The sequence below is a fragment of the Physeter macrocephalus genome, chromosome 2, assembly GCF_002837175.3.
Source record: "Physeter macrocephalus isolate SW-GA chromosome 2, ASM283717v5, whole genome shotgun sequence".
NCBI lineage: Eukaryota > Metazoa > Chordata > Mammalia > Artiodactyla > Physeteridae > Physeter > Physeter macrocephalus.
Window position 1 is genome coordinate 86917190 of NC_041215.1, and position 67523 is coordinate 86984712.

A 67523-nucleotide genomic window follows, 5' to 3' on the forward strand; every position below is an offset into this window, starting at 1 on the left:
TGAAGCTTGCTTGGAAGACCAGATTTTAGGTTGAGAAGGAAAAACTCCCTCTTTTTGATCAGGAACATTGTTCCCTTTGAGAAAGTCCTCTGAGTGCAAGAATGTGGCTGGGTCAGGGATGTTACAGTCTTGGGCTTTTGCATCTAATAGAGAACAGAATGTTATCCTAGAAGGACTCAAACGTAACCTGAATAACATATTTGTTTGCAGAGATTCTCACTGTCTCCAACCTTGAGTCCTCTCCAGAAATATGGATAGGTGGAGCTACAGATTTTGGGCCAGAAGTATCAACTTTACTTCTGTAATATTACATGCTAGTAAGAAACCTGAATACTCAAATCTTTGTTTTTACATTCTCTGAGTTTTTCAGAAGATTTGGTGAGATAAAAGCAATTTTTCTACCTTTGCCTTTGTGCTTGCAGGACTGTGGAGTTATGGATTCTCTTCCCTCAATAATTCTGTCACTAAGATGGCTGACCTTAGGCAGGCTTCTTAAAATTTCTGAGCTTAGTTTTCCTCCCTTGTGACATGAGGGAGTCTTAGTAGTTAATCGCCTCCCTTGAATTTCCTCTGCCTATGAGCTGTAAGTGAAGAATCCCCTCAGTTTGATGAAAGTGGTTGCTAATGTTTCTCTAACAGTGGACCTGGAGTAGCTAAGACAGTCACACATCTTGGCTAAGAGCATGGGCTTTGGAGGGGAAAAGTCCTGGTTCCACTCTGGCCCTTACTAGTATGTGGCCTGGGGCAAGTATTAACCTCTCTGAAGCTCAGTTTCCCTATCTGTAAAGTGAAAGTAATATAAGCTCTTATAGAGTTGTATTAAGTGAGAGAGTATAAATCCAGGTATGAATACTGTGTCTGGAACAAAGCAAGTGCTCAATCAAAACTATCCATTTTTAATATTGTTTCCCTGGGTCCACTGAAATAATTGCTCTTCTAACAGCATTTCTCCAAGCTGAATATCAGCACTAGTGTAATTACAGTGTTTAAAGGTTTTAAGGTGCCAACTTGAGTTGACTTGTTTTAAAAAAAAATTGGAAAGATGTAGGCTCAGGGAAATTTTTAAAAATTAAGCAAAACAACCTGTGTGCTGACCTTTACCCTGTAGTTCTTTTATTTAATAACAGTCTGTTAGCAAACACCACTTTAAGCTGTTTGATTAGTCCTAATGTAATCCAGGCCAAATATGCTACCTAACAGCAATAATTAACTTTTTTGCCTCAAAGAAATTTTAATGGCATTTGCTTTACTTTTCTGTTTGTTTTGAAACAAGATTGTGAAGAAGTTCTTAGTTTGGGGTTCCCATAAATAGATGTTTAGTCCCTTTAACTTTTGATCATATGTAGATTATATTTCAATACAACTAAGTACAATAAAATCATTCTTAGATTGCAGAGATAAGCTTTGAAGGCTAAGTACTTATTTTATAATTTTAAAGCAATTGTTTACCCGCAAAAGAAAAGGAAAAAAATTCCCCCAAATGTGGGAAACCGGAGTTCTTTGCTGTGCTCTTAACTACAGCAGGAAATACGTGTTTGTTTATTATGACCCTAGTGCTTCCATAGCCAGATTAACATTCAAACACAGAGTTTTCATTCCTCTTAACCAACAATTGTCACCCTGACTGTGGAAACTGATAATTTGCAGGGAGTTCGAGAAGAATACTTCTATAATTACATCCACTAGAGCCTGGCTTGTACCCACAACTTGGCAATAAATTCTTTGTGAACAGGGAACACTTCTAAGAGTAGGTCCCCCTACAGGGTGTATTAATTAACACGCGGTAATGTGCTGGGTCAACCTTTGTCAAACATGACTTTCAAGGACTATCAAATTTTATAGCAAAAGAGTTCAGAATTACCATTATATGTTAAGGAAGTCTCCTTGTTGATTCTAGGTTTTTCCTCATTCATGAGATGTGAGCCTCAACTGATTTGTAACCGGTTGTGAAAGAGTAATCACTTGTATTGCTGCTAGAAAGTTCTCTGCAGGATAAAAGGTGAGTAAGATGTTTTATAGATAGATAAATAAGACTCTGCACTGATGCATAAGTCCTGAATACCTGCATGTTAAAACTCCAAATTTATCAAGCCATTGTAGAGACATATTAATTCAATTTTAAAAGTTCTTAGGAACTAGCTTATTATTTTCTGTCTCTATAGCTGTTATTTCCTTCAATATTTTATTATTGGATTAACTCTCATAGAACTTCACTTATTTTAAAAGCAATTTTAAAGGATTGCTTACTGAATTTATACACAACTTTCTTTTTTTAATGCACAACTTTCTAAAAATTGCTTATAATCATTATTTATTTGCCAAAATGATTTAATCAGAGGAAAGAGATTATTAAGTGGATACATCTTATAGCTTCTGAATTAAGGGAGACACAAAGGGGGATTTAAAACTGTCACTAAGCTCTAAGGGATCTACTGGCCCTGCCCACCAATACAGTGCTGGTTGAAATTGAGTGTTCTTGTTTTGATGGCCTACCTGCTCAACCTTGTACTTTTTGGTTAGTGATGGTAAGGAAAGTTGGTGGAGCTGAATGTAAAGAGTAGTCAAAAATGGTTTAGCAGAATCCTGTCTGAATCTGGCAGAAGCCCCGCTTTCTCCCCATTTTGTCCACCCTCAAACTTGCCAAGCCTTGTTCACTTTGGCTTTATTTTAAAAATGCATTTCTGGTGAGTGAGGAAAAGTTTTGTACTGTGTTTTCAATGACTCACCCAAAATAACTCCATTCAACTTGTAAAAGGTCCTGTTCTGAATGCAGATTGTGTTTGTTCTGAGATGGGCATGAAGGGGCTGCAGAAGGGAGATTAGAGAGGGGAAATGTGGCGGGAGAGGCCAGTGCAGTTTATATTTATTCAGGTTCAGGAACACATCAGAATTACTTTTTAAAAAGACACTGTGTGTGTGTGTGTGTGTGTGTGTGTGTGTGTGTGTGTGGTGTGTGGTGTGTTTTAAAAAAACATTTATGAGGTCTGTACCCTTTAAAGCTTTTAAAGATACATCGTATTACATAGATACGTGGTTCATCTAGTTACCAACCTCTTTTTCTGATCCTCATAAAATGTGGAAGGGGAGATTTACATGTAAATATATAATTCCAAATATATGCATAGTGAAATCATTTTTTTAAAGTTCTAAATGACTTCAAATAGGAAGAATCATACAGGTAACATAAGAGCTAGAAATTAATCTTAAATTAGGAAAAAACATGTATCAATAAATTGATCACATAAAAGTAGTGTTAAAACTAGAAAATGGAATAATGACTCCCTCCTGTTTTGTTGTGTATCGCAGAAAAATGTTTTATATTGTGGCATAGATTAAGCATCTGATATCAATAAATATACCTTTTCTAAAGCTTTTATAATTCAAAATATCAGAGACCTTTAAAAACAATATTTTAGGGCAGGACTGAAAAGAAAATGAAGAAAAGGACTGATCTAAACATGAGCATTAAAACTTCACAGATGAATTAAAAAACATTTTGGCTTTCCCATGTGTTACTATGTCCAGTTATGAAGATTTCAAAACCTCCTTTGAGTTGTTTCATGAATTTATGAAACAGACCAAATAAAGCTTATTCTGTTATATAATCTTGCTTCACTCCATTGTTGATGAAGAATAGATGAGCCATTCTTACCTGTTGCTCAGAAACACCAGAGAATTGAGCCACTGAAAAGAAAACAAGCAATCTAACAAGGTTTTACCATGGAGAGGGTGAATTTAGCACTATGTGGCAAAATGAAGAAATTGTGATCTGGGAACGGTGAAATGAATGATAAACGACAAGTTTTAGCATGCACAAAATCAGAAAGTATATAAACTTACCCAGATTATGTAAATAATTTGCAAGGCAAAGTTCCAGTGGTATTAACACCTGCTTCTTCCGATGTGTACCTGGGAGAATGAAGGAAATCAAAATAGATTGTTTTGCTATGTTAATGCTTACTTATGAGGACAATGAACTAGTATAATAGAGTTTTTGCTAATGTGGAAAAACCCAAAGTATAGGTAATAGGTTTATAGACCTTAAATATTTAATTTTATTACTTTAAAATATATACAATAACCAGAAATACTTTAATGGTTAATAATGACAAACAAATATATAAAAAAATCAGTCTAAGTCAGACTAACCACCTTTCCTCATAGTTCAATTACATAATTTGTAAATAAACCTTTGAAAGTTTTTGAAGAATTCATTCATTCAGTAACATTTTCCTTTTATCCTCTTTTATCCTATTGTAAATCATCCCACTGGTATCCCTGGAAATGTTAACAGTTATGTTGAGGGGGCCCAAAACATTGCATGTTGAAATGAATTTTAGAAATGCTGGGTTAAGCAAAGTTAAACAGTTTTATTTAAAAAAAATAAATCTTGAAAACTTCATAAGTCTTTAACATTCACTGCGACTGGGATGGGGCTGGGGGAGGCGAAAATATGCAGTTTACCAAACTTACTTTACACAGAATTCTTTCCTCCAGGCAGTTCTATTATTAAGACAAAAGGGATCTGGGAGGTGTAAGGTAAATAGAATGGCAGATTAAATAAAAAGTGTAGCATTTTATATTTCAATTTGGTAAACTGCAGCACTATACCACTCTCTGATCAGATTCCTAATTTCTAAGATTTTGATGCACAAAATAAAATGTTAAATTACGTAAATACTAAAGAAACAATACCTTAACTAGAACCAAAATGCCTTAGCTTACCTAGTAGTAATTGTTTTGTAATTTGGAGGCATGTGTTAAGGCCTAGAAAAGCAAAAAATCAGTAATTAATTAAACTGAGCATAATGTTTCACTTTTGATATATGCTTTACCATTTAAAATTGCCTAATTTAACTAGAGTCTGTTTTCTGTCCTAGCCTGAATTTATGCCATTTAAAAAATTCAGCTGCATAAGCATGAATATAGATGTCATTTACTATAAGAATAATCCCCCCATATGAAATTAACTGATTTTTGTCTGCTGCGAAATAATAATGCCAAGAGCTATACTGAGCAACCACTTTATTTCATATAATCCTCACATCACCTTGGGAAGGTAGTTATCATGATTGCAATTTCACAGATGAGGAATGTGATAGCCAGAGATATCAGCTGTCTTACCCTAGGCTACACAACTAGAAAGAGACAGAAACAGATTTCAAACTTCAATCTGACACCAAAGACCCTACTGTTTCCACTACATCATGCTGGATGGGATTATCCACATCTAACATAAATGTATTTCTTCCTCCACCTTGTAGGCTTTAGTAACTCAGACATTATTCTTTATGTAGAACTTCTGCAACGTTGATTGGCAGTAGGTCTACAATACAGTACTTTTTTGGAAAAAAAAAATCCTTGAAGCAAGCAAACAAATAGACTCTCCTCAGGTGTAGTATGGCATTCATTTCTGAATAAATTAAACACCTTGGGCAGTGTTCCAAAATCTCAAAGTTGAGAAAACAATGAAAACCCCTTACTTTTCAAAATAGCTTGCTGTTTCAAGGATTTCCTTCTTTATTAATTCTGTATCCTCAACGTTTTACATTAAAAATTATCATAGAGAAGAAAACATGATTGTGCTATTGGTGATTCAAGAATTGCTGTACTCTATTCTGTTACCTGCTGGCAATTTTCCCCCCTTTCTTTATTATTTGACTTGGTGGTTTGGTTTTTAAATATAGAATGAGGTTCATTATTCTCAAAAATTCTTTATTGTCTGAAAGTATTTAAACAAAACTAAGTAAAAGGTAATAGGCCATAGAGAAACAACATAAAGCAAGTAAATATTTTATCCATTTGACTGTCCATTCTGAAGAATGTAAAGCATAGAAAATTTACCTCAAGAGAACTCAATGTTCCTTGTGGGATTAGCACTGTACTAAAAGTGTAAGGTGTGCAAGAAGAATATAGAGTAATGTTCTTTAGTCTCCATTTACAGTCTGCGTAGGAAGTCAAACATACCCTCAGAAGCCAGTCATATTATTTACTGCACAGTTCAGTCCCAAAATAAATGAGACATTCAGTTATATATCAGGGAATTGTGGAAAAAATGTGACCAGAGGTGGTGGAAAGATGTAGTCCAGGAAAAGTTCTGGATCAGCTGAATCTTGAGGATCATTAAGGTATTGGACAGAAAGAACAGGAATGAAATGAGAGGCTAGGAGAGTCAGCAACAGCATGTGGAAATGATGGAACTTGGTAGTGTGGGGTCCATCAGGGCCCTGAATGAAACTGAAGACAGCATACTTTGTTCTCTGTGGCTTCTGACCAGCCCTTTCAGTGCCTTCTCTCCAGGTACCTCCCTCACTTGCTTTCCTGCTCACCTTTCCTACAGGCAGCTAGACACTGGCCTATTTTGAAGGACCATTAAACTGTTAGCTGCATTTTGCTATAGGACTCTTGAAGTCTGGAAAGTTTTTCAGATTCAAAGAAAAAATTTTTAAGATTCAAAGAAAAAATAGTTAAACTTCAAGGCAATGAGATACCAGTATCCCTGTTCTAGCTCCCCCTCATATTTCACAGTATAAGGCCCAGAATGATATTATGATGGTTCTGGGAAGTTAGTCTGGATCTTGGATATGATGTTGAATAGGATTTTATAGTCTTTCTGCTAATAAGATTTTTAAAATAACAAAAGGGACTGCTCAAACTCATTTTAAAAATGTTCTAAACCTTGACATCATTTGTATCTTGTAGCACCAAAATCCAAGCAAGTATTTCTACTTTTTCCCAGCTGTTCCTTGCTCTATTTTCCTTCACCTCTCTATGTCCAATTTCAATGTGGAATTTCCAAATTAAATCTTTCATACATAACACGACCACAATAAATAACTTTCTTAAGCGTGAAAGGAGCACTCCACGAAGCTTAGTCTTTTCCAGTTTTGATATTTTGACAAGAAATACCAATTACGCGCCTCTTTCTCCCATCTTTCTCCACCATTTCTTGGACAGAATTCTATGGACTCCTCGAAGAATAACTTCCAGCGAGCCCAAGCAGACACTCGTTTGGACGCAGTGAAGAAGGGCGCTGAGTGAAACTTGGCCTTTCCACATTCCTTCTGTTTTGGGGTGAGAGGAGAAGTTAATAAGCAAAGATTACTAACCAACAAGCAACCAAATTTCGCCTGCTCCGCCGGCCGCGGCGGGGGACTGGGGACAGAGAACAGAAGGCGGGGGGCAGGGGGCGGGCCTTTCCACTCCGAGCTCGCCGCGCCGCGCCCCGCCCCGCGCGCCCCCGGCCGGAAGGGGGCGTGGAACGCCGCTGAGGGAGGGGCGCGCTGACGCGCGGCTGCCCGCCAGGCCCCTGGCGCATCAGGCTGAGGCGGGGGCCGAGGGGAGGGCGGGGCGGGGGCCGAGGGGAGGGCGGGGCGGTGAGCCGGGACAGGGGCTGGCCGGCGCTCGGTTCCCAGCCGCGCTCGCTCGAGCCGCTCGCGCTCCCGCGCCGCGCCCGGCCGGCTTCATGTGAAACGCTGGCCCTCCGCCCCCTCCCTCCCCTTCCTTCCCTCCCTTCCTCCCTCCCGTCCCCTCCTCCTCCTCCTCCTCTTCCTCCCCCCGCGCCTGCTCCAGCTCCCCGGGGCCCCCAGCCCGGCCGGGCGCTGACCGCAGGGGCTGGGGTCCCAGCCGCCGCCGTGTCTCTCACAGGCTCTGGTTGGGGTTGCGGAGCCCCCGGTGCAGCCATGGACCGGCCCCTGGTGGCGTCGGCGGAGGCGGAGGAGGAACTGGAGTGGCAAGTGGCGAGTCGCAGGAGGAAGGCCTGGGCCAAGTGCCGCGGCTCCTGGCAGGCGTCGGAGACGGAGGACCTGTCCACAGAAGCGACGACGCAGGACGAGGACGAGGACGACGAGGAGGACCTCTCTGGAGCTAAGCTGCCGGCGGCCGCGGGGAGAGGTCCGTGCGCCCCGTGGGGCAGCGGCGGGCGGGGAGCTCGGGGAAGTTCGGGCGGGCGGGGAAAAGTCTCGTGCGCTTTCGGCGACTGCTGTGAATTCTAGAAGATTGTCCTGGGCTCGAGAGGCCGAGGGGAGAGGGGACACTTCCGACCTTTAAACGTGCGTGCTTGGTAAGGCGTCTCCAGCGTCAACAGAGACACCCCGGTGCTATCATTTCCCTTCACATGGTCTCTAAGCTTAGGCTGCATTTTGCCCCCAGTAGATTTTCCTACCTGGGGGTATCCAGGGTGACCCCGCAGTCGGAGTCTTCCTGGGGTCGGTAACGAGCTGTCCCCTCGCTCTGCCCCGCAGGAAACGTGCCCAACGAGAAGATCGCGATATGGCTCAAGGACTGCCGGTGAGTCCTCGGTTGCGCCGCTCGCGTCCCGGGGGAAGATCAGCGCTGATGGGACGCCTGGGCGGAGTGACTCGGGCCGCCGTCCTTGCGGGTCCCTTGGACCTCGTAAGCCATAAACCGGAAAGTGAGCCGGCGGATAGCTTCCTCCTTTAAGCGATTAGAAATGGAAGTGCTGTGATCGCCGATTATTTGGTGACCATGTTGACTTTACAGTTATTAGGACTTAAGCTCCGGTGCGTGATGTTAGCATCAGAGATCAGAAACCTGAAACAGATAATCATGCCATGTTATTATGCTTGCCCTGTTTTTATTTGAAAGGATTGTCACATTTCACACAGTATTTTGTTTTGCTTTTGTTTTGACATATGTATATCTGGCAGAAGAGTCATTTCCCTTTCACATGTGTTTTAGATGAATGTAATTTACTTAACTACACTAACCGGGCTTTATGTTGGTGCCTTAATTCTGTTTGGAGAGCTGTTAAAACTAGCTAACTACTTTGTTCTAGCTTACTTCTTGGACATGCGTTTGTCAGATGGTCCTGGAATTCACAGAAGGGAAATAGAGCTTTGAAGACATTCAGGCTGCATAAATCTGTTTAATGACATGCTTTGGTAGCTGGTACAGAAATGTTTGATAAAGTACAGAGGAGATTAATCGTATCTTACTACAGTAAAATGTACTTGTTTCATATTTTAATTATTTTTTTCCAACTTATTTGCTACTTATAAAATCTCACATGAAGAATGTTGGCTTTTTAACTTTTGTTAAGGTGTTTGCTTCTGTACATATTTTTTGCCATCTCAGTTTGGGCTTTTCTTACTCTTTTGTCCAAGTACCAGAGTTTGAGAAGTCTTTTCTGGTGGGGAGAGAGAAATGATTCTTATATACGCCAGTTTATTTTTCTTTCCTAAAGACATAAAATATTGGCCATTACTCTGTTGCTATCCTGTTTTGGTGAATTGCCTGGAGGCTTACTGAACACTCTTTATTATAGAACTCTTTAACCTTTATTGAGGATATCATAGACCCTTCTGAGATATGATGAAATATATGGACCTTTTCTCTAAAGCACAAAAAAATGTTTAAGAGCAAGAGAAGAATCATGTTTATTTTATGGTGTATGGGAGTTAAGATTATATAAGAGATATATCAAGTAGACAGTAAATAAGTGCATCTTTTAAGATAAATGCAGTGGGCAAATGTTAACATTCACCAGGACACATGATCTCTGAAAAAAACTTCCAGGAGTTTTGTTGCTAATCTTGATTTATGTAGGCAGATTCTATAGTCTGTTGCAGATTTCCTACATAGGTTTCTTTCTTGTTCCCTACAGCTTCACCTATTCTGTACGAAAGGGACATTTATTTGTACTCTGGAGAGCTAGAACAAAGTCTTTTATTGCTAGCTTTATTATCACAGATTTGACTGCTAGGATATATGCAAGTTTTTTTTTTTTCTATAACAATTTAGGGTCCTTCCCATAGTCAGGCATGTGTTTACTTTGTATATTATGTACAAATGATCTGAAGACAGCATCCCCCCACAACCCCCGTGATAAGTTCTCAAATATTCTTTGTTTTCTTATTACTTTCCATATCCTGAATAAAGATACCATGTTGTTTTTCCTTAAAGGGAATCTTTGTTTTGGTAATCTTTTTTTTTTGGTGGGGGGGGGCTAAGCGGAAACAAGTTGCTTGAATAAGTAGCATCTAAGAAAGGGATAGAATTTTTGATAAGATTTGTAAGAGGGCAATTATAAGAGTGAGAGACTTGTTTTTGAAGGAGAATGCCAGTTATATTCTGCTCATTTGCCATTTTCTGTTGGTGCCCAGGCCAGATGAGACATTTACAGAAGGAGTAATGCATGTTTTATCCTACGAAAGTAACCACCAGGGAAAAGGAATGAATTTTTTGAGGGCATAAAGTATAGTTTTATTAAAATATATGCAAAAACTTAGAGGTTTTATTATCTTTATGGTCATGGTTTATTCTTTTTCATTTCAAAAGCACTAATTTTTAAAGAACTGCCATTGCTTGTATATTTGTTTGTAGAAACTTGTAACGTTTAAGTGGCATTTCAGTAATATTTCTTTGAAACTGATTTTTATGATTGATCCCATTTCTGATGTGAATTTATAACAGGTATAAATTGTTGCTGACGAAAGGCTTATAACACAAAGTAGAACTTTTATAATAAAACAACCTGTTTCTTTCTTAACTTAGTTTTGAGAAAGAAATGAAAAACATTTTGCATTAAAAAGATTTCTAAGTTATCTGTGTTTGAACAACAAGAATGTGAAAGAATTTTAGTAATGGCGAGTTCTTAGGGTTGATTCTCAAGCCAACTTTTTAGTAATTTTCTTTTCAGAGTTAAATGAAGAATATATGTATTTTTTTGGTTTAAAAGCCTAAAATTCCAAACTTCTCCATTGTATCAGAAAAGATAATAGTTGGGGTAAGGGAGGCATTGAGTGGTGCTCTAAAATGCTTGATGGGATTTGAGAAAACTGTTGAGCCTTATTTCTAACTATACTCTGACTTTTTTATTTTATTGAGATAAAGATTTGTTTTCTCTTAATTCTCTTTCCTGTTTCTATGGAAGGGATTGAGGGGAGCAGGCATTTTCTTAAGGCCTGTTGTCATTCTCTTTTGTTTTTCTGTTTTTGTAAAGAAAATACCAATTCATATCATTTGTAATTGCCATTCTTGCTCTTAATTGCTGGCAGATCAGACGTGTGATTAAATCATTCCTGGTGAGCTGACTTGATGATAGGTATTTGCCTAGTAGGATATTACTTATGTAATTCACTTGCATTCCATGTGCGTTTGGGAGGAAAGTTCAACTGTGATTAGAAGCTTGCTTAGCTATAACCCTTTAAAGTGTAAGGCTGTGCAGTGACAGCTTTCCAGACAGCTTTTCAAGACTAAGATTTATATGTTTATGTGGTTTCAGTACCCCTTTGGGAGCCTCACTGGATGAGCAAAGCAGTAGTACACTCAAGGGTAAGAGAAAGTGGCCTTTCTAAATCTGTTCTTTATGAGGGTCCTACTTTATATGTCCTCTGAGTGAAAGAGTGTGTGTGTGTATAAATTATAAAAGTGATGTTCATGTTTATAAAATATGGTGCTTTAAGATAAAAGCCTAAAGGGAGAAACCTTGTCATGAACCATAAAACAGTGATGAGTTTAAACAAATTACCAAACCTTTCCACAATGTGAAACTCGTTTCTTTTTATTGTCCAGTTAGATATTATAAAGACTAATTAAATACAGAAATATGATATGTAAACATAAGGAAAATATATATTGAGTGAATCAGGTCAGCTTTAGTGTAGCATTTCTTTGCTTACGTTAACGGAGATTGCCACACCTGCGCAAGGCAAAATTCTGAAGTTCAAAGTACAACAAGAATGTGCAGGTAGTGGCAAGGCATATGAAAAACATTTATAGTATCAGGAAAATCTAGCTTGAGCTCCTGACTTAATATAAGGGGGTAAAAGGAATGATTGCGCTGGGCTCTGGTTTTCCATGAAACTGTTGGGTAAGATACGTTATCTAACTGAACATCTTAAAGGTTTATTAAGTATAAAATAGCCTGTAGATTGGGGCTTCTAATAACTTTACCTGGCTGCAAATCATGGTTTCCTTTATGATAAAGTGAAAACTTATATTTTTTTCCTGAAATTATATAATCAGAATAATCTGTGAGTACATTCAGGTCTGAAATGCTTTACTATGTCTTATATTTTGCTTGGTCAGTTTGTTTTAATTAAAACAGTGATTTTCTGTGGGGGTCAGGAAGAACAGAGTACCAGGATGAATCTTCTAATGTTTCTTTCAGGTGTGCTTGTGAGAAATGGAGGAAGTTTTGAGGATGATTTGTCCTTGGGAGCTGAAGGTATGTTTGGAAAAACTGTACCTTCATATAGTTTTAAAATTTTTTTTTAAAAAAATAGAGAAAGTCACGTGCTTTCATGTTTATGATCCTCAGAGCTAAATTTAAAGTTCTTGAAAGTGGCTCAGACACGTTTTTACAGAACCTTTTATGTGTTAATAATCTAGTAAGAGCCTATAGAAGCCCTGTAGGAATGGCTCTGGAAAACCATTATGCAATGTCCAAAGGTCTTCCATGGACTTTGAAGCTTACAGGAACTATTTGGGGGCAAACAATGGTCATATAACTGAGGGAAGAATTGTCCCTCAAAAGGAAGGAAACTTAAATATTTATACGTGAGAAAACTAAAGTGAAGCTTATTTTAGTGTGAGGTAGCCTTATGTCAGACTTAACAGCTGCAGCTTGTCTTTCTCTTTGCATTCAAGTGTCTCCTGTCTTTCCCACTTCCTCTTTTTCCAGATTTTTAGAAGATTAAAGGACAAAGACAAAATAGAGTTATGAGAAGTTAATTAGAAAGCATTATGCTGATGTCTGTTCAAGGCTGCATTAGGATTTTAAAAGTGTATTGTGCCACGTTTAAATTTTCACAGATTATATAATCTTCTCCTGTGGATTCATAATAAAGCTTTCCACAATGTAAAATTAAGAATTTTAAAATTGTTTTACTGGTATTTTAAAATTATTGGTAACTGTATAGCTGGGTTATTAATGTGTGCTTTTTTTAAAAAAATTAATTTATTAATTTATTTATTTTTGGCTGCGTTGGGTCCTTGTTGCTGTGCGTGAGCTTTCTCTAGTTGCAGCGAGTAGGGGGCTACTCTTCGTTGTGGTGTGCGGGCTTCTCATCGCAGTGGCTTCTCTTGTTGCGGAGCACGGGCTCTAGGCGTGTGAGCTTCAGTAGTTGTGCACACGGGCTAAGTAGTTGTGGCTCGCGGACTTTAGAGCGCAGGCTCTGTAGTTGTGGCACACGGGCTTAGTTGCTTCACGGCATGTGGTATCTTCCTGGACCAGGGCTCGAACCTGTGTCCCCTACAGTGGCAGGCAGATTCTTAACCACTGTGCCACCAGGGAAGTCCCAATGTATGATTTTTATAAAAAAGAATTAAGGATTTTATTAAATCTTTTTGAATTGTAAGTTGATGAATAGTGAATTTATCCACTGAATTTAATATCCTTGATCTTTTGCAGTTTGAAGTTAATCTGTATAAGATTACTTATTTAGAGCCTTTTAACATTGAAAACTCTAGAATATGTGTATATGTTTTTATATTTCTGTTAATATGCTTTTAAGGAATAAACTCTATAAAATAAACTCAAACTTACTGCTTCCCAATCAGGATAGTTGAACATACTGTTAACACCTTATTAAAATTCATTTTATTGTTATTGTAAATAGCACTTTTGATATCTGCCTTAGTAGTTTCACAATATAGAATTTTTTTAAAAAACTTCATTTTTTTAGAGCAGTTTTGTTCACAGAAAAAGTGAGGGGAAGGTACAGAGATTTTTCACATACTTTCTGCCCCACATGTGCACAGCCTCCCCCATTGTCAACATCTCCCACCAGAATAGTACGTTTGTTACAATTGATGAACCTAGGATGAGGCATCATAGTTACCCAAAGTCCATAGTGTATACTAGGGTTCACTCTTGGTCTTATACATTCTATGGGTTTAGACAAATGTGTAATGACACGTATCCGTCATTATGCTATCATATAGCGTATTTTCACTGCCCTAAAAATCCTCCGTGCTCTGCCTGTTCATCCATAGTGAATGATTTTATTGGAAGCCAGACCCAAAAAGGAAGTCTCAGAGAAGAGTGGAGCTATTATGTTGTTTTACTGAAAATTGTTTCAAGATTATTTTCATTCATTCAGTAAATATTTATTGAAAGCTATGTGTTAGACACCTTTCTGGTTGATAAGAAATTGCCATGACTCTGCAGATCAGAAATGAAAAAAGAAAAAAGTCTGGTGTGCTGAAAAAGATGTGTTTTAAATTAATTTCATTCTTTATGTTTGTCTATAAAATTTAAATGCAGTAAATTTAACTCACTGTAAACAACGTTAACAACATTTATTTGTTTAGAACTTGTAAGTCTAGGATAAACTTGAAAGGCAACTTTTAAAAGAAAACTTATGTTGAAGTGAGTAGGAATTTTCAAAGTAGGTGCATGAAAAATTGGTTGTAACTGGAGTGAATTATCAGCCTTAAAAAAACCACATGTTAGGAATAGATATTGCCACACTTAAGTAATGCTAAATCATGTTTTTGCTTTTGAGGTATTCTTTATTAACAGTTTTTAAATTTAGTAATTAGAAGCACATATACCACGTATCTTCTTACTACTTATTTCAAACTGTTAAATTTAATTGGTTATTTATATATCTTTTTATTTTAAACATTCAGTGGAGGTAGTTTTATGTTGCTAACAAACAAAACCTAAAACACCCTCCAAAAGCTGCTGACTCTGTTCTTATCTAGCTGTATATTACCTTTAATGGTGCAGATTTAATGAGCCAGGACAAGAGTTTGGCATATTAAGCATTTAGCTATAATAATGTGGTTAATTTGTTTTCTTGTTGATTGTATCATAGTAGTTATTGTCCTACTAACAGTTGTGCTTTGCATATATTCTTTTTACCTTTAGCCAACCACCTCCATGAAACTGATGCTCAAATTGAAAACTGGTACGTAGCTGTTTGTTTTTTTCCTTTCTAAAAATGAAGAACAGTTATGGAAATGAAGTTTTATATAATCTAATTTTGTTTATAGTAATAATATCTTGGCCAAAGAGAGAAGACTACAGTTTCATCAGAAGGGGAGAAGTATGAATTCCACTGGATCTGGGAAAAGTAGTGGAACAGTCTCAAGGTAACTTATTGTGAAGTTATACTGCAACTACATTGTGCTGTAGGTGACCTACTCTTATCCCTTTTCAGCCTTGGATTTGGCTTGGTAGTATGACGTCAAAAGGAATCCACAGTGTTTTGTGGATCAGCATAACTGAGAGAAGCGTCTTCTTTTTTTAATTTTTTTAAAATTAAGATTAAATAAAAATTAACAGATATGTTAAAAATGCTGCTGGAGGGCTTCCCTGGTGGCGCAGTGGTTGAGAGTCCGCCTGCCGATGCAGGGGACACGGGTTCGTGCCCTGGTCTGGAAAGATCCCACATGCCGCGGAGCGGCTGGGCCCGTGAGCCATGGCCGCTGAGCCTGCGCGTCCGGAGCCTGTGCTCCGCAGCGGGAGGGGCCACAACAGTGAGAGGCCAGCGTACCGCAAAAAAAAAAAAAAAAAAAAAAAAATGCTGCTGGAATCCATTAATGAGTATTTTGAGTCCTATCAACAGCTTGAAGGAGGAAGTCCATAGTGGAATAATTTCTACTTCCCAAATTCTCCATTCTGCTAGGGTCTTGAGTTACTCTGACATAAGAATCAGAATAAACCTTTATAATTTAAAGCTTGATATTTAAGTGTAGATTTATCTTCATATAAAACTAAAGATCTTTAAGCTATATATTAAAATAAGCAAATACGTGTGCATAATGAACCAGTTTAAACTATTATCCAAATTATTGTTTTGGAATTTGAACATTTTCTCTGAAACAAATTGAAATTTCCTTCTGCTCAAGTTCTATCTCTAACATTCCTATTTTCCCCAGTGAGTCTCAGCTTGGATTATCACTGGTATGAGAGAGAAGGGTTAATAAATGTTCAATTCACAATAGAATTAAGAGCAAGAATTTACCTTTGTGTAACACATACTCTCGTTAGTTTACTCCTCCTACTTCCTGAGTGCAAGTGGTTAGAGAAAAGTTGAAAGTAAGCTCCTCCTTCACTTTTCTGAGATCAGTTGTTACCTATATTGCCTCTTCTAGCACAGCCAAAGATAGCAGAAAAACTCAAGCTCTGCAGAATGTCCCTTGGTACCAAAGTTGTACCAACTTCCTAGTGCATTTTCCCTTTCATTTTTTCCTAATCTGTTTACTCCTTATTCTCCCTTATCTGTCCTCAAATTGTTTAGCTGCTTTACTGGAAATCTCTTTAAAATGACAAAAAAAATAAGGTGAGGAATCAAGAGTTTCTTACTGAGGGTGTTCTTAGGGCTTAGCTCTTTTTCCCAAAGGTAACAGCTTGAGAGAATGGACCCTTTTTAAGGGTTATTTATTGCATTTGGTACCCAACATATAAAGATGCTGAAATAAATAATTAAACAGCAGAAGCTGTAGAAGACTTTTTCACAGGAAAGCAGGAATATGAATTCATTTATAATGTGATATGGACTATTATAAACTTATTTTACATCTTGCTGTTTCTTTGTTTTTTTTTTCTTTTTAGTGTTTCAGAATTGCTGGAACTTTATGAGGAAGATCCTGAAGAAATCCTTTATAATCTTGGATTTGGACGAGATGAACCAGATATTGCTTCTAAAATTCCTTCCAGATTTTTTAATTCATCATCATTTGCCAGAGGAATAGATATTAAAGTATTTTTGAGTGCGCAAATGCAACGGATGGAAGTAGAAAATCCAAATTATGCTTTAACAAGTAAGGTTTTTAAATGTTAGCATATTATTTTTAAAATTATGGCATCTACAGCAAGATGGTCTTGTTTTTAAAGCCTTATTAATTTCTAGGAATAGCAGTGGCAATTTAATTATTGAGGTTAACACAATAGCTGTTTTGCATATTATAAATTTTTATTATTCTATTTATAGAAGTTAATTTACCTATTCCCCCTACCCCCCCACCGCATTCTCCACTTAGTTAAGTGTTACATCCGTAGAATGTAACTTGTAGAACCTTATACTTATCTCCAGATTGCTTTTGTTCCAAAATGAAAGAAGTAGAGGAGGCGCCTTGTTACTATTAGTTGAAGTCAGTCAATTTCAGATGCTTTCATGTAAATCTACAATGGCAAGGCTAATTTGATGATTTTTCAAGTTAAATCTTGCTTATTTTTCTCTGCTGACCAGAAATCCCCAAAATGGGTGGTCCTTGGAATAGCTTTAAGAGATCTATAAATCCAACCTCCCTCCCATTAGGTATAAAATATATACTTACATATACTTCACATTTGGAAGAGTTCAAGACCTAAAAACAGTCACAACTATAGATCAATAGCTAGTCCTTTCTGTTTTATTCAGTGTTGTCATTATGCTTTGTCCTTCCTTTTGATTTTTTAAAATGTAAATTCTGGTGCTTAAGAGTGAAAAATCTTTCTCCCTCTCCACAGTAAATGTAGAGAAGTTTTAAGTGATAGATAAGGGAAAAAATCTGGTTTCATAATCTGTGTGATTTAAGTATTAAGTAGTTCAGTTATTGAAATTCTGAACAGTAGTAATGGTTTAATTAATATATGTGTGTGTATATGTGTGTATATACACATATAAATATAAATATATATAATTCATGTTTTTTTCCTTTTATAGGCCGTTTTCGTCAAATTGAAGTGCTTACTACTGTGGCCAATGCATTTTCTTCTTTATATTCCCAAGTCTCTGGGACTCCCCTGCAGAGAATTGGGAGTCTGTCCTCGGTGACCTCTAACAAGGAGACAGACTCACCTCCACCTTTAACCCGAAGTAACACTGCAAATCGTTTAATGAAAACACTATCAAAACTAAATTTATGTGTTGATAAAACAGAGAAAGGAGAAGGTAGTACTCCTTCCCCAGCAGTTGACAAAGGAAAGTGTCTAAACGTTTCAGTGATGGAAGAAATTGGCAATAAAAATGATCAAAAGTCTCAAAAAATTGTGAAGAAGAAAGATTCATCTTCTATGTTGGCTACAGTTAAAGAAGAAGTATCAGGTAGTTCAGCAGCTGTTATGGAGAATGCTGACATTGATAGACTTTCTGATGAAGCAAACAGTAATTTTAACCAAGAAACTGAAAGTGGACAAAGTAAAGAAACTCAAAGTCATGAGAATAAACTGGGTGAGGAAGCTGGTATTTTAAAAACTCATTTAGATAGTGATTTCAACATGTCCAGCCACAGTGAGCTGGAAAATAGCAGGGAGCTGAAAAATGTCCCTTTGTCCACACCTGAAAAAGAGCTATGTGCACCATTGACGATCCCATCCATAAGAAATATAATGGCACAGCAGAAGGACTCCTTTGAAATGGAAGAGGTAGGTAAAAAATTACTGAGAACTGTTTTAAACAGTGAGTTAGGGAAAAAAGTGCCGAAAAATGTTTTTAAAATGAAAGGTGGTGGATAGATTTATACTAGAAAAAAATCATCCTGATTTTGACTTTCCAGGTTTTTTATGTTTCACAAACCAAGAAGTCCCAGGACTATGTGATGTCAAGATAATGGCCCCTCTAGATCTTCTGTAATCCATTGCTCATACTTGAACTTTAACCCTCTTTTCTCTCTCAATTTAAGATTTTGATTCTCTGAGAAAGCCCTGAGAGAATATATCCAAACTCAGATCAATATTGCATAATAGTTAAAAATACAGGCTTTGAAATCAAACAGGTTTGAGTTCTGTTTGGGCCACTGAATTGCTGTGTGCCTTTGGGCAAGCTTTTCTTAATGTATCTCAGTGGAAGGGTAGGTGTGAAGAAGGCTTTGAGGGTAGGTCTGGGAGCATGAACATGAAGATATTTCCTGAAGGGGAGGATAGGGAATCTCGAGGAAGAAGGTTTGAAAGGCCACTGAAAGGATTTCTGCAACCCCAGAAGACCAGTGTTTGGTTACTTTTTTTTTTAACCTAGTGATATTCTTACTATTTTACATAAATTTCAAATTGGACAAGATAAAAATATTCGTTTTGATGAGGTTCACCTAAAACTGCTTTTGAATAGTCAGAGGATAACTTATATGCATTGGAGCTATATACCTTGGGGCAGGAAATTGAACATTATCAAGCACCTACCTTGTGGCAGTCACTGTACTAGGCCCTTGAAGTACTTTTCTCTCTTCAGTGTGTGAGGCCAGCAGTGCTGGTCTTATTTTACATCTGAGGAAACAGGCACATATGTACTGCTGACGATTTTTGGCTATAAATTATACAATGTGCAATTTTTCTTTTTAAAATTTATTACAGAATAGTTTTAGTAATAGCTCACAGCTGTTTTAGAATCACTCGCCATTGTTTTAGGGAACTAGGAAACAGGATAATTGATTCTGCCCATAAAATGTCCTCTTAGGTGAGTGTGTCTCTCTCACATCAGTTAAGATTTTTCATTTATTGCAAAATTTCAATTGCTGATACAGTTTTTTTGTGGTCTTTGAATGCACTTTTTAATACTTTAATTCTGACTAAAAAGTGAAATAAAAAGGGAGCAAGAGCAGCCCTTTGAAATATTTTACATTTTTTGTAAGCTTATTTCTTATTGTAATGAGTTCAGAAAATGACAACTTTAATTAGAACCTTTTTGTTCCATTTCACTGCTCGATTCTTTTTTTGGCTTTGTTTTGGTCTAAACTTGTCCTAGCATTCATAATTAAAGTGTAACCTCTTGCCTTCCTTTAGGGCCCCTCTTCTGACAATTGGATAGAGTGCAAATACTTGTTAGATACTTGCAGGCCTGATTTGGTGACTCAGATGAGAAGACACTCATATTTTGCTTTTTAATTTCTAGAATTCCTGAATTCTAAGCCAGAGTTGTGTTTTTGTTTTTTAAATTACTGATGCCATACACGAAAGTTCTTTACAACATTTATAAAGTGCTAGATAGATGTACTTTGGCAGCAAGTGAACATTTAATAATAGGCTGGTGTTTTGGGTTTTTTTATCTTTTTTTTTTTTTTGCTCCCTCTGCTGGCAAAAGCAGTTAGTGAAGAAAGTAACAACATTGAAGTGAATATTTTTTTGAAGTACAAAATTATAGGCATTGGTGGTTTAAGGATAATGGAAGATTTTTGTTTTCAAAAAAAGAATATATGGTTAACCATAGCTACATTGTAAATAACGGAATTTTAAGGATAATCCTTATTCTTCAGACATATTTCAAATATGGATAAAAACCTCCTAGAATTGTGTTTTTTAATCCCTTTGGGAACTTTAAAGAAAGCTTGTAGAACAATGGATAAAGAAAGGAAATAATGTGTTTCTTTAATTTCCTCTTCTCCCAAGCTTGTTGAATCATACTGACAAATGAAGAGAACAATCTTATTAAAGCAGACTTTTAGATCCCATTCAAAGTAGGTCATTACTATTTTTCTTTTGCACTCCTTTCCCTTGAGGTTTGATTCCTGTTGGGAACTTTCTTCCTTTTGTAAAAATAGCAAATAAATATAAGCTAGAGCACGCACACGCTGTCAGTAAGCCAGTTTTTAAACAGATTAACTGAATGCCCACTGCTTTGGGTGACTAGGTAGGAGAAAATGTTGCAGATGCGGCTCTGTGCCTGAAGCTGCCTAGTCCCTCTGAAGCAGAAGGTAAGATCTGATAGTCACCAGGAGCAGAGAGAAGAACTATTTAAATGTAAAAAGAGTTAAATAGATGACAAGACTGACCCAGGCCTTGGAGAGTGAAAGTGACTATCTCATGATAAGCAAAAAAGGCCAGACACTATTTTCAATTAAAAGCAGTTTGCCATATAAAAAATATCTTGCCGACTGTTTTGGTGTATCTAAAAGTTGTAAAACCCCACTCTTGAGTTTTCTAATTCTTAGTGACTTGCTTGGATAATTCTTGTGTTCTTCTTGAAATGATTTATTTTGAATAAATATGTCATGGTAACTCTCTAGAGCCGTAAATTAGTAGCATGAATGATTCACAGTTAATCCAGAATGATTTTACTCAGTAAGCAATTGTTCGTCTTTTAGGTGTAAAGGAAAATTTTCTCATGCTTAAACGCTAGAGGAAGGAGAACTTTTATCTGTGTGTTTCTGTAAAGAGGTTGTCCTGTGTCTCTTACTCTATAAACTTATATTTAAATAAATATATTATTGGTGGCATATACAATTTTTTAAGCTACTGAAGTTTTAGTAAATGTTTCTAATCCTGTCTTCACACTGATTGTTGATTTAACTAATATACCTCATTACCTACTTTTAGCCATTAAGTTTCAGGATTCTTTTTATTCTATTTACTGGCCTGAGTTAAAGTAATCCCAAATCAGTCAAATACCTGACAGGTACTTGTTGAGTAGTTCTGTTGGCCTTTCAGAATGAGACTTGAATTTGAGTCTTTGTACAAACCTGCTCCTTTTGATTACACCGTAAAACTTGGTATGGTCCGACTGGTTGATAGGGTCAGACATTGAACAAGAACTCAAGTCATCCCATGCCCAGCCCCCTGCCCCTTTTTGGAAAAAAAATGCTTTCCTTTGAATTTTTTTGAGGTATCATTAAAAATTAGACAGAATTGTAATTGTTGAAGTTCCAGTTTTGGATTTCTGCTGTATAGGTCTCTTTAAACCTTAGAGGAAGGGTGATTTGAGTTAGAACATTCTACAGTGTTGCTGCACTATAAAACATAGTACAATAGTATTGTGCCTAGAAGATATGTCTTAGTCAAGATAAATGTGACAGATGTTGAAAAATCAAACTAGGTATCTGCGTGGTAGCAGGACATTGATTCAAAAAGATACAATCTTTGTTTGATTAAAATATTTTTTAAATGTAGTAACTCAAATGTGTGAATTATTCTAAAGCTGTTTTCCTACAGCTTTAAATCCCAAAACAGAGACCAAGTGATTTTATCATTTTGGTTTACTGGGTTGTTTTGTTTAGGTTTTTTTTGTAACTTTTATTATGAAAAGTTTCAAACTTACCCAGCGTTTAGAGAAAATAGTATAATGAACACCCATTATCCGTCACTCAATTCAGTTCACAATATTTAGCTATAGTTAATTTAATAAAAGACCAACTTGTAGCAAATGACCAGAATTCCACTGAGGATTTGAAACCATGGAATAGGAAAAATCCTGCCACATAAATCTAAGTTCTGTGTTTGCATTATAATTTTCTGTGGTGCACCCCATCTTGAATTTGACGGCTTTCCTCTGCACAACTGTAGCCAATAATGAAACCTAATAAGCTATGAAATTCAACCATTAACACTAGCATTTCTGTCTTCAGCAAGTGACTGATGATTTTGCTGAGTAAGTAGAAGGAAGGATCCTAACTTTAGTAGCTTTATTAGTAAAATAAGATCCTGTCAGCTCATTTTGAAGGGTCCTGCTCTTTTCTTTCAGTTAATTATAGAGTTTGTAGTAGAGGGAGAGGGGGAGTTTTTTGTTTTTTTTTTTTTATTGTCCATGGAGTAGCAGCATCTTGAAGGATAGTATACTGAGGATAGATATTCATGAAAGTCATGTTACCTTGTGACTAATTTTATAAATCTAAACAATAGAATATGTGATAATTCTACATTTAAAAATGAGAGATCATAATCTTTTGCCTAAGCTGAGATTCCTAGAATAAAATTAAAGAGATTTAGATTTCTGTTATACTTTTTTTGGTCTGTTTGATATTTGGTTTACAGAAAACTCTTTGAAGTAAGCTAGGCCTGAATAAAGGCTAATAATAGACCTCCTGTTGACTATAAAAAGAAAATGCATTTTGTTTCTTTGCACACAAAACAATGGTTTTCCTGTTGAACTTATGTCTGCTGCTTTGAAGAATATGATTTTTCAATAGAAACAGATAGTAGAAACCATTTTATATATGATTTATAGGTGATGGTTTTAAATGACCAGTATGCATTCAGTTTGCAAAAGATACATAAACTTGGATTCATGTTCAACTATGTAGAACAAAGATATCACAAATCAGAGCAATTTCTAAATTGGGTAATAATATCTTTAACCTTTGAAGTTTTTTTTCATGTTGGCTATTCCACTTTCACTCCTATGGAATTTTTCTTACTCTAGAATGGAGTCATAGCTCAAAACTGCAAGGGTTCTATCTAAAACCTGTTTGCTATTTGCTCTCCAGCTTGTTCAAGGCTGAAAGCCCAAATGTTTGGTTAGTTTGCCCACTTTACTAGGATGTTATTTATTATTTTAAGTACTAATCATTATAGGGTAGAGTGTGGGGCGTTAGTAGCATACCCCCGCAAATATTTACTCTTAGTATAGGGTTAGTTATGTTAGGATAGATAAAGAGTATTTGGGGAGTGAGTGTGATGAGTAAAGAATCTGGAAATTCCTAAATTATGTAGTTGTTTAGGTAGGGAAAAAAAGACAGCATAAAAGGACAACTTCTGTGGGTTTGGTATCTTTTTGAGCATAATTTTCAGGGAGGATTTATGGCTAAGATCTTTCAACATTTTAGTCCTATCACGAAACCTGCTTTACTACTTACAACTCCCAAGTTATGTCTTAAAAGAATATTTGTGTCAGGACAAAGCAGTCTTCCACATGAGTGGTTTTTGATACCTGAAAATTTGTGGACTTTTATAAGATTTTGCAGTGGGAGCATGATTGCCGTTTTTCAAGCTACAAGACTTGTAATTGCTTTAAGTGTGTGCCAGTGTGCTGCAGTGAGTGTATTAGCATTTCTCCTGGGATTGACCTTACACTTTGAAGTTTAACATTTAGAGAAGAACTTTTAATTTTGGATCTGTTTTTCATTTAATGATAACTTTTTTTAATGAAGTAGTTTACACATGTAGTTATTTTTCGTTGCTAGCTTTAAGCTTGCAGTCCTGTTAACTGAAAAATAGATGGTAAAATTGAGATGTGGGACATTATAACAATTTTGAGATAGGATGCACTTTTTAAATATATAAAGCATTGGTACCTTTTTAGGTTGGTTGTTTAGTAAATGATTATTAAGAGGTGTTCTTCTTTGCCATAGGTTCTTAAGTTTTAACTACTTAAAACTCTTCTTTAGGTTCAAAGTACAGAGGGAGAAGCTCCTCATGTTCCAACCACTTACCAGCTAGGTCTTAACAAGTCAAAAAGAGGTAAGTAAACCAGTACCCACTAGTTCCCGAGCCCATTACTAAAGCGTCTTTGGGAGATTTGGAAAAGGTTTTTTTTTTTTTATCTATCAGTGTTTGTAGTACCTGTAAGTGTAAAAAGAAGATTAAGAACACAGGTGTGCCTGCTTCATTATGGTTTGGTTATAGAATTTTTTGTATCTTCCTGAAGACTTTTGAGCTTCCTGAAGACTTTTGTGCTCAGGCCTTCCTGAAGGCCTACTTTTTACATGGTTGGGATTGAAATGTACACTTGTATTATCCACCTCTGGGTTTTTATTATTTAAATGCGACTCCTAGGTGTAATAAATGAATGTGCCTCTGGCAGAAAACACCAGTCAGTCTCTCAGCAGCAGGTAAAGCTAGTTAAATTCAAACTGTAAATCAAAGGTCAGTGGCTCAGACATTGTTCTTCTCTTGAATTATTAATTATTGACCAAAGAACCTTTGAATCCATTTCTTTCACTTTTAACTTACAACAGAAAAACATGTCTGATCATCTTTAAAGTCACAAAGCTTTTGAGATTTAGAGAAAAAGAGAGGAAGTTAAAATGACCACTGAAGGTAGGAGTGTTTATTTTTAAAACTTTACACATGCCGAACCACCCTTTTTTTTTTAAGCGAAGATTCATATGTATGTTCCTAGAATAGGAAATTACATGTTTGTTCTCTTCTGATCTCTGAAGTGACTTCTTATGAGACAATTTGCATATAATTTTTCTTTTATTGCAGTATGGTACTGAGAAACAAGAGCTCCTCTCTCACTAGGTCATCACAGTTCTGGTCAGACACAAAATGAACTTTCCTGCTTAATTTTCTTCCCTTTGTGAGCCCATAAATTTATGTATGTGTTCCTGAGCTGTAAGGCAGAGTTCACAGCCATCCAGGAATCTTTGCTTTAGATAGGTAGACAAGGGATGCATTGGAAAAAGCAGCTTGCCCTGTGTCAAAAAGAGGATAAAAACAGCATAATTACTTTAAGATCTTTGAAGAGTAAGCTTCCTGTGGTGGGAAAGATGGAATGTGGTTTGTATTCACATCTGGGTTTCTTCCTCTTATCTATGTAGGAGCACTTGTTTCTGGTGGCATAAGTAAAAATGGTAACAATTTTTTTGAATCACATCTTTATAAAGTAACAGTAAAATGGTTTTGTGTGTGTGCATGAGAGAGAGGGAGTGAGAACAGACAGTGTTTTAGTCAGTTTTTGAAAGTAGCCTATCAAATTTTGATAATGTGATATGCAAATATCTTAAATTAATCATAGTGGCAGAATTAGAATCACTGGTATAATATATTCATTTCACAAAGTTAGTAAAAATGCATACAGTGCATGTATAAAAATACTTCACACTTCAGTAATAGTACTTTTGAAGTTACAGTGATCTTAATCTCAAATCCAGTCCTGGGATTTACATACTGAAGAAGAGAGGTTTAGTGACTCAACTCATGTCACAAGCTAACATTCAGTAGGTATATTAAGAGCAGTTCAACATTTTTCTAATTACTGAAGACGTTCAATATTCTCTTTAGCAGAGTATATGGGTGTCCTGTTTACATTTCTCTGCAATGCTGGATAAATAGAATTTCCACATTTTGTTTTGTTCTCACTTTAATGTTTGCTCTAACTTCCTGGTTTTTAATTAGAAATAATGTCTTATCTCTTCAGTTAGGACAGAAGTCTATTTGTTTTTATTTGTACCTTTTTCTTTGGTGAACTGTGTTTTTGTGAAACAAACATCTGACTAAAGAACCTCAGTTGTGATTTATAGTTTACAAAACAGTTTCACCTATGTTCTACTTAGTTTCTGAAGTAACCCTGTAAGGTACAATGATTATCCCATTTTTTGGAGGAGAGAAGTTATTGCTTATGATGATAAAGCCGAAACTTGAACCCAGGCTTCCTTGTTCTTTTCCACTGCCTGACACCTGCTCTGAAGCCTGAGCAGTCTACACTTGACCTGATGTGTGTGAATTCAGGCAGGGCTAACCGTGGAGAGGTGCACTCGGCACAGGCTGTAGTACACCGCGGATAAAACAGATCTTAGCAGAGAGAACCTGAACGGAGCTGGTCAGGGCTTCCTGGGCTCTTTTGCAACTGCCCTTTGCCCAAGCAGATGGGGCAGTTTCACTTCTAAATCCTTTAAGAAACTGTTTAACTCTGTTGTTGCTTTAAGGAGATAGTTATCATTGATTCATTCAGCAAACGTTTTTTATTGTTGGCTTGGCCTAGGTACTTGGGATACAAAGAAGAATAAATAAGGTTCCTGTCTTCAGAACGCTGACAATCTAGTTTTTTTTAAAAAAAAGACATGCAAACACATAATTATGGTGATGACTCCTATGACATGTTAATCATTTTCTCAAATAATAAAATGCATAATCAGTACCTATGGTAACAGCTTATTCCAATTCACTTCCACAATTATTACAATTTGCCTAGATTTATCAAGGATATGGATCAATTCCATATATTTCATTATGCAGTTTTGTTAATTTCAAAACAACATTACAGAATTATTTTAAATTTTTAATGGGAACAAAATTATTCTGTTTCATGTTGCTCCAGATTGAACCTAAGGTTACTATAATATTTTTCAAAGTCAGGCAACCTGTAATTAATTTTGGATTTTATTGAAACATATTATGAAGTACTTTCTGTCATTCAAGTCTTAAATGCATGTGGACTTGGTAAACACACTTTATTTAGCCTGTTGCTTTTTAAGTTCTGTGGAACTTTACTATCTCATGAAGTGTCTGCCTCAGTAAATGTAATAGCTGTAAAGTCTCCCCCACTGTGGTACTTGTAGTGTGGTTGGGCGTGTGATCAGGCCAGCTGTGTTTAGTTGGTCTTTTTAGTTACTTTAAAAAAAATTTTCTGGGTTATACTAACCAGGAATTAGAGTTTTGAGGCCAAAAAATAAACAAGTTTATTGTAAAATTAACAATATTACCTACTAGTTGAACTTATGTGATTGAGTTTCATTCAGTTGTTAAGAAATAATTGTTTCATAACTTACAAATGTTTGCATCATTTGAAACATCAGAGACATGTAAGTACTCTTGTGTACAACTTATTTAATTTGTTGGCCTTAATTGTATTTTTATTTTCTTATTAGGAAGGTAATAGAAGTTTTTACACACTACATTTAAACTTCTGATTTCACCTACTACGTGTCTTCACATATTTACATAATGAAAATGGTTTACTTTGGGACTTTATTTTTATTAGAGCCATTTTTCATTTCAGCCTCTTGTCCTCCAAGGATAAGACATTAATTGGATTTACCAAAATACATTATAATTAGAGGTTAATTAGCAACTGAACACTGAGGATTTCTGATCTGATTCAGTTTTGTTTGAATGCAAGTTACTTCCTGTGCTTTGAAGCCACAATTTTGCATAAGTGATGTATACTTTTCTAAGAAAGAATCACTGTTGTGTATCATATATCTTTTGGGAATCATGTATCTGTAATACTGTACTCATTGAAGTCCTATTTAGCAGTTTTGTATAACTAAATTTCTTTTGGTAGACCAACTATTACGTACTGCAAGTCAGCACTCTGATAGCAGTGGTTTTGCTGAAGATTCAACAGACTGCCTCTCCCTTAATCATCTTCAGGTAAAATTTCCTATTGTAGTAGGCACTGTGTTTAACTTCTGTATATTTAGGTGGTTTTTCACTGGCTGTTTATTTCAAGACCATCTGTGTAATCTTTATTTTTCAAATGACAAAAAGACTAAAATTCTAGGATGCAGATGTTTGACTGCAAATTTTAGGGTTCACTAATTCTTCATTTCTCTCTGAGAAACAAGAAAAAAAGCTTCTCCTTTATTTTTGCACCACCAGTAAACAAAGTATTTTAATCCTTAACCTATTCTGTTATTTTAAAAAATTTTTTACCGTCATTGTATTTCCGTATTTTACAATAATTATTTAATAACTAACTAAAACTGTGGATCCATAGCTTGCTGAATATTATCTGACTGTTATGCTATAGTGTGTTAGATAACCCAGAAAATAGGCATATCTTTATCCCCAACGAGCTTATAGTTTATGTGTGCAGTACACAGAATGTACATGAAAAGTGTTTAAAACATCTGTAAGGAAATTTTAAAGAAAATTGGAATAAGAGAAAAAGAGAACCTAAAAACACCCTTTAGAAACATAGCATTTAAGGAGTAGACGGACAAGAAGTTTCTAAGGAAACTCAGAATAATCCAGCAGGCATAAAAATTGGGAGATGGAGGAGAAACTTTTAAAAGGAAAGCTATGGCCATTGGAGTGAAAAGATGAGAGTTTGTTTATTCTGAAACTGAGTAGTTGAGCAGATAGTTCTGATACATTAAATGATGCACAAGCGTGACTGGAGAGTAGATCAGTGATGAAGAGAAGATAAGAATGTTAACTGTTTTTTCAAATAAGAATGATAGCTTAAGAGTTATAGGTCTTTTTGTCTTTTTCATACAGTAATGACTTAGGGAAGTTGTTTGGCTAAGGGAAAGGGCTCTAAGAGAAAGAGAGCTTGATGCAGAAAAATCTGGGATGAAACTGGAGAAATACCCTAGCCCTGGAGAGGATGTGATCAGAAGTACAGGTTGGAGGGATTAGCTTTGAAAAGAGATACAGTTTTCTTTCAGAATGGAGGGGAGGGAATGATGAGGAAAGGTATGGGGAAATTTGTAGGTGTTGGGAAAGAAGTTAAGAAATTTCTGTCCATTTTCTTTGTGTCAGTGTCATATGTTAGAAGAAAAGGAGATGGGTATTGAAAAGGGATTTAAGGAACCTAGTAAAGATCTGGAATAATCTTTGTGAGAAAGTGGAGGGGTTGTTGATCAGGGGCACTGAAAGCAGTTTAGAACGGCACCAGAGCCAAAACCAAGGTGGGAGACCCCAAAAGTATAGAAGCATCATATCAGTTTGGTATTTTTGTTAATGCTACTACTTATTTGAATTCTCCATCCTCTACCTGTTTTCTTTTCACAGGTTCACGAGTCCTTGCAAGCCATGGGGAGTAGTGCTGATAGTTGTGACAGTGAGACAACAGTCACATCATTTGGTGAAGACCTTGTCACACCAACAGCACAAGACCAGCCTTATTTTAATGAATCAGAAGAGGAGTCTCTTACCTGTCCTCAGATGGGAAGAGAGAAGGCAGCAACAATTGTTGACAAACGGTCAGATGGCCAGGATTTCCCCCAGTGCGAGACTGTTGAGAATACAGGACATCAACAGTCCACCTGTAGTGCAGGGGATCACGTTACTGAAATTACTGAAAGGAAAGAGGATGTGTCTCCAGCACAGCCAGTGGAACTACTGAGGGAAGCAAGTGCTGAAAGTGATGTGGATAAAAGCAGTGAATGTGAATTTGCCCAGTATACCACCCACCATATTCTTAAATCATTGGCTTCTATTGAAGCTAAATGCAATGAGAAGGGCGCTGAAAATACAACTGGGCCTCCCTCTTCTGTGGACAGAGTTAATACAGCTTTGCAAAGAGCACAAATGAAGGTTTGCACTCTGTCTAATCAAAGAGTGGGGCGTAGCTTGATAAAGTCAAAAGATCTGTTAAAACAGAGGTACTTGTTTGCAAAAGCTGGCTATCCTCTAAGAAGGTCTCAGTCTTTACCAACCACCTTGCTGAGCCCAGTAAGGGTTGTGTCCTCTGTCAATGTTCGGTTATCCCCCGGAAAAGAGACCAGATGCAGTCCACCTTCCTTCACTTACAAGTACACACCGGAAGAGGAACAGAAATTAGAAAGAGAGGCAATTGAGCATGATGGTCAGTCTTTAGTTAAGTCCACTATTTTCATCGCTCCATCATTTGTGAAGAAAGAAGCTGCCGCACAGAGTGAGGTGAACCGGTTGGAGGAGTGCCATCAGCGAAGGACTCCGGCCTGTTCGCTGTATGCTCTGGCACCTACGTCTCAGTCCACCTGCTCCCTTCACTCTGTCCACTCCGAGTGGCAGGAAGGGCCCCTGTGTGAGCATCTGAGAACTCTGAGCACTCACAGCATTCCCAGCATATCAGGCACCACCTGTAGTGCCTTCACTTCCCCTCTCGGGTGTCCTTACTCACATAGACATGCTGCCTATCCTTACCGAGTGTGCTCTGTGAACCCTCCCTCTGCCATCGAAATGCAGTTGCGAAGAGTGTTGCATGATATTAGAAACACACTGCAGAATCTTTCACAGGTATGAGAAAAAGTTTATCCTTCTTACCTTTTTTTCTTTTATTGGTCTGAGTACCTCTTAATTTTCAGGGAAGCTGGGATCCATCAGGCCTGAGCTACCTCAGCCTCATTTTCCTGCATGCCTCAGCTTATCTGTACCTGCCCCTCCCAGCGTCTTCCCTCCTAGCTCAAGGAAACAGCTGTAACTAATTCTGAACAAGGTGAATTTCTCTGCTCACAATCTCCCTCCTTTCTAGAGAAGAGATTTTGCTCATTAGGTCTCCTCCCTTCTTTAGCCTCTCCTGCACTGTCATTGTCTTAGTCAAGTTGTCTCTGTTATTAAAAGAACTTCCCTCTCAAGTACCATCTGTCCTTTTCTTTTCCATCTGACAGTGTTCACCACCTCCTCTTTCTAAGTTTTCCTCCCCTTGGCTTCTGTGTCGCCGTTTGTTCTCCTGGTTCCACTCGTTGCTCTCTGACTAAGCTTTCCCTTCATCTGCCGACTCCTGATGCTGGCCGCCTGGCACAGAATTAGTCTGCTTCCACTGAGTTAAAAGGCTGGGACCACCCCAGAAGAGAAAAAAATCAGGTAAAGTATGAATTTGAATAAAAACCGTCTATGTGTCTTGTCACTTTTAAAGTCATTGCTCTCAGATTTGTTAGTGGGCTGGAAATAATTTCCAAAATAAGCTTTGAAAAGAAGTAAATTGTCTCTTGGTTTGCCTTTCACGTTTCCTTTCTTTTTTAAAAAAATTAATTTATTCATTTATTTATTTTTGGCTGCGTTGGGTCTTTGTTGCTGCGTGCAGGCTTTCTCTAGTTGCGGCAAGAGGGGGCTACTCTTCGTCGTAGTGCGCGGGCTTCTTGTGTTGCGGAGCACGGGTTCTAGGCGCTTGGGCTTCAGTAGTTGTGACGTGTGGGCTCAGTAATTGTGGCTCGTGGGCTCTAGAGCACAGGCTCAGTAGTTGTGGCACACGGGCTTAATTGCTCCGCGGCATGTGGGATCGTCCTGGACCAGGGCACGAACCCGCGTCCTCTGCATTGGCAGGCAGATTCTTAACCACTGCACCACCAGGGAAGCTCCACATTTCCTTTCTAAATCACTTTCTAAACTACTTATATTTAGACAGTTGAGGAAATTAAGAAAATGACAGTGTAATGTAATGATCGGGTTATTCAGTTAAGAGTCGAGAGGCACAGAGTGTATATAATAGATCCCTTATCATGGTGACGTAGTAGACAGGAAGCCACTTTGACAGTAAAAATGAAAGTTGGAACTTTTCAAGCTATGTAGTAAAATACACCTTCTTTTAAGTATAGATTTTATCCTCATGATGGTTGTGTCCTAATGATTTTCAGTCTAACCAGAAAGTGGGTGTTTCTCCTTCCTCCTTACAAAATGTAGTTCTATCTACATGTGAGACATTTAACCTTTCAGCTGCAATTATATGAAGCTGGGGATTCCCAGGGTCCTGTCCACCTGCACCCTCAAGTGCACCTGTCTAGGCCAGCTTGTTCTGCTCTAAATGTGGTCTTCAGTGTCCCATCAGTAACTCAGCTAATTAATTTCCCCACCCTCACCCCACCCCACCTCAGTAGACAGATGCTCTTCATGACCTGGCTTCTGCCTATCTCTCCAGGCCCATTCCCTATGTGTGTGCTCCAGCCACACTGGACTGCACGCAAGCCTCTACATAGGCGTGTGTCTCTAGGTGTCTGTTTCTTTACACATTCTACTTTTTTTTTTTTTTTTTACCTGGAACACCCCGCTCTTGCCTTTCTTCACCTGACCAAGTCCCTTTTACTGTTAAGGCTCAGCTCAGGGGTAACCACTGTCTGGAACACTTAACTAATCTGGATTTTTGCTTGTTCCTATCATAGCACTCCCCATGCTGCCTCCAGCCAATATTATATATATGTTTTTTACTTCTGTTTTCTCTTTCTTCTTTCTTACACTGTGAGAACACTTGAAGGCTGGAAATGACTTTTACTTCCTTTTATCTTTTTCACTGCCTAAAATAGTGAAGCATAGTAGATACTCAGATGTCTAAGAATGAGTGTGATGATTGCTTGCTACTTTCTCCAGCCAAGTTAGTAGTTTCTGTAATCTCAGAATTATATTTGCTATTGCTTCTACATTTCTGAGTTTTGTTTTTATTTTTGTTTTTATTTTTCTGCTTTCTCAAGGTCCGGTAAGACATAGGTTTGAACTATTTGTGTTCCTTTGCCTCTTTCCTGTTCCAATACACTGACTTATACCTTAAACAGATAGGAGTAGTGGGTAGCGTGGGGGACTGATTTATTTGGTTCCTGCTTATAACATGAAGTGCTTTTGGTTTTTGTTTTTTGCCTCAAAGAGAAAAATATGTAGACCCCAAATTCTGCCTTTTTAACACCTTAGATAGTTAGGACATGGTCCCTCTAACATTGATTCCTAATCACACTTTCACTCTTTTGAAGTGCCCTATGATGAGCGGACCTGATCTTGCTGCTCCCTACACTACTCAGAAACCATCTGTTCTACCTCTTTATGAAGTAAGTTCTTACTTCAATCTCTGTGTTACAGAATAATTTGTGTGGTTTAGAAGTTAATGCTGTTGTATTGTATTTTAGAATACTTTTCAGGAGCTCCAAGTAATGAGGCGGAGCCTGAATTTGTTTAGAACGCAAATGATGGATTTAGAATTGGCAGTGCTGCGTCAGCAAACCATGGTTTATCATCATATGACTGAGGACGAAAGGTAAAAGTTCATTTGACTCAAAATATTTTTCTTTCTAAAAAGCATTGTTAACTTTTTTTTTTTGAAGCTGGGTTTTATTTCTACTGTTGTGTACACTTTTTGTAGTCTGTGAACCAGTATAAATAAAATTGGGCATAGTGTTCTGCTAGGTAAACTTCTCTGCCTTTGGTGGATTGAGGAAGATAGTGGTTGCAATCTGCTTTTTATTGTTTGGGATATTTGTAATCAAGGATGAAAAACCAGTTCTCCCAGTGGTTACACCTATTGCAGTCGCTGTTGTGCTAATTTATAGAACTTGGAGTTCAGTACCTTCTGAAAGCTTGTGAGAGAGTTGTGAACAATGAATCTCCAAACTACTTTTTTCAAACTTTGTGCCTACTGATAGATATGAAGTTGATCAGCTCCAGAGCTTGAGAAATTCAGTCCGAATGGAACTTCAGGACCTGGAGATGCAACTGGAGGAGCGTCTGCTGGGGCTGGAGGAGCAGCTTCACACTGTGAGTGTGCCTTCGCCCTTCCGCTCCTCAGCACTCGTGGTACGCTGCCTTGGGTTGTGCATAGGTTTTTCACTCAGGACTTGTTTATAATGTTCCACACAATTTAGGACAAATGGCTTAATTTAAAAACACTTATTTTAATGGCATTAGAGACATGCAGAGTTTTTAAGGAGCCTTTCTCACAAATCAGTGGAATGTGCAAGTTGTAATTATTATTTTCTTAAATGTTTAGTATATTTAGAAATACATTGAAAAATCATAATTTTTAATAATAGAAAATAAGGAGCAATACAAATTTTAAAGGGAAAATGATAGTGGGTTAACATATGACTGATTTAGATGTTAATCATTGCATGTAACTGTGAAGAACACAGATATATGTAATATATATATATTTCACTTAGCCTTCTTTTCCCCCTTTCTTGCCTTTGAAAACAAAACTGTTTCCTTTAAACGTTTCCTTTATTTTGGATTCTTTTCTATTCTTTATGTTTTTTAAGGAATCAAGTGAGATCTTTGTAAAAGCAGAAAAACATGTATTCAACGAAGAGAATAGAAAGAAACAGTTTCTCTTTATTTTGTACCACTGTTCTTACTCCTAATGTTCCTTTCCATGCAATTTGAACTCCAACAGTCGTATTCTTATTTTTGCCAAAATCTTTTAGTTGTAGAATATACTGTTTTGAAATGTTGAAATACTGAATTTTCTCTTTGTTAATTGAACAACATACCTGATTTTGTTAAAAATAAATGCATGAATACACACACATACATATGGACACATATGGAGTAGAATAAGAATGTGTGTGTGTATGTACATATATATGTATAGCATAGACTAAGAATATCCTGTATTGTCAATGAATATCTTTTTCCATAAAAGGTTTTGATCCATTATTCTGAGAAATGTGTGTTGGTGAGAGCAGAGAATCAGAACATCTTCTATGCAAACTTTAGTCACAGTAACACATTTTATAGGATCCTGTGACAGTTTAGGCTGACCTTTGTGACATAAAGGACTGCTTCAGAGCAATAATTAGTTCATTATAAAACACTTGCAATTTGAAAAAATACACACACACGTATGTTGTTCTTACTTTTTCAGGGAATGTGTGGCAGTAGAAGCGCTGATAACTTGTCATGCCCTTCTCCATTGAATGTAATGGAACCAGTAAGCCTCTTTCCTTTTAAATCACTGGGGAAGGGAATGATATAATATTTCATAGACACACAGTTTTCCTAATGTAGATGAAATTTTTTTAAAATACAGAATTTGATAAGTTAGTTAAATTGATTAGAAGTGACTCGGGCACTTCTGAAAGTCCACTGCCATCTTTGGCCACTAAAGAGCCAGTTAATTGCAAAAGTGATTTATCTTTGTGGCCTAAAGGACATAATGCATCATAAAAAGTAATTCATACTCCAGGAAATGTGCTTTCACAGTCTGATTCCAGGTCCTTTTGGTAATTGGATCTGTAAGATGACTACTTTTTGAACAAAAGTATGATTTTTATTATTTTTTAAGCAAATCAGTTCATTTGGGGGGCATTATGAGTAGCTATTTTATTTTTCACAAGTTACTCTTCTTGATAAGTAATTAGGACCCCTGTGTGGGACCAAGTAAAATTTCATCCAGCTATAGTTTAGTTACACATTTCATGGCTTGATCTCTGTGAATTTAAATTTTCATTGCTATTTTTGCAAATGTAATTGAGTAGTAACTAAATGAATGCATTAGAATCATGTCTTTACAAGTTAAGTGATTTGGGGCAGTAATCACACCTAGGATTTTAATCTTCTTTTAACTACCAATCTTAATTTCAAGAGAGAAGAATTACAGTTTTTCTCATCTCCAGGTCACTGAACTGATGCGGGAACAGTCATATCTGAAGTCTGAATTGGGTCTGGGCCTTGGAGAAATGGGATTTGAAATTCCTCCTGGAGAAAGCTTAGAATCTGTTTTCTCCCAAGCAACGTCAGAGTCATCTTCTGTATGTTCTGGTCCCTCTCATGCCAAGAGAACTGGAGTACCTTCTAGTGACTCAGTGGGCAGACCCAAAACCCATCTGGTACCAAGCAAGAAAGTATTCCGAGCGTCGGTGGCCTTAACACCAACTGCTCCTTCTAGAACAGGCTCTGTGCAGACACCTCCAAATATGGAAAGTTCTGAGGAAGTTGTTGCAGCTGAAGAAGGCTCGGAGGCTGTAGGACCTAAATCTGAAGTGGAGAAAGAGCATGGAAGAATCTCATTATTGCCAGCTGCTGAGGAAATGCATAAAAATGTGGAGCAAGATGAGTTACAGCAAGTCATAAGGGAGGTGAGTAAAATCTATGCTTAGTTTATTTGGAGTAGGTTTTGTTTGAACATTAATTATTTATAAGCTATTCCTTTGATTCACTGTATTCAGTAATTTTCCCATTGATCCCACTCGTGTCTATTAAGATATGTTTATAATGCCGTTTCTGCATATTTCATACTCCAGTGTGAAATAATTGCAATTCTCTATATTCACTCTGGTGAAGAAGAAATATGTAGGGTTCAAATAAGTGAACACGTGACAAACTCTCTAGACCTCTGTTTCCACCTTTGTAAAATTAGGGATTATAATTTAGATCTCTTCCAGGATTAAAAGCTGTCACTTAATAATGTCAATTGACATAAAAAAATGGTGTTGAGATTTTAAGAAGTAAAAAAAATTTGAGCTGTTTGGCTTAGTGGGTGGAGAAATGTGGAAATTATATAAGTTGTTCAAAGATAGAAATACAAAATGAAAAGAAGGTTTACCCTGTGTGATTAGCAGTATGCAGACCTGAAATATTTCACCATAGTTCTAGGTTACCAAAAAGACTGCAGAAACTTAGGAAGATTAGTAATCAAGGGCAAAAATTAATTGAGAAAATTAGTAAAATAGTTGCTTTTGGCACTAGGATCAGGTAGTAAGGAATAGTATGTATATCATTTTAAAAGGGAGACTGCTATAGATACATGTTTATGATGACTTGTTTTTCCTTGTCTTCTCAAATCACATTGTGTCTTTGGGTGCAAAGTCCAATAGAGTGCATGGAATAAAAATTACACGTTGAATTTATTTTTTTCATTCTGTTCCCTGTATTAAGAGTAACTCTAAGGAAGAACCATAATTACTCATAATTCTTTCCAAATGAGATACTAAAATCCATGATAAAAAAGGATCATTCATTCTTTCCAATAGTTAAAAAGAATATCCTGTAAGTTAAAAAAAAAAGGTTTATAAGTGTCTTAATGAGTACCTGCTCTGTAAGGGTAAAAGAAAAATAGATATGAGATATGAATCCTTAAGCTTAAAGTCTAGTAGGAAGGTAAATAAGACTAACTCAGGAAACAATTGAAAAATCATACAGAAATCATTTGGTATAATGTATTGAGAACTAAGAATTTAGAACTGGAAAAAATCAAAATGAGCCAGAGAAATTAGTGTCAGTGACTCCCTCTTTTTAATCTGTGTATTTCCAATAAATACAGTAACGTGAACTTAACATATTTTTAGAATTAACTCATGAGTAGCATAAAACAAATTTTGAGTGGTTATAGGTCAATAATGGTGGCAACAGACCAAAATTTTCCTTCAAATGGGCCATTGATCCTCTGGGTCCAAAGATTAGTTCATGTGTATTAGGTGCCACCATTTATAGCTGCATGATAGTAGCTTGAGAAGTATACTGAAAATAGTCAGTTTTGTTATAGTATGATATATGCATTCCTAAAAATCGTTGTGCTATGCAAATTTATAATAAAAACACAGAGCTTATGGGGAAAATAGTATTAGAAGCATAATACTCAAAACTTAGTGACATGTTTTTAAAAAGGTAAAAACCTAATAAAAACAGTAACACTTTGGGCTTCCCTGGTGGCGCGGTGGTTGTGCGTCCGCCTGCCGATGCAGAGGAGGCAGGTTCGCGCCCCGGTCTGGGAGGATCCCACATGCCGCGGAGCGGCTGGGCCCGTGAACCATGGCTGCTGGGCCTGCGCGTCCGGAGCCTGTGCTCCGCAACGGGAGAGACCACGGCAGAGGGAGGCCCGCATACCACAAAAAAAAAAAAACAAAAAAAAAACAGTAACACTTTTATAAATGTTAAATGGTTAAGAAATACATAAATACTGCAATAATGTGACACTTTTCCTTGAAAAAGACCTGAAATTTGCTTGTGGAATTGGACTTTGGAAGGGTTGCAGCTTGTGAGTTATTGTGAAGTGGTGGAGGAGGGTGACCTGAAATCCAGCAGAAAGTTTTAATGCCAGATGCAGATAGGTGCACTTCATAACACAGTGAACTGACATAGCTGGTAGGTGTTTAATGTTTGTACAGTTTGGGTACTCTGTTCCCTGGTTCAGCTGACATTCAGACAAATTCACATTTATAAAACAAGCATCCTAGCAGATGAGACTGCATGTATGTAATTTCTTTTCATGACATGAATTACCAACTTAAAGTTTAAAAGGTCTTAATTCTATAAATTTTTTTGTCCTACATATGTAATTACTTTTGTAGGTTGGTTGTAGCTGGCAGATATTTAGCAGGGTCTGTACATCTACCTTGCTCAGTTAGTTAGGTGTGACTGATTATAATCCATTCGTATTTATGTGTTTCACATCAAAGATCAATTTTTGAGTAGAATTGAGTTTTACTCAAAAAATTATTTTTCTCCACAATATATATGTTAACTGAGGAAATAAGTTTTAAGGTACTCTCCTCCCGCCCAGAAATGTGATATTTTTGTTCCCTTTAGCTTGTTTTGGTTTGAAAATTTTCCTTGGAAACTGGACTTTATGTACTCATTTAGCACAAATACTCCCTTAATGCACACTTGAGTCCTCATTTTTAAAGTTGTTAATGGATGGCCTGATATGTGCTGTAAGTAATTTCCTGGGGGTAAAGCATCCCTAAGCCAGAACATTGATTTTTTTTGGCTAATAGAACATAGCGTACATGTAGAAAAGTTGGTTGTTCCCATCATAATGTGGCGGTGCTGGAGAATTAATCGTATATAAGAACCTCCCATCAAATATGGAAGATTTTATAATTTGAAGACTGATATGCAAGGCGAATGTTTGAAGAATTTTTTAGAATTTGTTATTAAACCTCTTAATTAGAAACTCCCTAATTCAGAATTTGGCATGGTTTGGACAAACTTTGGCTTAGCATTGACCCTTTTAACTGTCTACAAAGAAGGACTTAGCAAGCAAAATACGTAGTAGATCAAACAAGGTATAAGACAGAATACTCAAAAAAAAAAAAAAAGAAAGAAAAAAGAAAGCTACAGACCAATATCACTGATGAACAGAGATGCAAAAATCCTCAACAAAATACTAGCAAACAGAATCCAACAGCACATTAAAAGGATCATACACCATGATCAAGTGGGGTTTATCCCAGGAATGCAAGGATTCTTCAATATACACAAATCAATCATCAATGTGATACACCATATTAACAAACTGAAGGAGAAAAACCAAGACCCTGAATAGCCAAAGCAGTCTTGAGGGAAAAAAACGGAGCTGGAGGAATCAGACTCCCTGACTTCAGTCTATACTACAAAGCTACAGTAATCAAGACAGTATGGTACTGGCACAAAAACAGAAATATAGATCAATGGAACAGGATAGAAAGCCCAGAGATAAACCCACACACATATGGGAAGAATATACAATGGAGAAAACACAGACTCTTCAATAAGTGGTGCTTGAAAAACTGGACAGCTACATTTAAAAGAATGAAATTAGAACACTCCCTAACACCATACACAAGAATAAACTCAAAATGGGTTAAAGACCTAAATGTAAGGCCAGACACTATCAAACTCTTAGAGGAAAACATAGGCAGAACACTCTATGACATAAATCACAGCAAGATCCTTTTTGACCCATCTCCTAGAGAAATGGAAATAAAAACAAAAATAAACAAATGGGACCTAATGAAACTTAAAAGCTTTTGCACTGTCCATCGACAGATGAATGGATAAAGAAGATGTGGCATATATATACAATAGACTATTACTCAGCCATAAAGAGTAATGAAATTGAGTTATTTGTAGTGAGGTGGATGGACCTAGAGTCTGTCATACAGAGTGAAGTAAGTCAGAAAGAGAAAAACAAATACCGTATGCTAACACATATATATGGAATCTAAAAAAAAAAAAAAAAGGGTCATAAAGAACCTAGGGGCAAGATAGGAATAAAGACACAGACCTACTAGAGGATGGACTTGAGGACTCGGGGAGGGGGATGGGTAAGCTGGGACAAAGTGAGAGTGGTAGTGTATATATGGACATATATACACTAAATGTAAAATAGATAGCTAGTGGGAAGCAGTCGCATTGCACGGAGGGTGGGAGGGAGGGAGATGCAAGAGGGAAGAGATATGGGAACATATGTATATGTATAACTGATTCACTTTATTATAAAGCAGAAACTAACACACCATTGTAAAGCAATTATACTCCAATAAAAATGTTTAAAAAAATAAATAAAGCATCAGAGAGCCAGGTTAAAAAAAAAAAAAGGAATACTGATGTCCTTAAGAAAATAAACTCTTCTGAAGCAGTTTAAAAGCATGTGTTAATAGATGTTAGTCTAATGCCATTTACAATTTAAACAAATAATTTGGGTTATTATCATCTTAGCTCAATTACAATGGTGTTCTGTTAAACTTTGTTTACAAAATATTTAAAATTCAGATTAGTCTTGATTCTGTTCATTTAAAATTGGTAATCTTTGTACTTAAATATACATGGTACTGAATTCCAATTTTTTTTTTAAGCTTATTGTATCAGCTACCAAGAAAATTAGATTGTCTTCCCAGTAAATTATGGGTCTCTAACCCCATTAACAAAGCCACTATTCACGAAGGCAAGATTTAAGCTTGGGTTGAACAGTTCTGTAGGTGAGGATTAAACATGCTTGGCAGACACTTTCAGGGAAGTTTTCTTATTGCAGTCATGGGTGCATGAAACAATGATGTCTATCAGGCCTTTGTTTCCATAATTTCACCATATGTGAACTTTTTTAAAAGAATGCTTTCATTATTTATAATGTGTTAATGCAGTAGAATTCTTTTGAAGGAAAACACTGGAAGTTCTTGCAAATATTCAATACACTCATTTAATAACTAAGCTTTTATCAGATGAAAGATACCCCATTCCTGTGCAGATTGCATATGTTGTAGTGGGGACATGTACACACTCTTGGAATTTGCCCAGGTGGTCTGTGATGTATGTAATCAGTGGCCTGAAACTGTTTATAGTTACTTTAAAAAAAAAAAAAAAGTAAGAAGATTACTTAATAGAATAAATGAGCATCTGCCCACAGAAGCAAATGGAACAGAATTACATATCAAAGCATAAACATAGATTGCTCTGTGTAGAGAGTACTTTGTTTATTGAAGTTCCTAGGCTTGGTTCATGCCTTTTTGTATCTATTGCATTTCATCTGGCAAGCTTTAACATGTATTTTGGTAAATACACAGCTTGCATGTGTTCTTATTACAATTCTAATAGTGATCACTTGATATAATGGCTGCCACACAGGAAGCACTCAGTAGATGCATAATAAATGGACGTGTTGCCCCACACTTCAGGCTTGCTGTCAGCCTGTTTATTTGCCAATATACATTCCTTCCTTAAACTCAAGTAGTCTGTCTTCAGCCTGTCTTACTTTTTGAAAGTTATAAAGGTGACTTCACCATCCATCCCACTGATTTTCTCCCTACTAATCCTTCCCACCTCTCTGTAGCATGGGAGACTTTGGAACTAATTTATTTGTTCATACATTTATTACTTCAATAAATTATCAAAAGGCATTTTGTCATTTTCAGTGCTAGTCTGTAGTCCTTTGTTTTTCTACTTTCTGTTCCTTTTTGTGCCTGATACTGTCTCTCTCAGGCATGTGCTGCCTCACTCTCTCATTGATGCATTTATTCAAACATTCATTGAGCACTTACTGTGTGCCAGGATACATTGATTAATTTCCATTTGAGCTCCCTGTTTCTATTCTAATTCCCTTGTATTCTTTACCTAGTAGGAACTGTCTTGTTGGCTAGGCTTCTTTTTGCTGTGTCTCCAAGGTGCTCTTGCTACAGTTTTCATCCTCACTATTGTCTGAAATTTTCCTTACTTTTTCATTACTATGTTAAGGACTGCTTATTCTCTGAGAATTTATTTTTTTCCTCTTCTAGCCCATACTAGTCTCTCATTCTTAAAAATTTGTTCTTATGTCATTAATGAATTAATAAATAATTTTCTCCTTTCAATATTTCATGAAACAATATTCATTTTGTGCCCATCTAGATTATAACATCCTTGGTAGAGACTCTTTTATGCTTTACTCCAGTAATATCTGTACCCCCCCACACACACCCAAATGTTGGCACAAATTTTGGTTTGTAGAGAATACTTGTTAGCTAGTTTGTTTTTGAATGATGAAGTACGATGAGATGTGCATTGGACAACAGGACTGAAAGACTCTGCTACTCACTGTCTTTTGTAAATATAGATTTACAGAGGATCTGATTCAACACACTGCATTTGCACTTGTATATTGTGGCAGAGAGATTCTGGTTTTCATAATATTTGTATCCAGTACATATTTGTTTAAAAAATGAATCTGAAGTACTATGAACTTAAGAAACTTTTGATGTTTTGTTGTTTAAAGCTTAGAAATATTGGTAGAAGGTAAGATGAGAAGCTTCTATTTATTTAAATACGTTTCAGTACAGATGGCTGGTAGCTAAGGAGCATTGGTTTCTCTGAATACTTATGTATAAATATGTATTGTATACCAATTTTGCATGACATTAATACAGAGCCATTTTTGGAAAGACTTCAATTGAGATGTGTTCAGGATGTACTTAGGAACATTTAAGGAAACAGATCAGGCTGACAGGAAACTGGAAATGTAGAATTTTTAAAAGCTCGTTGAGAGTGTCTCAAGTGCTAATTCGGGAAGGCGTTATCAGCTTATTTCAGGAAATACACATTTAAAGCCTTCACAAAGGGCTATTTGGAGGTGATGCTATATCATTAGAGAGAAAAAGGCATAGATAGGCATGTGTAGTGTTTGGGCATCTGGGGAAGAAAATCTTGATGGAACTGTCATCGCCCCTAGGTCTGTTTGCCTTTTCCAACAATAAAATGACGTGTAAATCCTTGTCCGAAGCAAAATTTTCAGACAGGTGACAAATGTACCATACAACTAAATAAAAATTTATTTCTTTAGAGTTTATGGTTGATTAGAGGATTTTTTTTCATGTTTTAAACTAAATTGTACTAAATGATCATTTCTTCTTTTCACTTAAAATGCACATGTTAGGTTAGAATAATATGTAACTTCTTTAGATACTTTGCTTTCAGTTAGTATAAACAGGCAATACACCTGTATATTATTTTGCCACTAATAGGTAGTCTTAACAATGAGAACACTTGAGTATCCTGCTGGTTACCAAACAAAGATGATAGACATTAACGAAAAACATGAAAGTGAACCTAACATTTAATCAGTTCTTTCAGGTTATTTTGTGTCATGGGGCAAATTATCTAATGAAGTTTTTAAATCTAACGTTTGTTATTGTTCTCAACTTGAGAATTGTGATATTTTATAATGGAGCTATCTGAGTTGTGCTAGACAAGACCTCAGAATGTGATCTGAGTTTGAGGATAGATGGATGTGATTCCCTACTTGCTCTCTGTATTTCATGAACGGTTTACATGAAGGTTGTAGTTTTCTCTATAGTTTAGCTGACTGCAGGAATTAAATGCTATTTATTTATTTTTCTGAAAATAGAATAAAATGGATTATAGTTAAATATTGTTAAATTCTTATTTTCCTCTTCTTCCATTCTAGATTAAAGAGTCTATTGTTGGGGAAATCAGACGGGAAATTGTAAGTGGACTTCTGGCAGCAGTATCTTCAAGTAAAGCATCTAATTCTAAGCAAGATAGTCATTAAATGGAATTTATAGGTAAATTTTTCTGAATTTCTTTGTTTAGCTCAATGTAAATTAGTACTTAGTTTTTAATACCTTTTTTTTTTTTTAGTGTACAGGTCTGTTTCTCTAGCTAAATTCTGATTTATAGAAAGTATGTAATATGTTATCCTGCAGTGTGAAAACCTCTTACAACCTCATTTGAAGTGTAAGGAAGTCAAACTCATAATCTCAAACCTCCAAGGGATTATTGATATTTTGTCATTTTATTGAAATTTCATTATAGTAAATAAATTCTGGAATTGGGGAAATTGGGACCTTCAAACCTGAGTTTTATTTTGATAGCACTGGTTTTAATGTTATTTCAAATGTACAATTTATGGATCAAGATTTCAAGCCTTAATCATAAATTTTTAGTATTTTGTCTTTTAAAGAAACATATCCCATAGGTCCCATATCTAATCACGTCATAATTTATAAAGAAGGATCATATATATATAAATATATATTTATATATATATATTTTTACAGAATATTCTCATCCTCCCTTTTAAAGACCTTTCAGTAGTAATTGAAAAATGTGTAATGTTCACTTCTCTTTCTTTTTTAAGATTGGCATGGGTCCTATTAGCTGTGTGATATTGGAGTTATCAATGATATACACTGGTGGAGGTGTCATTTGTGCTTCAGAAGATACTTGCTGCTGAGCTGGGCTACTGTATACAGTGTACAATGTTTATTTCTTTTGTGCATATCTTTTTTAAAAACAGAAACTTAGGCACTTTGCTGACTTTATTTCTTTTCTAAACTATCAAAACTGTAGCCATTTGAAAAGCCTAATATTTATTTGTATGTCAATATTTTCCAGTTGATTCCCTAGGAAGAATTAATTTTAAAACTTGAAAACTTCCAGACTTAACCAACTTATAAATAACATATTTCTTCAGACTAGCTTCTTAAAACACTGACCTCTATGAGGTATTTACTGTGCAATAACTGATTCATTTTTTGAGAGCTTGAAACAACCAATGATTTTTCCCTCCACTGCTGTTAGTTAGTGTCACTTCCAAGAAGAAAAATTGTTCTCTTGTAAAAATTGCTCTTAATTCTTGAGGAGGTTACTAATAGCAGTAGGATAGAATTTATATGTTACCTAAAACTACTTAATGTTCTTACACTGTAAAGCATTGTTACTTTACCCAAGACAATTGTAATTTTATTATAGCTTATGTAGTTTTTTTTTTTTTTGGAAACATGCCTTAGGTTAAACACTATGTACTTATTGCATTGTCCAGACTTCTTTATTATAAGAGATGTTTCTTCTTTTAGACTAAATAGTGGAGTATTGCCAAAATAATGGGGCCTGTGACTTGAATGGATAGAAATGAATAAGCTGGTTTTGTTTTTTCAAAATGGAAGTAACTTAGATTTGTTTTTCTCATAATAGGTGGTTTTAATTCATTTTTAACCAGTGAGAACTGTTTGTTTTAAGGGGAAAAAAAGGAAGGTAGTTTCCTATTTGGTTTCATATATGTTAAATAAATGTGTAAAGTAACAACCAAATGTTATTAGAATTATTCTTTAGCATTTATAATTTTCAACTTCTATCATATTTCTTTGTGTGAAATTTCAATCAAAAGTGGTTGAGATGTTAACAGTATACTTTGAAAGAATATCTAAAAGGTTTTTAAATGTTTGAATTATCACACAAAGGCCTGATTTCTAAACAAAAAAACAAATTAATAAAGTATTTATTTTGCCTAACATGTTTTTAGTGATTTCTTTTCTTGAACCACAACATGAAGAATTTGGATTAGATTTGATGAGTAACAAATAAGGTCCAAAAGAATTGGAGCATATAACCTAATAGGCTAAAATTCTCTTTTCCTCAAGAGGCCTCTCTGATGCTTTCAAAAATGGTTAAGACTAGACCACCCTGGAGAAAGAGTGCACACTGATGCCTCTTGGTCTCATCCAGTTCTGTGGTCCTAATGATTACCATCTGAGGCAAAATAAAACTCTTCTTTAAAATGCACTATTAAACTACAAAGAACAGACATTAAAATATTACCTTAGTCTTTGGCTAAATTATTCAGCAATTTGACTACTTGATTCTCATAATTGCAATGATACGTATAAGCCAAACACGCAACATTAATAGTTATACAGATATCAATGATTTTTAACTAATCAGCTTTGTAGCCACTTATAGTTCATTTCTGACAATACAAGATACCCAGAATTTGGCAATCAAAATGAGAGGTAATACAACTGGAATAACAGCCTGAGTCAATGGGCAAATCCCTTACACAGTTTATAAGTCAAATAAAATGAACTTCATCTCCTCTTTCCATTCTAAATCTTTGTGTACTTGAACATTTGAAAGCTACTATATTCATGCCACCATGCTAGCTGCTGAAATGAATGAGAGAGGGTCTAGATGGAAGGACAGGACATTTTTTTTTCTTAATGGGTAAGTTTAAAGTATCAAATGAAAAATATGAAGATCATAAAAAGAATCTGCAAAAGTGTAGCCCGGGGTGGTTGGAGAAGTAAGTCTTCACTGAGAAGATTCGGTTTGAATAAAGTCTTGAAGAATGGGAAGTGGAAAGCATAGGGTTTACGTTATCAAGAATATTAGCAAAGGTTATAAATCGAGTTTGAATTACTATATGATTGGCGAAGACATGTTTTTAAGAGCCCAAGCTGTGTATAGCTTGTACCTATTGTGCTAAGAGCCTGAATGAAGAAGGCATAGAAGGAAAAAGAAATTTGAAATGGTGATATGGAAGTTGGGAGCCACTGTGAATGATGTACCATTGACAAAAATGGGCAGCTTCTCAAACTTGAAGTAAGTACTGTTCCTCTAAGAACATTAGGTTGAATTTCTGTAATATTTAAAATAATTGTCTTACACCAATTAAGACAATAATAAATTGTCTTACACCAATTAAGACAATTAAGCTCAGCAGGATGTCTCACCTTTTTTTTTTTAAAGACATTATTTTTAGAGCAATTTTAGGTTTACAACATTTAACTTGTTGTAGAGGAAAATAAGAATGCAGTAAAGTTCATGTAAAATAATGTAAAAAAAAAAACTATGTTTCGGGGATTCCTGAAGAGATGGTGTACTGCCCATTCTCCTGACCTGTCCAAATGGAAGTAGAGTGCTAGTTGGGAGAATAAAGCAGAACTGAAGCACAGTTTCTTGTTTTTGTTTTTTTACCCTTTCCTGGAAAGGAAGAATTGATAGCACTTAGGAAGTCGGAAGACAAAACATTCTATCTTATAATTAAATTAAGGATCTAAGTTGTAGTAGGTTATGTATGGCTGTTAGAATCATTTATGAATACTGAAAGCATTTAGTTAACACTCTAGCTGCATTCTAAATGTACAAAGTTAAGATGTCTTACCTAATTAATAGCTCTCTCCTGTACAGTTTATTTCCATTTATTACTGTTAGGTGAGGCCCTTCACCTTTTTTTGTTCTCATTTTCACAACTGATGCTCTGTTTCTCCTAATGAATAAGTAATGGCTTGTGTACAGAATGTTGGTGTGCCCAGCAACAAATCAGAAATGTACTCAAAGATATCCATTGCCTCCAGTAGGATATCCCAACGGAGGCTAAATCTTTTGTGTACAACGATTAACTGGTTTACGTGTTCACTGTTCACTCAAAAGGTTGCTGGATACCCACACTTTTTAAGGTTCTGAGTTTGGGAAAATGGAAATATAAAGAATGAGTTAAGAGCATGTTTTAAGGAAAGTTAATAAAGTACATTGTTTAGACCTTTGAAAGAAACAATACATTTAGGAATTATATTGTCTCTTTTTGTCCATTTTTAAAAAAAATCTAAAGCATTCTTTAATGGATAGAAAAGCATATTAAATGTAGGTAACATGAAGTTGGAATGAATAGGAAAGCAATTTGAAGAGCAGACTTCAGAATGACTTAGAAGTGGAACTGAGAAAAGAATGTTGCTTTATTTTAGAAATAAAAATATTTGAAGTGATGACAAAATGTCTTAAATAAACTGATTAACCTCTAGGCTTAGGAGAAAAAAATTGAAGGAAACTTGAGAAGTTACCTTATATATACTACTTAAGAGGAGATCACACAACTATAGATAAAACATGCATTTTGTAAATATTTCTATGTTCTTGTGGTTTTATAGAACTTACATTCTATACTTTTGATGCCCCTATTGATTTAGATTTACAAAAATGTCCCTTGAATCAGCCTTGATGTCATAAATACACTTTTATGGAATTAATAAAAGTAGTATTGAATGACAAGTGTACTCAATTTGAACATTCAAATGATATGCAACAATATAACATTTTAAAACAGAGATTCATGTTTTATACTAAATTATTTTTGGTTCTTGATTCTAATGTGCATAAATCTCTTAATTTTCCTAAGAGAGCAACTTGACAGTGTAACACACTTTACAAAATATACTTCTTTATAATTTTATGCCTTTAAAAATATTGGGACTTTCCTGGTGGTGCAGTGGTTAAGAATCCACCTGCCAATGCAGGGGACACGGGTTCAGTCCCTGGTCCGAGAAGATCCCACATGCCATGGAGCAACTAAGCCCATGCGCCACAACTACTGAGCCTGTGCTCTAGAGCCCGCAAGCCACAACTACTGAGCCCACATGTCACAACTACTGAAGCCTGCGTGCCTAGAGCTCTTGCTCCACAACAAGAGAAGCCACCGCAATGAGAAGCCCATGCACCGCAACAAAGAGTAGCCCCCACTCGCCGCAACTAGACAGAGAAGCCACCGGAATGAGAAGCCCATGCACCGCAACAAAGAGTAGCCCCCACTCGCCGCAACTAGAGAAAGCCCGCGCCCAGCAACCAAGACCCAACACAGCCAAAAATAAATAAATAAATAAATAAATTTATTAAAATATTATTAAATGTCATATGTTTGGCTTCATGAAATATAGAAATGTAAATGCTACTTTTTGTTCATAAATACATGCACATTTTAATAGAATACCTATTTTTTCCAGTGTAATTACGCTTATAGCTAGTCATAGTAGTGTTTTTGTTAAATAAAAGTGGTTAAGTATCACTCTATTTCTACAGGTACTTCCTCAGAAAGCAACGTACTAGATCACTAGAAAGGGTAACAAAATATTTAAAGTAAGAAGGCTAGTATATATGAGATTCATGCAGTCATTGACTTGACAAGGTTGTACATGTTTCTAGTGGTTAAGGCTCAAGCTGGGTTCAGATGTCGGCTATGTAGAACTGGGATGGTAATAATAGTACCTCTTTCATAGAGTTGTTAGTATGAATATAAATGCACTTGGCACAGCTCAATAAGATTTGTGGTGGTGGTGGTAATGATGATGGGTAGAAACAGGGTAACATGTAGATGAGGTATGGCAAATTAGGCATTATGTGGAAGAGAGAACCTGAACTTCTAGATCCAGGTCTGAATCATTTGTCTTCATTGTGGTCTTTCAAGCAATAGAACTAGGGACTGGCAAAGGACCCTGATTCTCCTGTTACGTGAAAGGTGGACATTAGTTTCAATTTTCAACAAAGAAATTTTGTTCTTTGGAACAAAAAAATTTTCTAATGGAATACCACTTAGAATCATGCTTCTCAAACTTTAATATGCATAGAAATCAAATCACCTGAGATTTTGTGGAAATGAAGATTCTGATTGAGTAGGTCTGGGTCCTACTTTCTGGGGTCCAAATTTCTGCATTTCTAGAAGCACTCAGGTGAAGTTGATGCTTCTAGTCCATGAACTGTACTTTTAGTAGCAAGGATTTAGATTAATAGGTCTAACTACCTGTCTGTCAGTTACTTCAAAGGGAGAAATTTGGTAAGCAGGAAAAGGAATTTTTATCTCCAAGGAGATGTCATCTTAGAGGCCCCCTTCAGGAAACTTTTCATTACAGCCCAAAGTTAAAAATTAAGAACAAATGTATACAAAAACCTGAGAAAGATAATACCAAAAAAGAAAATTACAGGCCAGTATCTTTGATGAATATAGATGCAGAAATTCTCAACAAAATATTAGCAAACCAAATCCAACCACACATAAAAAAGATCATACACTATGACCAAGTTGGATTCATCCCAGGATCACAAGGATGGTTCAACATACACAAATTAATGTGGTGCACCACATCAACAAAAGAAAAGACGAACACCGCATGATCATCTCAATAGATAAGAAAAGGCATTTGATAAAATTCAATATCCATTCATGATAAAAACTTACCAAAGTGGGTACAGAGGGAACATATCTCAACATAATAAAAACTATTTATGACAAACACACAGCCAATATAATACTCAACAGTGAAAAGCTAAAAGCCTTCCTGCTAAAATCTGGAACACAACAAGGCTGCCCACTCTCACCACTTCTATTCAGCAAAGTATTGGAAGTCCTAGCCATAGCAATCAGGCAAGAGAAAGAAATAAAAGGTATCCAAATTGGAAGGGAAGAGGTAAAATTGTCATAATATGCAGAAGACATGATACTCTATATAGAAAACTCGACTCCACACACAAACTACTAGAACTGATAAACGGATTCAGCAAAGTAGCAGGATACAAGATTAACATACAGAAATCTGTTGCATTTCTTTATACTAACAATAAAATATCAGAAAGGGAATGAACAAAAACAATCCCTTTTTAAGTCGCATCCAAAAAAATAAAATACTTAGGAATAAACCTGACCAAGGAGGTGAAAGACTTAATGCTGAGAACTATAAAACATTAAAAAGGAAACTGAAGATGAATCAAAGAAATGGAAAGATATCCCATGTTCTTGGATTGGAAGAATTAATGTTGTTAAAATGGCCATACTACCCAAAGCAATCTACAGATTTAATGCAATACCAATCAAATTACCCATAACATTTTTCACAGAAGTAGAACAAATAATCCTAAAATTCATATGGAACCATAAAAGACCCAGAACTGCCAAAGCATTCCTGAGGAAAAAGAACAAAGCAGGAGGCATAACCCTCCCAGACTCTAGACAATACCACAAAGCTACAGTAATCACATCAGCATGGTATTGGCACAAAAACAGACATGGATCAATGGAACAGAACAGAGAGCCCAGAAATAAACCCACACACCTACAGTCAATTAACCTTTGACAAAGGAGGCAAGAATATACAATGGGAAAAAGACAGTCTCTTCAGCAAGTGGTGTTGGGAAAGTTGGAGAGCCACATGTAAATCAGTGAAGTTAGAACACACTCTTGTACCATACACAGAAAAAACTCAAAATGGCTTAAAGACTTAAATATAAGACATGACATCATAAAACTCCTAGAAGAGATCATAGGCAAAACATTCTCTGACATAAATCATACAAATGTTTTCTTAGGTCAGTCTCCCAAAGCAATAGAAATAAAAACAAAAATAAATGGGGCCTAATCAAACTTAAAAGCTTTTGTACAGCAAAGGAAACCATAAACAAAAAGACAACTTACAGAATGGGAGAAAATATTTGCAAATGATGAGACTGACAAGGGCTTAATTTCCAAAATATAAAAACATACAACTCAACCCCCCTAAATAAACAACTCAATTGAAAAATGGGCAGGGGCTTCCCTGGTGGCACAGTGGTTAAGAATACACCTGCCAATGCAGGGGACACGGGTTTGAGCCCTGGTTCGGGAAGATCCCACATGCCACAGAGCAACTAAGCATGTGCGCCACAACTACCGAAACCTGCGCGCCTAGAGCCTGTGCTCTGCAACGAGAGAAGCCACCACAATGAGAAGCCTGCACACCGCGACAAAGAGTAGCCCCCGCTCACTGCAACTAGAGAAAGCCTGTGTGCAGCAAGAAAGACCCAATGCAGCCAAAAATAAAATAAAATTTTTTTAAAAAAGAAAAGAAAAATGGGCAGAAGACCTAAATAGACATTTTTCCAAAGAAGACATACAGATGGTCAACAGGCACAAGAAAAGATGCTCAACATCGCTAATTACTACAGAATTGCAAATCAAAATTACAATGAGGTACCACCTCACACCAGTCAGAATGGCCATCATTTTAAAAATCTACAAATAACTAATGCTAGAGAGGGTGTGGAGAAAAGGGAACCCTCCTACACTGTTGATGGGAATGCAAATTTGTACAGCCACTAAGGAACACATTATGGAGGTTCCTCAGAAAACGAAAACTAGAATTACCATATGATCCAGCAATCCCACTTCTGGGCTTATATCCAGACAAAACTATAATTCAAAAAGATGCATGCACCCCTATGTTCGTAGCAGCACTATTCACAATAACCAAGACATGGAAACAACCTAAATGTCCATCAACAGATGAATGGATAAAGAAGATGTGGTGCATCTATACAATGTAATACTACTCAGCCATAAAAAGAATGAAATAATGCCATTTGCAGAAACATGGATGCAACTAGAGATTATCATACTGAGTGAAGTAAGTCAGAAAGAGATAGACAAATACCACATGATATCACTTATATGTGGAATCTAAAATATGACACAAATGAACCTATCTATGAAACAGAGAATCACAGACAGAGAACAGACTGGTGGTTGCCAAGGGTTGAGGGAGGGATGGAGTGGGAGGTTGGGGTTAGCAGATGTAAGCGTTTATATATAGAATGGATAAACAACAAGGTCCTACTCTATATTCAATATCCTATGATTAAACCATAATGGAAAAATATAAAAAACAATATATATATGAAACTGAATCACTTTGCTGTACAGCAGTAATTAACACAACATTGTAAGTCAACTATACGTCAATACATTTTTAAAAATTGAGAACAAATGTAAGCAGAGCACATAGGAAGGAAACCATGAGGGAACCCACCCAAGGACTCATAGAAATGTACAATGTTCAAGAGAGTCTTATGTGGCAGCAATCACAGCATGAGCTAGGAGCTATTTTACTGTTAATGATAGCAGCTAATAAGTCTATATACTATGTTGACTGTACAATGAGAAAACGCAAAGATAGTCTGAGTCCTTCTAGAGTCAACCAGTCAAGAAACAGAATGAGACTCAAAAAGAAAAGAACTAGCTCTGGAGATGCTGCAGAAAGAGGAGATGAGCTCTAGTGTGGAGTTTGTTCCAGTAATTTGTGTTTGGAGGAGTTTACCATTGCTTTTGGGAAGGGATTAGTGATTTGAAACAATTACACCTGTGTTGAACACATTGTAATATGTTGTGTTCTTGAATAAATTGTTTAGTAAACCCATCCACAGACGATTCATGGTTTTATTTTGGTATATGTCATATAACTCCTTTTATTATTTTTCCAGTCCCAAGGTTAAAAACCCCTGAGGTCTTGCAAAGTAGGTATTATGTGATGAGTTGATTCTGAAACATCTATCACACTCCTGTGCCTGGGCAGAGGTTGCTCTCGATTGAATCACAGGATCATCAGATAAATCTCAGCTGTGAATGTTGTGTGTTTGGTTAGAAAGTATTCATACCATTTTAACCTATTGAGATATGTAAAATAAACTTATTCATATAAGCATTTGAAGAAAAAAATGTAATGTGTTTACCCGGGCCTCATCAGACTGTGAGGACAAATAGGATTGCATTAATGGTGATAGACATTTTTAAAAGTCTTTTTTCCATCACTTGCTGAGGCAACAGTGGCTGAATATTTAGCAGGAGCACAGTGTAGGTACAAATTCGTTCCTTCTTACTCTTAGGAACAGACAAGCATTTTAATGACAAATGTTAAGCATTCATATTTTTATTATTTTTTCACTCTGAAATATCATCACAATTAGATTCACTTAATACACAGCTAATGAACAACTGTTGAGTACAAAGCACTAATTACAAAGTTAATTTTTTGTGCTCTTATTTTACTATTGGCTAAAATGTTAATTTTGCTAGCATTTGGATCAAGGTTCTCAAGATTCACAAAAGAGAATTTTTATTTTGGTACAATTTATTATTGTTGTTGTCGTTATCTTTCAACTGCAGTACAAGAAGCCAAAAGCAGAATACAAATAACATCACCAATTCTGTCAGGTATAATCCTAAACCATTTTTAGAGAAGATATTAATTTCCTAGAAGAGTCTTTGCTTGGTCCATTCTGCCTGTAATGCCCATGATGGAAAGGGAAGTGAGTGAAACAGCGCATCTCTTGTGAGATGTTCTACTTCTTTACACTCTAGATACACATTTGACAGAACTTATTTGTAAAGAGGCACAGTAGCAGTGAAGGAATCTTCATCCATGATCAGAAATTATGTGAGTATAGAACACAGCTGTACTTATCACTCCTGATTTTGGGGACAGTTTCCCAAAAACAGGCTTACCTTCCAAAGATTTTGGATTGTGTCTATTCTAGATAAATTATCATTTTTTAGAAATCCAAGTGACAGAATTCTTGGCTTTATAAGTAAAACCTGGAACTCAACATGGACCATCAGTGAAACTGATAACCGTTCACTTACAACATGTCTTGGTTTATGGATTAGCTGAATTATAGCAAAGTTGGCAGCAAACCAAATTCTTCAAAGTACTCTATACTTTCCAATTAATAACAAGAATAAAGGAAGCACAGGAGGCAGTTGGGGCAATCAGTAATAGCCTGAACTTAAATTGTTTGGTGAGGAAATACTTCTATGACTGAAAAACCCTAACCACAGGTACCATAGAGTAATATGTATTTCTTTTATAGTGTGTTCTCAATTTCAGCATTTCCTTTCTGCTCTTTTCTTTTCTTACCTCTTGCCCTTCAAGACCTAGAAATTACTTCCTCACCGAGGGATTTTTTTTTCTTTTTTAAAAAATTTATTTATTTATTTTTGGCTGTGTTGGGTCTTAGTTGCAGCACGTGGGATCTTCGTTGAGGCATGTGGGATCTTTCGTTGCGGCGCGCAGGCTTCTCTCTAGTTGTGGCGTGTGGGTTTTCTCTCTCTAGTTGTGGTGCGCAGGCTCCAGGGCATGTGGGCTCTATAGTTTGTGGCGTGTGGGCTCTAGTTGAGGCGCGCGAGCTCAGAAGTTGCGGCATACGGGCTTAGTTGCCCCGCGGCATGTGGGATCTTAGTTCCCCAACCATGGATCGGACCCGCGTCTCCTGCATTGTAAGGTGGATTCTTTACCACTGGACCACCAGGGAAGTCCCACCAAGGGATTTCTTGAACCTCACTTTTCTGCTCTGAGAACATTGTTTTCTTTTTCAAATCTGTGCATTAGCACATCTGGTTATGGATTTAAATATCATAACTGGATTAAAGTAAAACATGTCAACAAATGTTCCTTTCAATGTCATTCTAGCCTGAACACTGAGTTTGAGACTTCAGGTTATGTAAAACAAGTTAGTTCTTCATGTGATCTGGCCTACATGTTTTAGTCTGTACTGAGTTTGCTAAAAAACAAAGACATCTATGTTCACTTTTCTTTTTACAAGAAAATATTGTTGAAAATATATATAACTGAAGGGAGTAGATGAATGTAAGCATTAAGAGGCCCAATCTAGAGGCAGATAGACCTCAGTTCCAGGCTTAGCTCTGCCACTTTCTTACTCAATCTCCTGGAAATAACAATAGCACCTTCCTCTTTGGTTTATTGGGAGAGATTAATAAGGTATAATAACATAAGGACATTTAGGATACTGTCTAGCATATGATAAGAGCTCAATAAATATTAGCTATTAGCAAGAAGTAGTAATAACAATTGTAGAAGAGAAAGCAAAAATACACAGCACTGTATTAAATATCAAGATGATTCAGTGTATTGATTATGAGTCAAATATGAGTAAAAATACAGTTGACATTATCCCAATTTTATGTTAAATGGACCACAATCAAAATTGTGTGATTTGTCCTGCTTAAGCTTTATTTAATTCAGGAAAAGCTCAACATTAGGTACATTTGTCAGAAGTTTATCTTTTCTGTCATTTATAATACACTTAATTGGCACCACAGTAAATGATTTGGATAATTGCCAATGATGAGATGCTTTACTCTGTATCATCTATTCAAAGGCTTTGGGGTTTCAGAAAACTGGAATCCTTAGTTTTGGCTATTTGCAACCATTTATTGTTTTTTATAAGAACGTGCTTTACAACAGCAATCTTAGCATAATCCTCCCATTTCTTTTCTTTTTCTCATTTTAAAATAATGAATTAATGAACCACTGAGTTGAGCTTTTAAAAATCCTCTAAGAGATTCTCAGTTGGGCAAAGGCAATTATGAGAATACATGTTGTGTGTGTGTGTGTGTGTGTGTGTGTGCGCATATGTGTGTGTATTTCTGCACATATGCATGGGTATGTTGTTTTTATTCAGTTTTATAATTTTATATTTGAAGAAATATTCCTTTGAAATACAAGCCTTTGAAACACAGCCTTTCAAAATCTCAACTGGTGAGATGTGGGTTTTAAAAAGTTGAGAAAAACTAACAAATTAAGCCAAATTATTATCAACATAGAAATACTGCAAATAATATAGTACAAATACTCTGTACTATATCCAGAGTGTTTACTTAATTGATATGTAACTGTCAAATGATTTTCAAGCTGATATAATTCTAAAAGACATACAATCTAAAGTTGAATAAATATTCAACTGGTAGAAATTGCAAATAATTTCAACAACATATGTTTAAGTCACTACCATGGAGCAGTCAGCATCTTCTCTCTAGAGGGAAGAATTTACAGCTCTGGGTGATGAAGTTTGCTAAGGGAGTAATACTTACCTAACAATGACTTCTATATCTTAGAGACTGAAAATCAGGAAGTGTGGGCATCAGTCTTTCATGACCTTGACATCTCATTACAGGCGAGAAAAAAAAGAGGCCTTTTTGAGAAGTGATGTTCACTGCCAACTTCCTGGTTTCTTCTTCAAACAGGAACATTTAGACCTCTCCAAAGTCCTCTGGCACAATGCTAGAGAAACATCCCGTATCAGCAGGTGCTTCTGCGCAGTCCACCGATTTTTATGGTTGCTGGTACAAAACTTCACAGTTATTCTCAAACATTATGGGACTTCTAATTAATGATGACACTAATTTGCAAAAATAACTCTAAAAAGAACTTCCCAATATCTAAAATAAGCCTCTGGTTTAGTGGTTATGTAGTTATTAAAAGATATATTTGACTTCTTGAGGAGCATGTGTGAACAATTTTATATATTTGAGCCCACCTTTACAGATTCCAAGCATATAAAAATACATTTCTAGGCTATTCCATGTATAATTTCTTTCCCTTCAAGGGAATATTACAGGCAAGATTATGTCATTTGAAGCATTAGCCATTTCAGATTACTTTTTATACTTTTCCCTTATTGAAATAGCTAGTAAAAGCCCCACCAAGTTCTGGTTTTGCTTAGCAAATATTGTCTTTTTTTGCTAGGTATCTTGCTTCTTTACAAGTCCTGAGAGTCTAACTCCTTCATATCTAATCATTTCCACTGCTAATATCTTAGTTCAGACCCTCTTACTTCTTGACTGAGTTATGGCACTATATACCATGTAGGCCATTCTGCTTATAGTAATTCATCTGCAGTCCCTATTCCTCTATATTGTTTGAGTTATTACCCTGAATGCAAATATGATCCCATTGCCTTTGTCCATTTGCTCAAAGCCTTCCAATGACTCTCCATTGTTTTGGAGTTAAAGTCCAAATGCATCCTTTTTTACGTCTCCAAGCCTCATTCCCTGAAAGTCCTCAGCATGCCGCCGTGCTTCAGCTACACTCAACCATGCTGCTCCATCCTTCCCTGTATTTGCATGTTCTATTCTCTCTGCTTGGAAGTCCTTTCCTTTTAATCCAGTGCCACCCACTTTAAGCATATCTTCCTCCAAGAAGCCCTCTGGGATCCACCAAGTTGAGATCACTACTATGCCTTTGACTCCACTTTACATAGTACATACTTTTATGTGTGTGTGTATCAGCTTTATTAAAATATAATTCACATACCACACAGTTTGCCTATTTAATGTGTACAATTCCATGGTTTTTAGTAGATTCACAGAGTTGTGCAATCATCATCACAATTAACTTTACAACATTTTCATTACCTCCCAAACTATCCAGTACCACTTAGCAGTCACTCTCCATTTCTCCCCAACCCACTCCCATCCTCTACAACTACTAATCTACTTTCTGTCTCTATAGATTTGCTTATTCTGGACATTTCAGATAAACAGAATAATACAATATGTTAACTTCTGTGACTGGCTTCTTTCATTTAGTGTAATGTTTTCAAAGTTCATCCATGTGTATCATGTATCAATTCATCATTCCTTTTTATTGTTGAATAATATTCCATTGTATGGATATACCACATTTTGTTTATCCATCATTATTTGATGGACATCTGGACTGTTTTCACTTTTTGTCTATTCTTAATAATGCTGTTAAGAACTTTCATGTGCAAGTTTTTGTAAGGACATATATTTTTATTTCTTTTGGGTAGATATCTAGAAGTGGATTTTATGTTTAACCTTTTGAAGAACTGCCAGACTGTTTTCCATAGTGGCTGGTTAGACAGAGTTATCAAAGGGTGAATAGAGTTACCTTGTGAACCATTTTACATTTCTACGAGCAGTGTATGAGGGTTACAATTTCTCCACATCCTTGACAAAATTGTCTGTTGCTTTAATTCTAGCCTCCTAATGGGTGAGTGGTCATATTTCATTGTGGTTTTGATGGACATTTCCCTGAATGATGTTGAATCTCTTTTCATGTGCTTATTGGCCATTTGTATATCTTCTTTGGAGAAATGTCTATTTGGATCTTTTTACCAATTAAAAAAATCGAGTTATTTCTCCTTTATTCTAGATATGAGTCCCTTATCATATGTATTATTTGAAAACATTTCCTCCTATTCTGTGTGCTGTCTTTTCACTTTCTTGATGGTGTCCTTGAAGCATAAAAGTTTTTAATTTGAATGAAGTCCAATCGATCTATTTTTTCTTTCATTGCTTGTGTTTTTGGTGTCATATCCAAGAAACCATTGTCTAACCCGAGGTCATGAAGATTTACTCTTATGTTGTCTTCCAAGAGTTTTATAGTTTAAGCTCTTACATTTATATCTTTATGGATCTTGAGTTTTAATTTTTATATATAATGTGATGTAGAGGTCCAACTTCATTAATTTTCATGTGGATATAGTACATACCTTTAATATTTTTACATTTATCGTACTATGGTATAATTAACTAGTGTATGCCTTTCAAACTACACAGAGAGGAGGAACATATCTTATTTACCATAGTATATCTAGCACAGTGCTTGGCATCTAATAGATGTTCAAAATATACTTGTTATATGGAACTTAACTGGATTGTAAATATAGACCATTTTTTTCTTGTTACTAAAAAACAATAAGTTATTTTGATTGAAACATGCAGTATTACTTGATTTTTAGGATAGTTATATTTTATGAGGATATGTCCATTTTAGATGGGCATAAAAAGATTCCTAAACTGGGTTAGATCTATAATCCATCTAGACAGATTTTATTTACTTGCAAAGGAACAAGAGCTATATTATAAAGTGTTTAATTCTTCTTCATAGTTTTGGCATAAGTGATAAGAAATATACCCCCCAAATATTAATTTTTTATGAAAATTTTTTAATTTAAGGTAGCAGATTATATTTTCTAAAGATGGGTCCAGCAATATCTCCTGTCCTACCCACATACTCTTCTAAAACCTTGCCACTTCCCCATCAAGAGCTGTAGTCTATATCCTTTCCCCTTGCAATTGGTTGAAACTTTATGACTGCTTCAAACAATAGAGTCTAGCAGAAATGATGATCGCTACTTTTAAGGCTAGAACATAAAAATGTTATGCATGTCATTCTGGTTCTTTTGGGATGCGTGGTTTTGGAACCCAGCCACCATTCTGTAAGGAAGGCCAAAACACCTTGGAAGAAGAGGTCTATGTGGAGAAAAACAGAGCGTCTGGCTTTTGGCTTTGGCTGAACTCCCAGCCAATGGATAGCACCAAATTGCCAAATAGGTAACTACTACTAATTTTGGTACCTAAAAAAGGGATGTTGTCATAACAAAATCTACTACATGTGGCATTGGCTTTGGAACTGGACTGTGGGGAGAAGTTGGAATGGTATTGAGGAGACTGTTAGTGAAACTAAAGGGGTATTAAGTAGAGGGGTTGTGGAAGACCTAGAAGGCCTTGAGGACGCTGTCAGCAAAGCCTTAAAAAGAGAGGAAAATATTATTGGAAGCTGAAAAAAAGGAACCTTTGTTAGGTGACGGCAGAGAGCTTGCCAACACAGTCATCTAGAATAATGTGGCAAGGAGAAAATGTACCTAATAAACTCAATGATCTAGCTAAGGAGATTTCTAGGAATAATATTCAAAATGCCACCTGATTTTTTTTCTCATTGCCTAAGATGAAATGTGAGGAGAGAGAAACGATCTAAAGAATAGACTATTAAATATAAAAGAGCTCAAACTTGCTGTGTTTGAAATAAAACAATTTTTCATATCCACATTCTGTAAAACAATTACTAAATTCTAAAAAATGGCTCTGGAAAAGATCAAATCCAAGATGAGTCTGTAAGATCTTTGTTAATACCTCAGAAGGATTTAAGACAGTTGTTCATAAAACATTTCAAGAGAGGAAAGGTCCTTTAGGAATCTTAATACCTACCTGGCCACATCATTTCAGTTAAATAATAGGACTTCTAAGATTCTTTTTTTTTTAAAATTAATTAATTTTATTAATTTATTTTTGGCTGTGTTGGGTCTTCATTGCTGCACGCGGGCTTTCTCTAGTTGCGGCGAGCAGGGGCTACTCTTCGTTGTGGTGCACGGGCTTCTCACTGCGGTGGCTTCTCTTGTTGCAGAGCACGGGCTCTAGGTGCACAGGCTTCAGTAGTTGTGCACGGGCTTAGTTGCTCCACGGCATGTGGGATCTTCCTGGACCAGGGCTTGAACCCGCGTCCCCTGCATTGGCAGGTGGAATCTTAACCACTGCGCCACCAGGGAAGCCCTAAGATTCTTAAAAGAATTCTCCCACAGCAGTCTCAAAAGAATCCCAACTATACAAGTGTTTGTCTTCAAGAGTTTTGTGGATTTGGCTTTTGTTTAATGGAGTTGGTTATCAATTGATACACAAGAAACCCACAAGAATTTTTAACAAATTATATCTGTTTAGACTGAAAGCAGGAGATATAATATAAAATGAAGAGGACCCTGGATCCCCAGATTTTTAGAGGCAGGCCTTTTCAATTCACACTACATTTGTGCTAGATCAGATTATTTGCCTTGCTTGGGTGATGTATTTTACTTCATGCGTCTTAAATTTTCAGGTTTCTGTTTTTGAAGGGCATTTTCTTATTTCTAATATTACTGGAATTTTAAAGACAAGATGTTGTCCTCAATCCATTAATTTAGTAAGCTTTAGAGGCTTCAAATAAACTATCACACTGACTTTCAGATTGAGAAACACTAGAGTTTTTTTTTTCTCTCAAAATGTAGTCTCCTCCCACCCACTACCCGCCATCTACTTTCCTTCAACAGTTTATGATTTCCTTTTGTCTATTTTATGGATTTGTTCTTTCTTAAAGTCTATTGGCCAGAACTACACTAATATTTCAGGGCAGATATATGCAGTCTTTGTCAAAGATAAGGACAAGGTTATATCTTTTGTTTACTACAATACTTTTCTTGATGATCATGGAGATGATATTTGTCTTACTAGATTTGGTGTGATTGAAAAATTACTTAAATATCTTTAGTTATAAATCCCAGAGCAAGGAGATTACATTGTTAACTGCCTCTATTAGGAACAGTTCATGGTTTACGGGAAAAAAAGTAGGAAGCAAATATCACACCAAAATATTGTCAGTAGAAACATTAAATATTGGCAGGATCCTGTTTGAAAAGCAACAGAGGATTATTCCATCTGTTTCCTTTTATTCATTCAATTATGTTAAGTTTAAGGGGGTGAATTGAAGTTAGGTATATGTAAAACACTTCCCTTTGCATTAGGCATTTGGGGACTGGAAGTCAGTGTTACAGCAAGTACATATTTGGGATTGTCTCAGACCCTGTGTGAAGTATGTCTCTCCCTGAGCAGCATGTACTGGCAATGTCAACAGTAACTAAGTAAGTACCAGCTGAGAGGCATTCCTTGTAAAACAATCCAATTATGGTGAGCATGAAGACCTTAGCCCTGGTGATAATTTCCAGAATGAAATGTTCACAGGATGAAATGGAAAAACATCAGCAGCTCATCCTTTTCTCTGTCATCCTTGTTTATGGAAAGCTAAAAATGTGAAGGAGCTTCCCTTGTTCGTGTTTCCCAAGCTTCAAAGAGACATATATGGAATTTGGCCTAATGAGTTAGCATTTCTAGGCAAGTTCTATACAAATGGTTTTCCACTGTTTGAACAACTAGTCACTTGTTCTGGATTCAAAGAAACACACCAATTTAATCAAGTCATTAACTCAAGACAATGTTGAGTGATGGTAGAATCTCACTTTTTAGTTGTTTATCATTTGATTAGTCTAGTTTTGTATAGTTAACAGAGTCAATGTCTGTCAGGTCTTTATGCCTAATTTGCTCTGGCAGGATAGTTTTTTATATTAATTTATGCTTATTTCCTTAGTATTCTTCTCACTGCAATTAGAAGATACTAGTCAAGATTTATAATCCCTTGTTTCAGGATTGTGATTCAGGGCTGATTATCCAACACTAAATAAGAAGCAGCTGCTCTCCTGGACCCCACCCTTGAGAGGGCTCCACTTTGGCCTTCATCTTTGGACTGTTTTGTGAGCAAACCCACCACCACCACAAGACAGCAACTACAACCTTTCCATGGCAGGATACCTGGAGATATGGGTATGGTGCAGACCAGGCACCCACAGTTCAACTCTGATGACTTATATAGAACATGGGCTAAGAAGAAGGACTTCCGTAGAATGAAGACCACATACCCTTTCTTTAGGATTATTTTCAGGAAGAGGTGGGACAACCTCTGTGAACTTCAAAGTTCATGTAAAAGTAAACAATCTGATAGAACTTCCTATCACTGGGTCAAAAGGAAATTAAGGACTCTGCAAAGGATGATGACTAAAAGAATTTGGAGGGTCTTAAATTTGTAGTTTTCCCAATTTTTTTTAAATTTTTCATGTCCATCTGTTTTCCGAAAATGAATGTTAGTGACACACATAAAAGATCTGTGTACTTATCTTGAGGGTCAGCTAGTAAGATTGTGCCTAGTGCTTAGACATTCTTGGGAGATTAGCCTAAGGAATAGTGTGGGAAAAGGCTGATCTCTTGAAAATAGAAATTCCCATGCAGGTTGACTAATCCTATGACACAACTGAGGTGAGGTTTTAATTCATTCATTGTGAATTAAATGTACAGAAATGTAGATTTTTTTACTTTAAACCTGAGCTTGTTCACCATTTGCATCTGATGCTCATCAAAACAAAATTTTCAAAAAAAAATTAAAAACACGACTCTGACAAATATAAAATCAGCAAGTGTCAAAGATTAATTTAGTTAATTATTTAAGGGAACCAGAGGGATAATAAAGCTAATTTTAAAATGTGCTGATCTACAGATTTAATGTGATCCCTATCAAATAACCCATGACATTTTTCACAGAAGTAGAACAAATAATCCTAAAATTCATATGGAACCATAAAAGACCCAGAATTGCCAAAGCAATCCTGAGGAAAAAGAACAAAGCAGGAGGCATAGCCCTCTCAGACTCCAGACAATTCTACAAAGCCACAGAAATCACATCAGCATGATACTGGCATAAAAACAGATATGGATCAATGGAACAGAACAGAGAGCCCAAAAATAAACCCACACACCTATGGTCAATTAACCTTCAACAAAGAAGGCAAGGATATACAATGGGAAAAAGACGGTCTCTTTAGCAAGTGATGCTGGGAAAATTGGACAGCTACATATAAGTCAATGAAGTTATAACACACCCTCTCACTGTACACAAAAATAAACTCAAAATGGCTTAAAGACTTAAACATAAGACATGACATCATAAAACTCCTAGAAGAGATCATAGGCAAACATTCTCTGACATAAATCATACCAATGTTTTCTTAGGTCAGTCTCCCAAAGCAATAGAAATAAAAACAATCAAACTTACAAGCTTTTGCAGAGCAAAGGAAACCATAAACAAAATGAAAAGACAAGCTATAGAATGGGAGAAAATATTTGCAAATGATGAGACTGACAAGGGATTAATTTCCAAAATATAAAAACAGCTTATATAACTCAATACAAAAAAACAAACAACCCAATCGAAAAATGGGCAGAAGACCTAAATAGACATTTCTCCAAATAAGACATATAGATGGCCAACAGGTACACGAAAAGTTGCTCAACAGTGCTAATTATTATAGAAATGCAAATCAAAATTACAATCAGGTACCACCTCACACCAGTCAGAATGGCCATCATTAAAAATTCTACAAATGACAAATGCTGGAGAGGGTGTGGAGAAGAGTGAACCCTCCTACACTGTTGGTGGGAATGTAAATTGGTACAGCCACTAAGGAACACAGTATGGAGGTTCCTCAGAAAACGAAAACTAGAATTACCATATGATCCAGCAATCCCACTTCTGGGCATATATCCAGACAGAACTATAATTCAAAAAGATACATGCACCCCCATGTTCATAGCAGCATTATTCACCATAGCCAAGACATGGAAGCAACCTAAATGTCCATTGACATGGACAGATGAATGGAAAAAGAAGATATGGTGCATCTATACAATGTAATACTACTCAGCCATAAAAAGAATGAAATAATACCGTTTGTAGCAACATGGATGCAACTAGAGATTATCATACTAAGTGAAGTAAGTCAGAAAGAGAAAGACAAATACCACACGATATCACTTATATGTGGAATCTAAAATATGACACAAAAATGAACCTATCTATGAAACAGAGACAGAATCACAGACATAGAGAACAGACTGGTGGTTGCCAAGGGTTGAGGGAGGGATGGAGTGGGAGGTTGGGGTTAGCAGATGTAAGCGTTTATATATAGAATGGATAAACAACAAGGTCCTACTGTACAGAACAGAGAACTATATTCAATATCCTATGATAAACCATAATGGAAAAGAATATAAAAAAGAATATATATATATATATATATATATATATATATAGAACTGAATCACTTTGCTGTACAGCTGTGATCAACACAACATTGTAAATCAACTACACTTCAATTAAAAAATTGATTTAAAAATGTGCTGGGGGCTTCCCTGGTGGCGCAGTGGTTGAGAGTCCGCCTGCCGATGCAGGGGACATGGGTTCGTGCCCCTGTCTGGGAAGATCCCACATGCCGCGGAGCAGCTGGGCCCGTGAGCCATGGCCGCTGGGTCTGCACGTCCGGAGCCTGTGCTCCGCAACGGGAGAGGCCAAAACGGTGAGAGGCCCGCATACCGCAAAAAAAAAAAAAAAAAAAAATGTGCTGGACAGGCAGAAATATTATAATTTTTAAAAGAGAAAACCAAATTGTTAAATTTTAAAATCTTGTGTTTTAATCTTTTCTACTAGACAGAAACCATTTACATTTCTATAGGAAAAATTCATTTGCAATGCTATGGACAAAGATAATTTGAATTGCTATCAGTTTTCCTTAAGTTAACATTTACTTTCTTACAGTTGTAAGATACCCTAATTAACGGGAATATTAAGTCAAAACAAACTATATACCCTTAAAGAATCAATCTTTTGCCTATTCCCACTTTGGGATTTTTCTTTTTACTGTCCTGATATAATTAATTATATTTTCCCTCAAAATGAGAAATACAGAGTGATTCCTCCTGAGCTGTGATTCCAATAAGGGAGTGAAATTATGACACAAATATTTCAGTATTTATTTTATGTAAAACTAAAAACCAGTATTGACTGTTTTTAATTTTAAAAGTGTTGCCAGAAGTCAAACAAAATAGTTAATAAAACTAAATACAAAATTTATGAAAAATTACAAATCACAAAATAAATTTATAAAATATGTATAAACATCTTGTCACTCTACTATAAATTAACATAAAATGTAAGGATAATAAAAATATTAAATCAGACTCATAAAATGCTGAAAGTTTAATTAATCATAAAATATACTATTCAATTTTAATAACAATTAAGAAAAATAAAGCCCTTGAATGCTGGTATAGTTAAGTGGCAAGGTTGCTTTTTTGTAAATTGTTACAGATATTGAAAAAGGTTTTTTGACTTTTAATTAGTCAGGGTTATGTGAAGTGTTAACTCCAAACTGAGGATTGCGGCAGTATAAAAGGATGCTTTCTAAATGAGGGCACCATTGCTTAATGCAAAAATTTAAAGAGTATAATTACTCTCTGGGAATACATCAAGATATAAATGATACCAACTCTATTCCCTATCCCTCAGTGCTGGCTACTTTTAAGATTTTCTCTTTTTTTTTTTTTTTTTTTTTTTTTTTTTTTTTTTTTTGCGGTATGCCGTCCTCTCACTGCTGTGGCCTCTCCCGTTGCAGAGCACATGCTCCGGACGCGCAGGCTCAGTGGCCATGGCTCACAGGCCTAGCCACTCCGTGGCATATGGGATCTTCCCGGACCGGGGCACGAACCCACGTCCCCTGCATCGGCAGGCAGACCCTCAACCACTGCGCCACCAGGGAAGCCCAAGATTTTCTCTTTAATACTGGTTTGCAGCAATTTGATTACAATTTGCCTTGGTGTGGTTTGAGTTTCTTGGATGAAATTCTTGGATCTGTGGGTTTATACTTTCATCAAATATGAAATATTTTACTCATTATTTTTCACTTTTTTTTTTCTGTCCTCCCACTCCTACTTTCTTTCTGAAACTCCAACTGCATGTATGTTAAACTTTTATATTGTTCCCCAGGTCACCGAGGATCTGTTCTTCCCCCTTAGACCCCCTCTTTCTCTCTGCTTCATTTTGAGTATTTCTATTTCTTTTTAAAATTAATTTATACTTTTTTGAATTTTTGAATTTTATTTATTTTTTTATACAGCAGGTTCTTATTAGTCATCAGTTTTATACACATCAGTGTATACATGTCAATCCATATCACCCAATTCATTACACCACCACCCCCAACCCCCCGCAGCTTTCCCCCCTTGGTGTCCATACGTTTGTTCTCTACATCTGACTCTCAACTTCTGCCCTGCAAACCGGTTCATCTGTACCATTTTTCTAGGTTCCACATACATGTCTTAATATACGATATTTGTTTTTCTCTTTCTGACTTTCACCCTGTATGACAGTCTCTAGATCCATCAAGGTCTCAACAAATGACCCAATTTTGTTCCTTTTTATGGCTGAGTAATATGCCATTGTATATATGTACCACATCTTCTTTATCCATTTGTCTGTCAATGGGCATTTAGGTTGCTTCCATGACCTGGCTATTGTAAACAGTGCTGCAATGAACATTGGGGTGCATGTGTCCTTTCGAATTATGGTTTTCTCTCGTTATATGCCCAGTAGTGGGATTGCTGGATCATATGGTAATTCTATTTTTAGTTTTTGAAGGAACCTCCATACTGTCTCCATAGTGGCTGTGTCAATTTACATTCCCACCAACAGTGCAAGAGGGTTCCCTTTTCTCCACACCCTCTCCACCATTTGTTGTTTGTAGATTATCTGATGATGCCCATTCTAACTGTGTGAGGTGATACCTCATTGTAGTTTTGATTTGCATTTCTTTAATAATTAGTGATGTTGAGCAGCTTTTCATGTGCTTCTTGGTCATCTGTATGTCTTCTTTGGAGAAATGTCTATTTAGATCGTCTGCCCATTTTTGGATTGGGTTGTTTGTTTTTTTAATATTGAGCTGCATGAGCTGTTTATATATTTTGGAGATTAATCCGTTCTCCGTTGATTTGTTTGCAAATATTTTCTCCCATTCTGAGGGTTGTCTCTTCACCTTGTTTATGGTTTCCTTTGCTGTGCAAAAGTTTGAAGTTTCATTAGGTCGCATTTGTTTATTTTTGTTTTAATTTCCATTACTCTAGGAGGTGGATCAAAAAAGATGTTGCTGTGATTTATGTCAAAGAGTGTTCTTCCTATGTTTTCCTCGAAGAGTT

General features: G+C 36.3%; 1 protein-coding gene across 4 annotated transcripts; it reads left to right on the forward strand.

Moving 5' to 3' along the window:
* Positions 1–7415: 7415 nt before the first annotated feature.
* On the forward strand, positions 7416–45195 carry ITPRID2 (ITPR interacting domain containing 2). Of its 4 annotated transcripts, none has more exons than XM_007123376.4 (18): positions 7416–7893; positions 8244–8289; positions 11246–11295; positions 12134–12190; positions 14840–14879; positions 14965–15063; positions 16529–16737; positions 17622–18322; positions 23986–24058; positions 27606–27694; positions 29060–30268; positions 32707–32781; positions 32860–32987; positions 33373–33523; positions 34590–34655; positions 35341–35802; positions 43359–43476; positions 44052–45195. In XM_007123376.4, the coding sequence occupies exons 1-17, from the start codon at positions 7683–7685 to the stop codon at positions 43461–43463; spliced, it is 3771 nt and encodes a 1256-aa protein (XP_007123438.1). In that variant the 5' UTR covers positions 7416–7682; the 3' UTR covers positions 43464–43476; positions 44052–45195. The 4 variants fall into 4 exon arrangements, with proteins under 4 accessions (XP_007123438.1, XP_007123434.1, XP_007123437.1 ...); XM_007123372.4 differs by having other exon boundaries at positions 33373–33484; XM_007123375.4 differs by lacking the exon at positions 34590–34655 and having other exon boundaries at positions 33373–33484.
* The last annotated feature ends 22328 nt before the right edge of the window (positions 45196–67523 follow it).

Excerpts from the sequence above, each read along its gene's own strand:
- ITPRID2 (XM_007123376.4), top strand. The coding sequence starts at position 7,683 with ATGGACCGGCCCCTGGTGGCGTCGGCGGAGGCGGAGGAGGAACTGGAG. Across the intron at positions 30,269-32,706 it reads CACTGCAGAATCTTTCACAG|TGCCCTATGATGAGCGGACC; the intron begins GTATGAGAAAAA and ends ACTCTTTTGAAG. Across the intron at positions 32,988-33,372 it reads CATATGACTGAGGACGAAAG|ATATGAAGTTGATCAGCTCC; the intron begins GTAAAAGTTCAT and ends GCCTACTGATAG.